This window comes from Leptosomus discolor, chromosome 4 (genome assembly GCF_034619465.1).
Source record: "Leptosomus discolor isolate bLepDis1 chromosome 4, bLepDis1.hap2, whole genome shotgun sequence".
Taxonomy (NCBI): Eukaryota; Metazoa; Chordata; class Aves; order Leptosomiformes; family Leptosomidae; genus Leptosomus; species Leptosomus discolor.
In genome coordinates, this window is record NC_141394.1 from 50,024,944 (window position 1) to 50,085,891 (window position 60,948).

The 60,948-nt window shown below is 39.2% G+C and overlaps 1 protein-coding gene across 1 annotated transcript; it reads left to right on the forward strand.

The window, feature by feature from the left end:
* The first annotated feature begins 24,601 nt into the window (after positions 1-24,601).
* MTMR7 (myotubularin related protein 7) lies at positions 24,602-60,388 on the forward strand. Its single transcript, XM_086463818.1, has 14 exons — positions 24,602-24,658; positions 31,407-31,529; positions 32,580-32,742; positions 36,462-36,619; positions 38,189-38,317; positions 41,664-41,798; positions 46,775-46,907; positions 51,702-51,811; positions 53,747-53,872; positions 54,651-54,700; positions 56,341-56,541; positions 57,459-57,599; positions 59,428-59,554; positions 60,029-60,388. The coding sequence occupies exons 1-14, from the start codon at positions 24,602-24,604 to the stop codon at positions 60,386-60,388; spliced, it is 2,013 nt and encodes a 670-aa protein (XP_086319944.1).
* Positions 60,389-60,948: the final 560 nt, after the last annotated feature.

A 60,948-nucleotide genomic window follows, 5' to 3' on the forward strand; every position in this document is an offset into this window, starting at 1 on the left:
AGGAAAAGAAGAATCTGGCTGCACAACTTGTGAGTACCTGTTAAGCTATCTAGATGATGGACAGAATTCTTAATCCCTTCAATACGGATCAACAAAAAGCATAAAACAGAGAAGAATTTGGCACCCACAAGTGTACTTCTCAAAGGTTTGAAAAAAATCCAAACTTCTACTCCATAATTTACTTTCTCCTGTTAATAGTAATGTATTGGATCATATGCCAAATAGAATCAATTGATGAATTATTAATGCAATGAATTCTGGAAAAATGAGTTTATGACGGAAGTCAGTGTAGATTGTGAGTATTTTATTTTATAACAATGATGGAGCATAGGGTTTATTATGTTTTATGGCTACAGTTATTGCCATATCAAAATCTAACCAAGGTCATTGTTGCAAGGGAGAACCACATGTGATTTAACAATTGGAAAATTACACAAGGTTCTAAATTACACAGACCTTGGATTACTACTCCACTAAATCCACATCACATTTTTATTTAAATAAGCCCTCAAGGGCTTTGTTTGACTGAGTGTTTTTTAACTGTGAAACATACTGTTGCAATATATTTGCCAATATGAAATCTGGAAAGAGATCCAGACAATAGAAATAAAGACTCTGTGTAGTTTCATTTAGGCATCTACTGATCATATCTTCCACTTACCTTTCCTATAAGTTAACAAAACTTATATTTTGATGGATACAATAAAATGGTCACAAAAAACTCACAATGACATATTAACCTTCACAGTAAAAATATACTTGGGTGTTAATAAGTGACAACCTAGTAGAAGCATCATGTCTTCCCAAAAAGTGCATTTCTGCACTGTTTAATCAGCTCAGTTAAGTCTGGGGCAAATCAATGGAGGGCGCCCTTAAATTTACAAAAATGTAACAAATTTTTTACTGTCGTGCAAAAAAAGTTCTGTTCTGAACCTTTGGAATATTTCAAGTTTCACTTCAAATAGAAGTTCAACCCTAGGATATTTGGAGCTTTTTTCTAAAGATATATTTTCTGGAGTTTGTGGACCTTATGAATTCCATGTACCGGGATTATTTCTTATTGTCTCTGTGTTTCTCTCTTCTAGTTCACCTTTCTTTCATACACTTCTGCATTACACTGAGAAGAGAAATGAAAGCCAAACAAACAAAATAACTGTACTTTTCCACAAGTGCAGAATTAAGGATGAAAATTTTAAAAGTCATTGAAATACAAAATAAGTGAGTTAGCTCCTTTGCTTTGGGAAATATATCAATAAAGGGCTAGTGCAACAAAAAGTAGATACCTTGCCAAGCAAACAGAACACCAAAAGCCAAAACATCTAAGAGAGACAAAGTTATCTTCAATGCTTTTATTTTCTTGCATGATTCTGAAAGCACTTGCTCAACTTCCCCACTTGCAAAACACAATAGTAAGATTAAGACTTGAAATAATTCAATTAAATAGAAATATTTTCTAAGGTCATAGAGATTGTTATACAGAAGGTATACACTTGTACACTTGGAGATTTAGAGAAATTGTTCTCTGAAATCTATTTTCCATGTAACAATATGTAATGAACGCTACAGACATTTCTGAAGTTCAACATATGTTAAACAACAAGGCAGGGAATCTCTTCCCTGAACACCAGCCCATGAAAGTACTTCCACCTTGTCAGTCTGGTAATTTGTTCTGCTCTTTCTTCCTCCCTCTTCCCCTTCCCATGAGATGTAGTCAGAGACAGCGGAGGTAGATCCACCTCAGACTTACTGTGGGACTGCTGGGAGGAAATTTCTGTAGTGGAGCACTCCTTGACAGTGGAGAAACATGTATCACCAATTGCTATTGTCTTCCCCTCTGAAACAATCCCAACATTTTCCCAGAGCATTCATTTCTCAGGAAACCCCTGAGATGCCCTCATTCCTCATGAGAACCACCGAACAGTATGCATGCCAGAGAGCAGCCAGTTCAGGATTTGGTCCTTATCTTTACTGTGCTTTTCATTCTCAGCAAGAAAGAAGATGTCTATGGGACACAGAAGAGTGGCCTGGGGACTAGAAAAAAACTCACACAGTTACTCAGTTGCGTTAGGAAAGGACCGAAGGTGATGTTGACAGGAGACAGCCAAATAGCTTTCTACTTTTTGGGTATGTCAGGCTCGCCAAGGGGTTCTGATTCACACTGAAGAAGACAAAGGCAGGCAAGGAACCATAGCAGGTATCCTGACACAGCTTGTCAAACATGTTCACAGCACAAGAAGCTGTGGTACCATATCTGCAATAAGAAAGACACTACATCAGAGGGTTTATCACCTGATCTTTACGTGACGGTCCAGGCTGACAGCTCTGGCCCATCTGGGCTGTCTTCAAGTTTGAGAGATTATCACAGCAGCTGAATCATTAACCTCCTCCTCAACCACCATCCCTGCAACATCAGGAAGGACAGAAAGCAGGAGAGACAGGCACCCTTTGCTAGGCAGAGCAGGAATACCTCAAGCAGCTTCCAGGACTAGCTCTTCTGTATACATCATGTTGACATAGGAGAACAGGAGTCTTTAATGGCAGTATCCAGTAGTTTATCAAGCACTGCAGGCTTGGCTTTATGACAACTATAGATGAAGTTTATAGTCACAATGGTAATTTCCTAATGAACAGTGGTCCACATAGTTATGCGTTTGTCCCTCCCGTCCCAATCATGTGCTTCCCTCTGCCGAAGTGACACTGCACCCTGGGATTATGAAAAACAGCTTTGTATAAATGGAAAAAACCCACACCACTTACAACTGGAAGGAATGCCACGTGTTCTGCTTATGAGTAAAACCACGACAAAGTAGCATTTGCAATACCTCTCCTTTTCAGCTCTGTTTTCACTAACATTTCCTGATCACATGGGGGGCTTAAGTCAGGGAAATCTGCCTGCAGTTCAGTCACACTGGCAAGCTCCTCAATCCAAAGCTGGGTCACTCAAAGATTGTCAGAGTCCTCACAGAATTGACACTTCAGCATAAAAAAAAGGTTAAGCACTTTGTGTAGCTTCTAGTGGCTACATGACTGCTGTTCAGTTGCTGTTTGGCATGGCAAGGATGGCATTGTCCAGACAGCAGCCTGTATAGATTTACAGAAGGAAGGACTGCAAATGAAAGAAGGAGCAGGCCCCATGGAAGCAGACTATCTTGCTTAGGGAAATGGTCCATCTCTACCACTGTGTACATGGATGGGATGAAAATTGAAGTGTCGTGATTCATCATGAGGATTCACAGAGAAGCCAAAGAGAAGGAGACAAGCTAAAACATCAAGGCCATTGTGGAGGAAATACATGCGTTTCATGACCCTGCAGGTTAAGGCACATCAGGTTCAGTTTCCTAGTCTGTTCTTATGTTACCCTTCTTCTTGGGGCAGTTATCAGATCCTTCAGGCCCTTAGGAGTCTAGAGACAGCTTTGCTACAAGTTCCTAAGCCCATATCAGCTGAGGTGAAGGCAATGCCAGAGCGTGCACTCCACAGCCCAAACTGAGTGAAGAACACCTGTTTGGAAGCCACGTAGGATGTAACACTTAGTTAAATCCTTTTGAGAAGAATGTTTCTGTTTTCCTTTTTCTGTTCACTGGACATAGAGGCCTTTGTTTATTTTACTTGGCCAGCTTGGTTCCATCTTTCTTTAATTCTACTGACTATGCTAATATTGAATATGGTACTACATTCCTGACAATGCTTACTGGCCATATTAGCCAAGGTATTGCTATCCAAGTATCAAATGTCGTAAAGTTTTATTTTGTGACTAATTTCTTCAGTACTGTCTCATGCTATGAAGGGTGTAAGGACATTTACTTTGCTTAGGCCTGTTCCTGCCCTAAGATTCAGCTGTGGGCAGCCCCTTGGGAAGGGGTGTCTGTGGCTGATAAGCAGCAATAGATAAAGCATAACAGGCAGGTATTATTTCGCTGGCATTGGACTGCCAGCACCTAGTTTATCCTTCAGAGTCCTCCAGCATAAAGTGCTGGAATAAATGCTCCCTTTTGGCTCTAGAGGAAGTTGGCCATAAGCTTGCAGGCTCTCTGAATACTCCTGCTGTAGCCACACGTAGTGGCTAGCTCATTGGATGCTGATGTACCCCAGAGGGAAGAAGATGCCAGCTTCTTTGTCTCTCAAAAATGAAAATTTCAGAAGACTTGCCAGCACAAGCCTATAAATGCGTCAGTTAGGCAGGGACAACACGGGTGAGAATGTAAATACTGCTGATTTTCCCGCTCTGAATTTTGACGATGACTGAAAGTCACTGTGGTCTTGGGGATGCTGCCAATGCTGACCAAGTGATAGTAGGAGCCGTCCATGATGATCACACCGACAATGACGACACCATTGTGGAAACTAGCTCGCCAGCAACAAGAACGACTGGGCAGTAGTGAAAGTCTACAAACTGATCTTCACCCTCTTTTCCACAAAGATAAATGATGAGAAGGGAGTATATTTGTGCTGAAGGGTAGGCAGTAACTAGAAATAGAGGCTTTCAGATGTGAACCTTCACATCTGCAAGTTCAGCCCTGCTGCCCCAATTAGTCAGCTTGGGCTACAATGATACAGTCCCATTCTTAGCTTTTTAGAGGCAAAATATTTTCTGACTCTGAGGAGATCATCCAGACCAGGACCCATCATTCTGCTCTTTAAGGAGTATTTCCTCAGCAGATTCTTCCAGCTGCACTAGCGGCAGTTTCTGCATGATGATCAAGTCTGGATATGTGTTGGGGTCCCCTTTGGCATGGTCCAACAGCATCAGGCCAGTTGACAGAGACTAGCTTGCAAAACATCAGCAACAAGCAGTAGCATCTCTGAGGCAGAGGGAAGGACCAGAAAGGACGAGACTCTGGAACATTGCTCTTACATAACCATAACGTGCATGAGGCAGATGGATGGCAAGCATAGACACAGAGAGGTCTGCACTGTGTGGGTACTGTGTGGGCATATTGAGCCAGTAGGATGTGAATGGTTCTCTCGAGACTTGTACAGATGTAGATCAGCGTTAGAGATGTAAGCTGGCAAGTAACAACTCACTCAATTCAGTGGTTCATGTGGTGGCACGCAGAAAAATACAGTGTAGACATATTCTTTACGTGTTGACTATAATCATTAAGTTAGTTAATTGTTAACTTCAGAGTGGACAGTTATGTAGAACTATACCTGTAGCTATCTGCAGTTAGTGATACATCTCATCTCACACATATTTTTTTCTAGAGATTGCATCGTTTCCACTCAGATGAGGACCTTATGACCACGGTAATTCATGCACCTTGACTGTGACCAGTGAGCAAAAGTACAACGGAGCCATAGCCTGGACATTCCACTCTGGGAACAGATTACATCAAACATTGTCTTCTCATGCATAACCCATGAAAATAATTGACAGAGATCAAGAACACAAACCTAATACTACACGGGGTGAGGAGAAAAGACATTTCCTGAGCCTTAGATCTTTCAGCCCAGAAATGCCAGAAGCATTTCAAACTTTCTTCAGAACCCACATCAAAATATGATTTTTTCTCTAAACCCCAGAAGCAGTAATGGAACCTGAAAAGTGCTGACCAGGTGAAAGTGAAACAAAGTGAATTCAAGTATAAAACTGAATAAATTTTAGAAAAGCATATGTGAATTCAATTGTAACACTCTTTCAGTCTGAATACTGAGGTTTCTATGACCCTTGCTTAATCAGCTATTTCTCAAAAAATAAATTGCTTGTCAGTAGCTTAAAGATTATCATGTAATCTGAATCTCCTTTTCACAGATGATTAGTAAGCAAGACTTCACTGACAATTTTCACGGTATCAGCTTATCTCCTTAACACTATGGCAGATGAGGGGCTGAGGCAATCGCTTGAAATTCAGAAGGATTTCAAGAGGCACGAGTCGGCCAAAACTGATTCTGGCCACTTACCGTGATGGCTGCTTGTCAGTAAGATAGTAGGAATCACATCAGTTTCGGTTGTTCTGCATAGACATTCAAAGAATTTTCTTTTGCTTTAGCACCTCTTTTTTTTTTTTTTGAAAACAAAGGGCCTAATCTTTCCTTTTAAAGTGCAGAGAGAAAAAAACTATCTCAAAAATATGTTTTCATGTGCTGTGAATTCAGGATATAAAGCAGCATTTCAGTGAAGTTTTTATTATGTATTTTTGGGAAACAAATGCCATTTTTTTGTTTCCCTACGTATAGCATTGGAGCTTCTGTAAAATTTGGAGACTAATCGGAAATAGTTTACTGCCATCACAAACTCATGCATAAATCTCATAACTGAAAAGGCCCCATTTGCTTCACTGAATTACAGTCATCATAGGTCAGTGGGGTGTTTAAACATAAACTAACTCTTCAGTATTTTAAACATATCTTTAGTTAATTCTTATACAAAGACCATGGGATACATTTCCTCTGTTATCCACTTTTTCTTTCTTCTCTGTTCTCTTTTTCCCTAAACCCAAATATACTACATACATTTCTTTTTCTTCATGTTGTGAAAAAGTGCTCTAGGCAGATCATTAATACAGTCCCATAAGTTAAGAAAATTTTCCCCATGAAAATGCTGGAAGTTGCCTTGCTATCATGATTTTACTTTTCATTACTGCTTCAAACTACACATGGTTGTGTTCTGCTTTGAACTTGGTGGTCTTATTTTCTTCTCCCGAGTTGTTGCTGAGCCTGTGGCTGACTGTTTCAACTGAAAGGGTTTGAGAAGATAAAAATGCATTCTTTTTTTTAATTTTTAATTTATTTTTTTTTAATATCAGTTAAGGGAATACTTCCTGCCTAAGATTCTGGATGAGACATTGTAAAGGTAGCCAGAGTATCACAGACGCTACAATTTGGAGAATCCCTACACGACTCTCTAGGAGCTGGGACAGCTTCCTATCACTTCTTCTCAGAGAGAATTCAGTTACTCACTGTCACTCGTGGCTGATACCTGACTCTGTAGTCAAACCACTTGCAAAATATCCAATTCCCATTTTTAAGTGGAAGAAACACATATTTCTGCTAGGTTTTAATGAAAAATAAGTTCTTTAAACATTAATAAATCAGCTTTTCTTTTAAGTTTCTCTACATAGCTGGAGATTTAACTTAGGAGCAGACCTGTTCAGATATATTCAAGCACACTTAATGTATGGGGGAGGTGGGGGCATTTCTTACAGGTTCCCAGCTCCCAGTATAGTCATCCATTACAGCAGTGTCCTGCTGAGAAGCAGTAAAGGGCAAGATGAAGCAATTGCTTTTCACTGAACTATCTAATTGGCAGAGGGTAGGTAGAAATACTTTATTTATGGATTTGCAGAAGGAGATAAAATTCTAAGCAGTATTTACACTACTTCAAGAGTTTATGAGATTTGAATAACCTCGTGGAAGAGTTTGTTTTCCTACAGGCTATATTGAGAAGCATTTCTCTCCATTTTCCCCCTGTGATCCGTGTTGTAATAACTGACCCCTTCCTTTAACTGCTATACTTTCCTTTAACCGCTATATGTTGTGTGACATATACCAGCTCAAGTACATCACAGCTGACTTTCCAACACTGTACTCTTCAGTTGGTTGTTCTAACATATTTTGTAATGAAAAAATGCAGCATTTTCGGAGTAGCTGGATTAACTATTTTAATCTTGTTGAAAGGCCCTCATTTAACAGACAGTTATCACTCTGCCAAAGTCTTACCAGATTCCTCAACTGAGGGAATCCTCATGCGAGTAACTGGCTATATATACCCTGAGTCATTCTAAAATTTTATGTGTTTTATTTCTCTATTATGCATTTCAGGACAGTTATCATATATCTGGCCAGATATCATGTATCATATATCACATATCATATCAGTTTGTCTATCTGCAGAAAAGGATCAAAACCATTCCAACTTCCAGAGGTCTGCTGGTATTCTTTCCTGCACAAACATTGCTTTTGTAACAATGGAACAATGTTTTATAACAAGACAAAATCAAAGACTTCTTTGAGTAATTCGTGAAGGGAATGCTAAAAGGTCAAACCTAGTAACAGTTAGCCGAGTTAGTTAAACAATAAAGTGAAAGCTGCTCCCTGCATCCTTGTCACATGCAGCTCCTGCTAGATTAACTGGGGGAGAAGTTTGTGTGTCCAAGTGCATTTGCTCCAAGAAACTTGCATGTTCCCTGAAAAAGTTCAAAGGTTATGAAACAAATGTAAACACATGCATTGCTTCTGAATCCATGGTACTGATTATACCAGGTGTAAACGCTATCAAGACACCTACAAATTGCACATGCGCATTTTTGCACCTTCACCTTTGTTTGGCTACTCTCAGTAGTGGCAATAGGCAATAGATAACAGGCGAACAGAAGTTTGGATGCTACAGTGCATGAATGTCCGCCACATCTCCTGAGTGAGTGAAATCACCTCACCTCACCAGGCCCCAGCCAACTCTTCTGGGTTTGTTTTCTTGTGTTATTCTTTTCCCCCTTTTACTCTTTAACTCACCTGGTTCACTGTTACCACTCACTTTAGCTAGTCCCCTTGCCTCTGTATCACAGAGGAAGCCAGTCCAGCACACAGAAATTACTGAAAACTGGATAGCCAAAAGAAAGCAAACAGTGCAGCAAGTTCACTTGGCTTACAGACACTAAAGTCAAACACCAGACCAGAGCATAGCCAGAGGGAGCTGCAGGGCTGGAAGAAGGAAAAACAAGCCAGCGCAATGCCTTGCTGCACTGGAAGTAGTTCAGCTCAGCCATACTGGGAGCCTGTTACAGATCCATACAGTAGTGTAGGGCTGGAGCGTCTTTTCTCTGGGCTCTTGGATCCCAAGAAAGCTCAACTTTCGAAGCTGTAGCACTGTGAAGCTACAGTACCTGCTAAGGACATGTGCTCTTAATGTGGTTTTGTGTTGGAAAGAGGATGGCAAAAAATCTTCAAAAGGCCTCATTTCTTCACCAGCACCCATGTACTGTGGGTCATCCTAGGATTCTCATACATTGGGCTGCTAAAGAAGGTGAGAAGGTGGTCTGTATTAGGTCATACAGCTTCTGTAACAGACTTCTGCTAGGACATTCTGCCACTCTCAATGATATTAGTGTCCAAAGTCCGTAAATAAACAAACATGAACTTACGGGGTTTGGGAATTTGTATTTCAAAAAGCTGTGATAGCATCCTCCACTAGCATGTTCCCAAAGAATTAATCTTTATCATTTGACAAGTGGCATGAAAAATCATGATCAAAGGAAATAAGAAATTATAATTTTGTTACCTTATGAAGGGTTTAGAACAATAGAGCAGCACTGTGAAAATGGTGGAAGAAAAAGATTTTCAAACTACAAAGTAGATAATGTGTAAAAATGTATAAATAAAATGTATATTATTATGATGTGCCGATATTGTTAATCCATAATTACCAATTTACAAGTCACATGATTCTTTAGTGTATTACTGGTGTAGATATATTATTTTCAAAAATGTATTAATGTATTGTACTTTATGGAAAAAACCAGTATTGTTTCCCTTTTTTCTAACATAAAAAGTCTATGTTGCCATGGATCTTACAGGGCATTTCCATTAGAAGACAACTGATAAAAAAGCCTGTTGGCTTTGATGTAATCCTGTTTGGTTGATTTGTTGTTTTCAACATGCAATGTACAAAGACCTGTATGCTGAATTGCAGGAGAAAGTGATGTTGCCCACAAACCACTTCTTGCCAGCACTGAGTCCAGAAAGATTTCCTTGAGATGCCAAGCAGGTTTGGTTTTTTTTCCTCCTTTCCTTATCCACAAACCCAGGGCTGCACTCAAACTAGTACTATCTGCCTTTAGCCCACAGTAACACGGGATGACCCCAACCTCCACGTCTTCATCCCACATAATATATCACACTCTTTAGGTGGAGGATTCTGTCACATTGGCTATAGTTGTCCTAGCAACAAAGCTGTTACGCCACCAATTTCAAGTTGATTTCTTCCCTGCATGATAGTACTTAATACATGTCTATAAAGCTGAATGACCATCTGTAGACTGCACTTGAAAATAAGTATTAATAAAAGTACATAAATTTATTCTTTGAATTTGTATTATATTAAAATGCAGCCTACAGGGAACCACCTTTAAACTAGTAAAATATAATTGTAAACCACAAATAAATCTATGAAGCCTTCCAGATCTAACATCCAGGCCGAGTATGTAGTAAGAGATGCAAAATGTCTGAGCATTCCGGCAACGCCACTGATAACAGAAATTTTTACATACTGGAAGTGAAACGTATGCTTTCATGTTTTACTGGACAAGGCTGAAAGCCGACTCTCCTGCTTATGGATATAGAAAAATAGATACACTGGTATCACTCTAGCCCTCAGTGACTGGCTTTCTTTATGTGACATTAATCAAGAACCTCGTTGGCAGTTGCAGCAAATAGGTCATGTAGGCACGGAAATTTAATTTTCCTGCCCCTACATCTTAGTTGAGTCAGAGCAGTAGTCTATGGAGTGTCATTTTTTGTTGTTACCCGCAGAGTACCTCTCTACTGTGGACAGAGGATTTCATTTCCAGGACTGTTAAGACAGCAGTTTCCATGAGCGTGAAATGCAAATGAAAAATGTCAGATAATTTTTAGGAGGTTGTTCTTGCTGCAGCTTTTCATCACAATTGCAGTAGGCATAACTTTTATCTAAACCCAAGTTCTGTTTATAGCTGCACTCACCCATTAATCATTTTACCAGCCCAAGACAGGTCAAAAATTCTGGCAAGATGTTGAGGAACTGATTGCTACATAAACAGTCTCCTCTGAGCAATGTCTTAGTTTTGCAGCTATTGATGAATGTGAAGCAGAGATAAAGTGCATTCCCACTTAAGTCTGAAAGTTTTCTTGACATCAACAGTAGGACTTGAACTTGCTTGTAACAAATCGCAAGATGTACCAGGAAAAGAGTAAATATCTCTGGGGGCTGAAAGGATAAACATGCTTTCTTCCAGCCTTGCTTACTCACTGGTGGTAGCAAATGCCAAAAAATTATAATGTATGCAGTTAAATATATTCCTGCAAAGGAAACATATTTCATGGTTGGTTAATTCTTAATTGATTCTGATAGCTCTGGCCTAAAATAGAGAGCAAAACATGCCACTGAACAAGAGTCTTGTGAAGTCCACACTTCATACAATTCATGCACTTTTATGGATGCTATCCAGTGAATTTTCAGACACAAAATGGTATTTCCAAACCTCATTTCAGATCTGAGTGAACAGAAATGGAGTGATTAAAAACTCCAAGAAGAGAAGAGTTTTCGTGTAGTTGACAGAGTCTCAGACTATGGTCATACCAGCCACTCCTGCTCAATAACAGCAGTTGAACTATGAGGGAAAGGAGCGCAGAAACGAGCCAAACCAGGGGACTACTGGAGAGAGTCCAGCGGAGGGCTACGAAGATGATGAGGGGACTGGAGCATCTCTCCTACAAGGAAAGGATGAGAGACCTGGGGCTCTTCTGGAGAAGAGAAGACTGAGAGCGGATCTTATCAACACTTACAAATACCTAAAGGGTGGGTGTCAAGAGGATGGGGCCAGGCTTTTTTCAGTGGTGCCCAGAGACAGGACAAGGGGTAACGGGCACAAACTGGAGCACAGGAAGTTCCACCTGAACATGAGGAAAAACTTCTTTACATTAAGGGTGACAGAGCACTGGAACAGGCTGCCCAGGGAGGCTGTGGAGTCTCCTTCTCTGGAGATATTCAAAACCCGCCTGGATGCAGTCCTGTGTAAGCTGCTGTAGGCGAACCTGCTTTGGCAGGGAGTTGGACTAGATGATCTCCAGAGGTCACTTCCAACCCCTAAAATTCTGTGCTTCTGTGATTCTGTGAAGGAAGCAGAATGGTCAAATCTGGGGATGACTTTCATTCCACCTATGATAGTACAGCTTCTGTCTCCTGTAACCAGAGTTCGCATAAAAAAACCCTCATGATGCTGAATGATGTAGCCATTCCTTAGCAAGAAAGTGGCAGGACTGGAGAAACATTGGTGGGACTGGAGTCAGTACAGCTATACCCGTTTTTCCCTTTCCCATGGGGAAAAATGCATTCACATTTTTTGGTAACCCTGTGCTATTTTCAGCCCATATTTTATCTTTCACAAAATGAATTAAGCTTGCTCTGTTCTCTGCAGGCAAGAGGAGCATATGTAGGGAGTTTCCAGTGCTCTGGAACAGAACACTCTTGCCATGGCCTTTGTGTGGTTTGATAGGTCTCCACATTTGTTTCTATCCCTCGATGAGGCTAGTCCCTATTTGTGAAGAATTGCTGGGATACATGGATCAATATAGAATACCTGGGCATTTTACAGGCCTCAAAGGCTCTGATTTATCTGAAATAATATATTAGAACCTCTGGTCATTTGCACATTGGCATAAACACTGAAAAGTTTCCCTTTTTGCTCAGGATATGACAGCGATTCAAAGACTGTTAGAGATACCTGATCTTCATCTTTGCGCAGGTAAGCTGGGGAAACCAGCTCTGTGGCATTTCCTTTTGCTCCAAGAGGTAACACACCTCTTGGGCCTGGCAAGGCAAAAGATGGGACAAAGACTTTCAGGCATAAGATTGAAAATTGTGTATTGCCAAAAAAATCTCCCCTTGTGCAAATCTGAGGATGCAGCAAAACCGTGAATTGTAGAAAACCAGACATGCAGAGCTTGAGATAAACACAATTCAGTGCTCCGGTTGCAGTAAGTGCAGCTTTTGTTGAGTTATTGTACATGCCGGGCCGGGGAACGGAAAAAAAAAAAAAAAAACAACCGGGGGAAGGCGATCTCAGACAGAGCTCCCTTTCATCGTTCTGGTCTTATCTTTCCTGAAAGAAAGGACAGAGCGATGTGATTTTAGATAAGACAGCAGAGCGCTGAAGAGCCACCTCCAGGCTGTGTCCCTGGGTGCCTGGGGGACGCCAGCGGCCGCCCAGGACCAGGGTCCCCGCGGGCTGCGGCCGGGGCCGGGGCCGGGGCCAGGGCGGGCAGGCGCGGAGCATCCCCGCCGGCGGGCAGCATGGCAGCTGCCGGGGAGGTGGAGCCAGCCGCTGACCTGCCAGCATCCAAGCACGGGCACGTTCGCTGCTTTGAATAAACCCACCCCTTTTCCTTCCTACCTGCGCCGGAAAACGCCAGGAAAAATAAAATCAAAATATATTATTTAAAAAAAAAATATATATTTTAGAAGCAGGGCTGGCAGGAGGAAAGAGGAGAGAGGTCAGGTGCGTCCGGCTGCCTCCGCCGGCGGCGGGAGGTGCATGAGGAGCCCGGCCGGGCGCCGCCGCCATGGAGCACATCCGGATGCCCAAGGTGGGTCCCGGCGGGCGGGCGGCGGGGCCGGGGCCGGCGGGGAGCGGCCGCCCGGGGCCCCCGGGCGCGGCAGCCCGCCCGGCACCTTCCCCGCCGGCTTTGGCCGCAGCTGAAAGGAGGCTTTAAGGGCAGCCCCGCGGGCGTGGGGCTGCGCGCCGCCGTCCTGTCCGCGCCTTGCGTTCTTTTTTCGTCGGGTTTGCCATGGAATCCGCCCAAATAAGCCGAGAGGGGAACGCGTTGTTTTGCGATGGGGGCTGAGGATTTGTCGGGCATTTTAAGTGCTTTTTATTCAGTCCCTCCTGTTAACGCAAACACTGCCCATCAGTTGTAGGTACCCAAAATGAAAGGTGTGTTCTCTGCTTTCCAGATGCCTTTAGTTTACCGCGGTGTTTCAGAGCTGGTGATGAATTTGTTTAGCGTTTGCATACCGACATTTGGCCAGTGTAACCGTTCTTTTTATATAGCTTTCGAAGCACAAGGCCTGTATTTGTTAACAAAATTGCCATCTTGCTCTAAAAAAAGAAGGTACAGTTCTGACACACAAAAATTTAAGCTAAAAAATAATCATAAAAAAATGAACCAGAGCACTATGTTAATTTGAAGTGGGAGTGGGATATCTTTTCATATTTATTTATTTATTTATTAACCCAAACCCGTGTGATTAAGAATTTATTTGTGCTTGATTTGTACCCATGCGTTTATTATAAATATTTAGTATAGTGACAAGAATTTGAGATAAGGGCCTCTTCTTACTTCATCTGGATTTTTTGGCCTTTAAGTGTTAAGCTGCAAATATATTAAGAAGATAGGCATATGATTCTGTGATTTATAACAACTGCCTTTCTTCTCGTCTCATTTCATGATCTATTATCTGCCTTTGTGGGAAGGAAGAATGTCAGAATAGTACGAATGTATCTTACTACAGGTAGGAAATGATCAGTGAAAGTTGTCTGAACTTTCTGTCTGACCATTAGCTAAAGAATGCTGAAAGCATTAATGATGAAAATAGTGAAAACAAAGTAATAAGGGTAGGGAAAACCCCCTAAAAATAAATGGTTATATTTGCTGTGAATGGAAGGCCCAAGCAAGTCCCTACTGCAGGCAATGGAAGTTTCTCTCTTAGCTTTTCTATAAGCAAGTCCTTAAAATGTTGCTATGCATATGTAAAACCTATTTCCGTACCCGACAGCTGTGAGAAGGCACTGTACTGATGACTCAAAACACCGAGAATCTTACTCAGTGCAAGGTGATTCTGCAGTCTCGGTTCCTGGCATTCCCTTACATTATAGCTATGCTAAAAGTTATGCCTCTAATATAATAAAGCAGTTTAGAAAGCATGATTTAAAGGTACAAGTGATACAAAAATCTTTTAAATTTTTTTACACAAATGTAGAAAATCCAGGACAAGTCAGTTTATTTACAGTTACCTAGCAGAATTGATATCTTTGATTCGTTTGCTCAAAAACCCTCAGCTTAAATTCAGCCACCAGAACAGTGTTGGTTTTTTTGTGGTTTTATTTTTGCTGAATGTGTTTTTGATAATTTGGAATGTAATGTTAAATGATTTCCAAGGCCAGCTATGTAAAAATAAGCAAGGGAAAGCTATGTGAATATAGGGATATTCTGACTGTATCATTTGGTAGTGTCTGGGATCACATTTCCTGACTCCATGCAATTTTATCCTGAGAGAAATCTAACAAGGAACTGCCCTACTCTTTAGAGGTGTTAATCTCAGAATAATGACATCTTCCTTGATTTGCAAACCCAGTCAAATGGAAAACCAAGATAAATCCCATACTTAGAAAATTAATAAACTTAGTAATATCTGAAAACCAAATTCCTGTCCCGAGTAAAAGCTTTTCCTTCAAAAGGCAGTAAAAAAGGTCTATATCACATGATGTCCATTAGGATTTGGCAACTGTTTCTTATTTTAATTGATATATAACTGTAGTGAGTGATGGTTCTCAAATACTAAAGTAAATCTGATATAACATAATTGTCATAAAAAAGCAGAAAGAAATTCCATACCAGTTGGACTGGTCGTTCATTCAGGTCACTGCTCTGTGTCTGTCAGTGGCAGAAGGAGAGCATGTAAACCTGGCCACATTCTGCACCCTGTCAGCGTCCACAGCTGTATTAGGGTCCAACCTTTCCTACTTGAATTATTGTCCATTTATGGAACTCGCTGTGTGAGTTTGCCAAAGCTCATTCTAAACGTGCTAACACCCTCTGCCTCCACAGCCTGCATGGAAGCAAATTCCAGAAGACCATGGCCGTATACAAAAATTACTTTCTTCTGTTAAAAAGTTCTTAGTAGTTTCACTCAACACCCCCTGCTTCTAGGTTCGAGGATCTGGTGAACAACCGTTCCATGTTCACCTTATCCATGCCTTCACTGTAAATCTTGATCACAACCCACAGATTCCGATAATTTCAGAGAAATGTCAACAATGATCCTGAGACATCTTTCCTGCATGTTAATTTTCAGTTCTGAGTCCGTGGTTGTGTAGATATGGGTTAGGTTGTTTTTCCTTACGAATTTCATGAGTTTTGAAACGGTATTCCCTAGACCTTCTGGACCTTCACTGAACAGCCAAGTCCCTAACACATTGTTTTTATGTACTGAAGGCTATTGTTCTATCGTTATACTATTGGTAGAACACAGAGTGCACAAATGATGTGTGCTTATACATACATACCTGTGCAGTAATGATGTTTTCACAAAGTAAATGTCATCCGATGTATGAAGGCTGTAATTTGAGTACATTTAAGAGTTGCTAACAGTCATTCATTGCTAAATAGAACTACATATAACTCGAATAATCTTTTAAAAGTTAAAATTAGTAAAACTACTGTCTGCCATGAGTATGAATTGAACAGCACGATAGTTTAGCATAACTGCCAAAACCCAAAATGTGACAAACTGCTCATAACAGTCATAAAAAATGAATAAGCAATACTTCTTCACAGACTACAAGCACATCTTGTTAACATATATAGAGAGATGTCTGGCCATGGACAGGTTGACAGATAAAGAGCTCTGAAGACACGTTTACTTCATAGGGGGACTTCATGCACTGCTGCTAATCAGTTACTCTATCTACCACCGTTCCGTACCATTTGTCTGTCTGTTGGCAGCAGCCTTCCTGAACGCCCTTCTTGTAATAAAGAATGCATCAGATTTATCCCTGGTGTAACAGCTGTCTTCAGTGGAGTTAGCCCAGAAATTCATTTGGCTCAGTACCTCTTGTTAACACAATACTTGGGATGACTTGTGTTGCTCGAGTACTTTCATATTTATAATGTTATCGTAAGGTATTCCCTTTCAATGATCCCTTTCTCAGGCAGAATTTAAGATATACTGCCGTTTTTCATGATAATGACAAATCTTTCTGCCAGAGGTATTACTTTACAAAACACATTTCCAGCATGTGTAAATGAGTGTTGTTTCCTTTTGTTTTCAGTCTATTTTCCTTTCCATAAGTTCTTCCTTTTCATTCAAAAAGCTTTATGATACAAGTCAATGTCTCCTTCAGGAAACCCATATAATTTCCATCCACTTTGTATATGACACATGTAAATGGCCAAAAATTTGTCCAGGTGCTCATCTAGATCAACAGCAAAATTGAACCTTGCGAGCCTCATCTTTATTCTCCAACTACATCTAGTGGGTTGCTGGATCTCCACTTATTTTTAAGTTACGCAGGCATTTCTACCATTGCTCTCTGTGTGTCTTCTGTTGAGACAGGAGGTAATATTATAGTTAAGTTCTCCATATTCAGACTATTGTTGTTTTTGGAAAGGTTCGATTTCACTTCACTGATGTAGGAAGGTGGCATCAGTCCTGAGGCAATATGAGGAACCAGCAGGGCATGCGGGCTGTTTGTTTCCCCTACAAGCCAGGTAATGAGGTGCCGCAGGCACTTCGCCATAGAGGTCCTAGCTCTTGGCTAAACTTTTATTTAGTTTGCTATTTTGGAAAGGCAGGGGAGGTAAGGTTGGCATGGCCCTTGCCTTTTATTGGTGTTTTGGGTCATCAGCTTATAGTAGACACTTTACTGCAACCTCTTTTGAGTGCCAAGTTGATTTCTGCTTTTCAAGTGTTGTGTAAAGGTGGACAGTATTCACTCTTCTGTTATAAGTATACAGCTTAGAGCAGTGCACCTTACAGCTCAGGTGGTGCTTTCTGATTCCATAACTGTTCTCTAACTTTACATCATAGTCAGGAAATGTTTAACCTTTTCTAGGGCCAAACATGCTTAATGACTTCAAACTTGTCATTCTACTTGACTGCTTATACTCAAAGTGATGCATTAAAACGTGTACACTTATTCTGGACACATTTGACTGATTTTGTGCATTATAGATTTCTTTTTTCTTATTAATAAGTCTTCCCTATTTAGAATGCAGTTTAGTTTCCTTTGGGGTCCATTTATTTCATCTTTGTGCTGTGAAACTTTGAGCACAAATGATAAATTTAATGTAAATGAGCTTTGTAATGTACTAAGCTGAAAAGCGTTCTGTGGTTTGGCATTCAAGACTGGAGGTGGATAAAATTAAAATAGGATTTGCAGAGGAAATCTAGGTGATGTGGGATTGGATTTAAAATCCCAGTTTGGAATTTGCTCCTTAAATATTTGTTTTGAATTAGAGTCATCAAGGGACCTGCTTGTTAGTGTCAGTTTAGATTTAAACAAAATCTTGCAACAGCCATTATTCTCAAAAGATTTAGTCAGAAAATGGTCAAAATGTCATGCAAATCATTGTTTAATTAAATTCCAACTCAAGGGTATTTTTTTTTCCTAACTCACCTTGTAGAATTGTGGTCTTTTAAACTTTAGCTATTTTTGACCAGATGTCAGAACCAGAGCCTGATTACAGTGGGGACCACAAACTTGATGCAAATGATGTGTACAGTTTACCTCACTCATAGATCATGTTTTCATAGCTAACCTGGCTGGCCTACAATCCAGCTGGGGATTGCCCATCTCAGCCTCAGTTTTCTCATCATCTTTACTGTTTAAGCCACTCAATATGTCTTTTTGGAATCGGAGGAGATCCAGAGCTGTCTTTGATTTGGGTGGTTTCAAGATAACTTCATTATCAGTGAAATTAAACTAACTCCTGCTAAAAAGAAATATTGAGGTGTCATTTGAGTCAATCACATACCCAGAACTGCTCTTTGGGTCTTGGATTTCCTCCTCCCCCACGTCCTGGGTTTAGTTTGGCTCATTCCAACTGTGTATATGTGAATACCAGACTTTGTCTTGTTATATTGGAAGATTTTGGCTGCTATTTTATTCCCTGAGCAGTATTTCCTTTTTCTTGTTCACCAGTTTGGATGTTTCTTTCTCCCAGGCTTGTCAGGTTGTAGCATTGCTATTTTCCTTCCTTTGGAGTGTTTCTGTTGGACTCTACCTCATTTCCACTCTTCAGCTCTTATAATTTTATTTTTCCTTACCAGGAACTTTTCAATTAAAGAATTTTAAATTGACATGTTCTTATTTACCAGACCAAAATGAGTCACAGAAGGCTATTGTTGTCACTGAAGTTCTGTGAAAGCGTCAGCAGGGTTCTGATGAAAATTTGCCTGTTTCTCTGGCTGTCAAGCCAGGAGATTACTGGGGATCTGAGCACCATCCTTCCTTCAAGTCAGCAGTGAAACTGGAGACTTTGGGGTTTCTGAGCTCCACAGTCCTAGGTCAGTTCTGCTATCTGGAGACCTAACCATAGCTAGCTTTTGGTCCCTGGGTCCACAGTCAATGTCTTGCAGCTCTCACAGCCCACACTGAGCCACTACATCTCAAAGATCTGGAACACTCATGTTTGGCTGTCGATTCTCTCTTTGGTTCACCCTGTGAAAGCAGGAACTTGGAAACTCAGGTAATTCAGGCATGTGCACTGTTAGGACACTAACTTGCTCTCCATGTGGTAGATCCGAACCGCCCCCCCCCTGCAACTCCCCTTGGAGTTGGAAGTCTCACTTCTGAGCTTCAGGGTGCTCAGGGTTTTCAGGGTGCCAGCTCTCCGTGAGGGCCATCAAAGGGGTGGAAGTCTGTCAAAACAGGGGTGAGCTGACGAAATTTCAAGTTGTGAAATGTGGCATTGAAGTTTTCAAAATGAAGTGTTACTATTCTTAAACAGTCAAAAAATCTTCATCCAAAGTGAAAATCTTTGGAAGGCATAATTTTTCATACTGAAACAGAAGACATTTTCATCGATAGCTACTTTATTTTCCATTAGTTGCACCTGTCTTTTACTTTGCTTGAATTTTAACATGAATAAATAAAATATTTCATTCATTGTGATTGCCCTGGAAATGCCTCCAATATAGATAGATTTTAGATTTAACATACCACATTGAACCTCATCTTGCACCAACAGGGACATTCTGGAGGGGTAAGAAAAAACTAAGCCAGAGTGTTCCAAGGCACTGGTATTTCTATTTGCCGCACAGGCACTAGTTGTACATTGCCTAGGGCAAGGAGCGAAACTAACCTTGCCAGGTTCAGCACAGGAGCACAAAACAGTCATGAAGTCTTCTGTACCATTCTCTTTCCCTAATTTTGTTATCTATGCAAAATTTGTTTGTATTACAGATGTGTTTGGCCCAACAATGTTATTCTGGTGAGGCAGTAGACAAAACCCTACATCCTGTTGCTGGAATTTCAAAATTCTCACACTTTTCTCACTTTTCTTTGAGCTTGGAGTAGGTGGCACAGGTAAAACTTCTGCATGATCCATAAAAATCCTATTTTGTTAAAGTGGGTTCCAATGTTTCTATTGGCAACATAATAAAATAATATGTAAAAGATGGTGTGTCACTGTGGTTTTTCAAGTAACTTGTTTGTTACAGAAGACCAGAACTAAAACTTTGGAGTGTGGTTTTTGCTGAAATGTCACTTTTCTGTTTATTTGGGTGAAGTTTGCATTGTTTATTTCTCCTTTTTGTTTTTTCCTCTTGAGCATCCCTACTTATGGGATGAGATGTTTTACTATTTAGCATTAGGTATATAACTTAAGAACACAGGCTCTGTGGACATAGTCAAACGAATTTCCAGAATCCTGTTAGACTAGATTCACGGTCTCCATTCGCCATTTATTCGTCGTGCCCATAAACTTCTAACTTAGTTACCTAAATAAAGTACTGAAACTTTGATGGCATTAATACCTTTTTCATTTTCTATTATAATAACCAACTTCATCTGTTCACTACTCTTAGATCTGTTTTTTCAATTCTGTAGTGTGAGTCGTATTTCTCACACTGGTATATTAATATGCATTCTCTTGAAAAGACAGAAAATCTCTTTTGGTCCTCTTCATTCATCTCTCTGTTCTTAATCGTTGGTCATCCCATTGGAAGTTTCATGTGAAACAGGTAAAGCTGTTAAAACATGTCATATATTCATCATCTCAAAACTCTGCATCTGTGCAGTAGTAAGATTTTGTAGGACAGCTGGCCATTTAAGTAACAGCTAATTCAGTGTTTACTGGTTATAGCTAATCTACAGTGATTCCAGGAGCATATTGACCTTTGTGAGGTGAATGACTTAGCAAGTGAGCACAGAAGCTGTTTTGCCAGATCAGACTAGTGGTGCTTCTAATTTTGTAACCAAAACATCTGATTCAGAATACTAACTAACAGGTAATGTAAAGAGAAGTAAGGGAAAGCATGATCCATCTGGGAAGATGCTTCCAAATTTATGTCGTGAAACATAAACACTGCTAGAGCCAGTGGTCCTAATCCAAAGGTCATTTAAGGCAATGAAAGATTCCTCTGGTTTGGAAAATACTCAGGATCTAGCATTTTGACTTTTAAGTTTCTGGTTCTATTTTAACTTGGTTTTCTTTATTTTATATTAACCTTAGCATTAGGGCCCTTCTATTCTGAATGGTTTTTCACTTTGAAACTTGATTTTCATGCGTATGCCTGTTCCCAGTATGCACTTTATTTCTATTTCTGTTGTAGTGGATTTTTTTGTTCTTTCTCTAAATACCTTATTTTTCCCACATTGTGTGAGTGGGAAGACGCTTTCTCCCCTGTGGGATTCATATACTGACTCATTGCATTAATTGGAAAGGTAGTTTGTCTTTAGATTTCTAGTTTTGTCTCTATTACTTTTAGATTTATATTGCTCTGTTAAGTCCATAATAATATAACTATTTTCCTAATCCTGGAATTGGCAGACCTTCTTTGGATTTTCTATGCCAGACTTTCATGTTTTCAATAATGTGACCCTCAATAAAGAGGAAGCTGGATAGAGTCATAAAACAAGCTCTAAAAAACATGGAAAACCACATACTTTAATTTGCCGTCTTGGTATCTGTGTCTGGACCAGTAACTCTAAAACTTATTGCACTTAAAAAATGGTACTGGAAATCATTAAGACAGCATGTCTGCAGGGTACTCTTTGATTTCTGTTTATGCATAGTAGGAGGATTTGGGAAGTTTGGCTTTGGAGTTGTCGAGGCTGGAATCTCTAAGCCTGCTGTTAATGGACCCGAGTGGGTGGCAATTGATCTATCAGTGTCTGTAAGCTAAAGGACTGATCTATTTGCAACAGAAAATACACACCGACATTTCCTGGTGTGCAGGTGTACTCTGTTGTGAAAGACAGATCCCTACCCTGAGAAAAGCGAGTCCTACAAGTCCATCTTTAATGAAAATCTTTTGTGGCCTGCACAGCTGAAATGGCCCGGTACTGCTGCTCTAAAATAGACCACTGAACAGGGCATAACTTTGAAAGTGCAACAGAAAAGTCTGTATCAAATGGAGGAATTTACACACATCTTTTCAGTGTGCCTTGGCTGCATGCAGAATCCTTTCTTACTGCTGTGAGCAATACAATAATTTTTCGTATTTTTTTCAGAACTAAATCTAACAATATCGAAAAATATAGTAAGATTTACTGACTTGGGGAAGCACTTTTTTTCCTAAATTAAAGCTGTTAGATATGTTTTTTAATAGAACACACAGAAAAATTAAGAAATTCCTCAGTTACTTTCTTCTCCTTTTCTAGATAAATGAGATCTAATATAGCCTGAAAGAGAAAACATAGTATGGATGAGCTTTGTCTTACGAAGCTGACAACACATTACAGTGCTATAGACACTCATAGCAGGTTACTGTTCGCTGCATCCATTATGCAACTGCTACTCAGCTATATCTGATAATATGGTACTGACCTCCTACATTTTATAGATCTTAGCAGACAATAGGAGTTTTTTAAGCCAAATTGTTAGGTAATTTGTTCACTGTCTTGCTAACATTACGAGTCATTCCTTATAATTTTTTTTGAGCTCTTTTCCAGTATTCCCATTTCGCTTCAGTCCTTTAGTAAATTAGACTTGCTTAGATTTTTCTTTAGTATTTTCGCCCATCCTGTCAGGTTTGCCCTGAGGAAACTTTTTACAACACAGAGCTTAAGGCGTCTTTACTTAAATTTAATGATGTTGGTATTTTTGGCTTTGGTTGATTCTTTTGACGTATGCAACCATCCAACTCTGTGTTACAGATTGATTGTGCATTATTTTACTGCACTTGGAAAATTTTTCCAGATATAGAAATATAAAAAAGTTACATGGATCAACTACAGTTTTCATGATTCTTATGAAATAGAATAGAAACCACAGTAAATGGCAGCATCAATTGGCAATTCAGTTTTCCTTTATTCTTGTTCCAAGATTATGCAAAAAGATCACTTACTGTATATTTTGTTTAATGAGTACAACACTATACTATCTTTGTGTGAAAAAGATTGTAATATCATTTGGTCTTTTGCATGTTGTATTTTTTCACCCTCAGGAATTATGTTAAACACATGCATAGCTGGGGTCAACCAGGGTGAAGAAAGCTCAAACATTCCACTTGGCCTCAAACCATACCAGCTGTGGTACTTTTTTCTCATTAGGCTCAGGCTTCTGGCTTGCACAAGCTCTTCCCTTAGCTTTTGTGCATCTGCAGTGCAGAAGCCAGTCAGAATCGTGTCACTAATTCCCAGGATTCTCTTTCTTCTTGCTTTCCATCACATGTGTATCATCACAAGGTGAATAGGGAAGGTAGCTGAAATCCCCAGGCGGTCTAGGAAACAAAGGGAAGATGAAGTCCTGGATGGACAAGAAGAAGCCTTTCTGGGGCCAAGTCCGTACCACTAAGCTAACCTGGGCCCAGACCCGTTCCTTGGCTTTGGGTCAAGCTTTTCAGCAAGATAGAACATTGTGAAAGTGGTCTTTCTTCACCCTTGAAGAATCACTGAAACACCTTTGTACAGTCAAATGTCAAGGTACTTGATCAGCTTTTATCTGGAACTTGCTTCAACAGGCTTCTGTTGTAGAGCAGTGAATTTTAACTGACTGAACTCCGGAGAAGCTCCTGAGGATGTGGCCTGAGCTAGGACATTCCCTGCTTAGTTTTAATTAGCAGCTTTCTCCTGGCTAGGAGGGGTTTCTGGCCTTTCTCTCTTTTTCATGATAAGGAATTATAAGAGGAATTAGCAATGGTTCCTCCTAAAGGAGTGGGGAGTGCTTGGTGGTACAGGGGAGCAGAGCTATTTTGTTCTTTGCTGCCAGATAGGTTTTTCTGCTTGTGTTCTCCTTCCAGATGCACAGTGATAATTGTAGTGGGCAGCTCAGTGATTACTATGGCAGAACTGGCAGTTCAAGTGTCTTCTGCTTCAGGTTAGCTAGTACATGGGAAGCAAACACACAGACCAAAAACCTATGTAGTGAGAATAAAACTCTTTGGGATGTTTTTTCCTAATTCAAAATTTCATTTTATTTGAAAATCCTACAGTAGACCCCATTTTGTGTCAGACAGTCTCTTCCTGCTGTACACAAGTATTGAGTCAGGAAGCAAAGAGACATGGGAGGCATGGGACTGAGGTTTTGCTCCAAGGCATGGTTTTTTCCTGTCTGACCATTCTGCTGTACAGCTTTGCTTCTCTCTCCTTTCCCTACTTGAGTCTGACTCCACAGTCAGAACTGATCCTGAAAGAGCTCTCATGTGAGGAGTTACAAACAGCATGAAAAAGTACCAGTAACTTCTGCATTTTTTAATGATGCTGCCATGTGCTTGGAGATACTGAAACATCTTAAAGTGAGAATGAAGGTAGCATATTCAAGAAGCATTTAAAAATAGACCATGCAGTCAGAGCTTATTCAGGAAGTAATCTATACTAAAAATGAAAGTAAATTAGGGTACATGGATATTTTTAGGAATAACATCTTGGCATGACAACTTTTCTGAACCCTTTAGGGGTCATATGTTTGTCATTATTCCTCAGGTAGGAGTCCCATTGAAATTGGGGAGAGTTGTTCCCGACCCATGCTTTTCCCTGATATGACATTTTTTTTCTTGAATGACCTCCTTGCAACCTTGTTCATAAGTCATTTGTCATGTTTATTCTCTGAGTAAAAAGTGCCTTCCATCTGTTCTTAATCTGCATTCCCTTTAACTTCTATTTTTGCCTTCTTTTTTCTGTCATCTGCGTTGCATTGAAAATAGAGTTTCTGGCCAGCTTTATTTATCCCCATGTAAGGGGTTGTAATCATTGAAATAAATCCCTTGCCAGTCTTTTCTTTAAGCCTAGAAAACCAGAGTCATCAGGCAAAAAAAAAATGATGGGGGCAACAGCTTCAAATAAATTATTGAAGTTTTCACTTACATGCCACTCTCCAGACTGGCTTTTTCTTTTTTGTTCCTTGAGCTCTTCCAGCTCTCAGCTTTACAGGCTTTTTGCTCTTTTTTATTCTTCACCTGGTATTTTCTGATCTGATCTCTCCCCCAAGCTGTTCATTCTTGGCAAAGCATGTGTATGTGGTGTGTATGCTTTTTCCTGACATGTGTCAGTACATACATGATTTCTTAGGTTCTCCGATAAAGTCTAGAGTAGTTTTGGTGAAAAAATAGTGAAAAAATACTTTTTGGAGAAAAAGTAAGAGGCAAATTGCTACAGTGTCTCTTTATGATATTTTTTTTTTTTTTCCCTATTAATGCTGATTTCTCAGCATGCTGCTACTTTTTAGAGAGAAAACTCAGCTTCTTCCAAAGCACTGTTGCAACATGTGTTCCTGTCTTGTGGAAGTGAACATATTCCCATTCCCTCTAGGCCATTTAAAGACACTGTTTGACTTGGCCTTCTTTTCCTGATTGGAAGAGTGGAGAAGAAGAAAGTAGGCTCCTTCTCTGAATCTTTTGATCAGCAGAATGAAATCTAAGATAGGGGCTAGCTCTATTCTACACACACAGACCCACACACCCCGTCCCCATCCATGCGTGAAATGTACTGTTTTTTTTCAGAAAGTTTGAGTAACTGGAAACCAGGCAGAAGAAACACAGATGGAGCTCAGATGAAAAACATGTAAATCCATGCAGGAGGTTATGCTGAGAGTTTTTAGAACAAGCTCTTGAGAGCTTAGAGACCCTTACTGCTCCTGACGGCACTTCATGACACTTAATCACTATAAATCAGAACTGTGGATTTGAATCCAGGTAGAGTTTAGACTTAAGCAGTTCCCTTTCCATTTAGAAATTATGTTAGATATGATAAGGTAGTTCAAGAGGCAAGTTATTAGTAAACCTGCTTTATGTTTCCCATACTACAATCACAGATTGCCATATATCACATGAGAACTAGACAAGGTTAATCAGAGTTGTGCTAATTTTTATTGAGTCAAATTTTGAGGTTCTCACTAATATTAACTGACTTTTACTGTACTTTTTGAGGTCAGCAGAAATAATGGCTAGCTAAAAATTCAGCTAAAGCTCCTGTGCATAATCTCATGAACAGTATTTTTTCCTTGTTGAGCCTGGTAGGAGAGCTCATTCTGAGTTGTACTTATCCACGCTGAAGTACTGAAAAACTGAGAAGCTCTTGTTAGAATGCAGAAAATGTGGTATTTTGGATGCTGTTCTGTGCCACAAAAAATTGTAAGTATAACAAATTCTATATTCTCAAATAAATAGAAATTGCTTAGAGTTCCACTTAACCAGAGCAAAGAAACAGACAATTGGACCAAATACGTGTGTTTCACTACAAACATTAAAAGTCTGGAAAAAAAATGTTGAAACTAAAGTTACTGGTTATAAACAAGAATGTTGATTGGCATTGTAATAAGCATGTTGGAAACTTAGTGGAAGAAAAACAATTAATGTGACAGGCACATGGATGACAAATTACGTGGGAAAGACAGGTGAAGTCACGCCTGTCAAAGAAAAGATTTTTTTGTCTTGAAGTAAAGAGTCAAGTCTCATAGATTAACTATCACAAAAGCGAAGACTCCCTACAGATTGAAATTAAAGGATTAAACAGGAAAAGTAGAACCGTAGCACCACAGTATTGCAGTACAGGTCTGTAGTACCAACTATCCTACCTAAGTAGTGGCATTGCCTGTAGCAACCTAAACAAGATCAAACGGGGCATGAAGACAAGAAATGCAATAACAGTGGGAGACACAATTTGTGAAACTGAGATTGGGTAAATGGACTGGCTGGGGGGGGATATGATTCTCAGTAAAATTTTAGGGTTTTTACATGGTTGCTTATACGGAGGCTATTTGCTTACCCTGAAAAAAAAAAGTAATTCTAAATAATTTTAAGAGCTGGTTTTATTGACAGAAAGACCTGGTTCAAAATACATCTAGAACCCCTGTGTGACAGCAACTAACAGATGCAGTATTCCTGAAATAGCAAAAAAAGGGGAAAAAGATCTCCCATGGCAATGTTTAAGTTCAAAGAGGAAACTACATAAAAAAGTGAAAACTGTTTAGAAAGAAAGAGAGCCAAAATTTAACATGTTTATAGGAGTCACGAAGATTGTTTAAATATGGGAGCTCACTGCAAGCCAACTTCCAGAAACAGGCTTTAAAAGAGCAAAAAAAGGTTGGCATAACTAAACAGCAGGGTGAAGGAGGAAGACAATGTCTCTTATTAAAAGGACAACTTTTATTAGAAGTAAAAGGGCTTTCTTCAAGTTGAAGTTGTTTCTAAATGAGGAAAATCAAGCATAAACAATTTTAACATATAAACAAAAAAGGCAAGCCAAAAGAAATTTTGAAGAACAATTTGGCAAAAACTATTAGTAAAGCCATTTTCAAGCTGTCTTTAAGTAGGGAAAATCATGACAGAAAATCAACTAGTAAATGATCAAAGTAGGGAAGGTATTTAGGGACATGCCATTTTCGGCATATTCTTCTGTCAAGAACATATCATAAGATTGTTACCAATAAAAGTGTTATAAGAGATTTCAGAAGAAACTGGCAACAATGAACAGTAGAAAATTACCAGGACCGGATGGTATCCACACAAATTAAAAGAACTAAAGTACAGAACTCTCAAGCCAGTAATGATGGTGTAATGCCTAAAAGTCGAGGTGATAAATATGATACGTCATCTGAGAAATTGGTAGGAGCTGCAATGCTCCTTAGGACCTCTTCTAAATCATTTGATTTATGGATAAGTATGATAAAAAGGGGAAGAATCAGCATAGCGTTCATAGAGGAACTCAGAATCTCTAAAATTTCTTTGAAAAAGTAACTGAACATATGGACAAGGATGACCCATTTGATAGAAGCTAGTTAGTCTCATTTGAGCATGTCCTTCATCAAAGGCTCTTGAAGAAACTTAAGTATTATAGGATAAGATATGCAGGCTTCTCAGTAACAATTAATTAGAAAATAAGAAACAAATAGTAGGAATACATTGTCCATTTTTGCAATGGAGGGAACACATTACTGGAGATCCAATAAATCTGTAAGAGCCTGTGATGTTCAACTTACAAATGTTTTGAAAATACAGGGAGGGGAGGAGATTCCAGAGGTGGCAAAGTTTTTTGATAGTACTGGCATTATTCAGGGTAGGAGAAATGAAAGATCGCTGTAGGGGGTTGTAGCAATGTCTGACGACACTGATGGACAAAATTAATCATTAATAAATATAATACACATAGCATGTAAGTCTTAACTTATATATGCAGACTTGACTTGAAGTTACAACTGCTAGTTCTAAAAAAAAAAAAAAAAACCAAAAATCCAAACCCCACTTTGTTCAGCAGAGGACGAGAAAGCAAGCAGTGTGTGAAAGTTTTAAAAAACTGAATAGAGAACAAAACATCACCATTTGCTACACAAAGCTATTGCACACCCAAGTCTTGAATTCTCTTTGCAATTTTAGCCTCTTCTCAAGAAACAGACCTCTTGCAAGATAATGAGAAGTGTGGAAGAGCTTGTCTAGAATAGTTTCCATAAAGGTCACAACTACATAAAGTTGGGCTATTCAGTCTGGGAACGTGAGGATGGAGGGAAGGATCTGTAACAGCATGTGTGGCACAGAGAAAGTAAATAAGGAACGATATTCCCTGTTTACCAAATTGTTCACAAAATGCACAGTGCATCTGCTGGTGGTGGCAAGTTCAAAACAAGAAAGAGGAAAGGATTTTTTTTGTGCAATGCATAGCTGAAATATGAAGTTCACTCTCACAGGAATGTTGTGGGTGCCAATAGGTTACAGGGATTCAAAATGTTATTTGACAGTATTCATGGAATTCAGATGCAGTTAGGCCTATTAAAAACCATGACCTCAGCTTAGGAAGCCCTCGGAGCTGTTGCTTTTTAGGAGATGGGATGATATGCTGAGGGACCATTAGTACACACTTTGCCTCATACTCTTACCTCAGCAACTGCAATTGTCTGCTCTGAGATAAACTGCTGGGCTAGGTGTATCTCTGATCTCACCCGGTGCAGCCATTGGATTTCCTTTAAGGAAATATGACTTGCCACACAGTTCTTATTGTGACTGTTCCTATTTATTCAGATCCAACCTTTATTTTGTTTGTTGCTCTGTATTAAAACAAACAAACAAACAACCCAAACAAGAGCTTGTTTTGTTAGTATTATTCAGTCACGGGGCTCTGACTGATGAGTGGGGAGAGGATGTGACTAGAAGGCCTGGAAATTCATCCCTCAGCCCCTGCCCTGCTGCATGGATGTCTGCTTTGCTTGTGCTTCATGGCCTAAACGACCTCAGTTTGTAGGGTGGAGGTGATGCCTGCCTTGTGCAAGATCAGTGCCTGTACAGTGGAGTCCACGTTGGCTGGCCTGCCAACACTTTTTTTGTCCAGAGAAACCTCATTTTTATTGTTGTTATCTGTTAGCTCCTTTTAGAGGGGCACTGCCTACATCTTTCTTTTGTATCATCCCTGGTCTTCTATATCTCCTCTTTTGCTTACGACTGAATGCTTACTGGGTTAACGCAGTGTTTCTTCCATCCCTCCTCACCCCAATACGTGACCTCTGAAGTAGATAGTCCTGGGAAAAGACTTTATCCATGCTTTCTAGCTGTTTTATTTTTGTTTAAAACAGAGTATAACTGGCCTTGAGGGACAAGTCTTGGTTTTACTAATTGTTTGATTTTAAGCAGTTTGCTACCAAACTGGTTTATTTTGGTTTTAAGGATTTCTTTATTCCTATTTTTAAAACAGTGCAATGCCTTTGGAATACACACTGTAAACACGTAATTCTTATGTGCTGGCATCATTCTGTTTCTGGTGTGATTTCAGTGGAATTATTTCTGCAAAATTTTGAGAATACATGGCTACATCCCATCTTTGAGAGTATTTTAGGAAGTTTCTGTCAATCTAATCTGGAATCTCTGGATTATTAAAAATCAAATTGATTTTACTGATCCTCTTGTTCCTTTTTCTTTTCCTATTTTCCTATTTGTTGCACCCAAATCTGATTTTCAGGAAATTGGTGCAAAATAACATTTATTTCAATGCAAAAGTGATAAGTTCTCCCCCCCCGCCCCCTTCCATTTTCTCAGAACATTTAAGTCAACTTCTGTACTTCGATCACAAGACCAGTCCCTTTTGATTTCAGTGGAGGTGTATCTCTTCAACAGTTACCAGCCCCAAGTCCTGAAAATAGCTGAGTGTATAAAAGAAATTGTAAGTCTTGAATGAAGAGTTGAAGAAAGGATGTGGAGAAGATTAGCCAGTGTGTTGAAGATCTTTTGCAGCAGTGGGCAGGCTGCATAGATCTGTGCTGCTGCTTGCATGAAAAGCATGTGATCTCATACTATTCCAACATTATAAAACCAGAAGAGACCATTTTGGTAATTTACTACAAGTTATATGATATTGACCATCAGCTTTCCTTGGTTTCACTTGTTTGAGCTAGGTATGCTTTTTAGGAAAAATGACTAATCTTAGTTTTAAAATTATTGTAGTAGGAAACCCATCAAACCTATGGTAGCAAATTGCTAAATGTTTTAGACAGGTTTTATCCTATCTAATATCCACCTTGTTGATACTTTTATTGTTCTAGTTTCTCTGTCAGAAATGCCATATAACATTAGATAAATGCCTATGACACATGCCATACACAAAATATTAATGGTGTATAAGCCACAAGCTGGTGATCTGAGAGTTAATAATGTGTTATGGACTCGCCTGTTGTCAGGAGTGCAGCAAAGAGAGAAGACCCATTTTCTGTCCAGTGAGGCAGAGAAATGCGTGTGAAGTCTTTGGTTCCTGCTGAAAAGTGACTGAAGGCAAAAATTTCTGATGGGACCACTGCTGTCAGCCCTAGTAGGAGCGTAGGGACAAACACTGAAATGTGTTTTTGAACTATCAACAAAGACTTGCCTGGGAGCCTGAGTGAGGCCTGATGAAGAAAGACGCTATCACCTCCTGCTTATTAATATCATTTTTAAATTTAACTTCCTATGTATCACTGATAATTATGGAATGGCTTGAATGGACAACACAGAGCTAGAGTTTAGCTGAAGGCCAGGCCCTGCCTTGCTATCACAGGGTTTTGGTAAGGTGAGATAACAGGAAAGAGCTCAAGTGAGAAACAGTCTTTGGAAGTCTTTACTAACAGATTTTTGGAAACAGAGGTACCACAAGAGGGGGAAAAATGAAAATTAAGATAGATCTGGAAATAGATCATATAATACAATCTTATTTTCTCATAAAGTTATAATCTTCTGATAGTCATTTCTTATGGTACTGAAAAGAACAAACTTTGTAATGGAAAAAATGTGGATGTTGAGATCTCACTTTGGCAGGCTATGTCATAGCCTAATTATTTCTTTTTTTTTTTTTTTCCCCTCTCTTCATTTCTTTGTATAGGTGGAAAATGTTCGGTTACTTGATCGTTTATCTTCAAGAAAAGCTGCACTGGGAACCTTGTATTTAACAGCTACCCATGTCATATTTGTGGAGAATGGTTCTGAAACTCGTAAAGAAACCTGGGTATGAATTTTTGGTTTTTTCAGTTAGCTATAAGGGCATGGCACTTTATTGATGGCAATCTGAAAATAACGGGCAAAATAGTTTGAACATAGTGAATTAGTTCATATGGATGCTTTTATAACTTCAGAGTGTGTGAAATTCCAGCCTGGTAATTTTTGAAAATTTTCAATGGATTCTGGATATTGCAACACAGTAAGAGGAGTAAAAGGACCTTCACTGGATGAATACCAGATGTGACTGACCAAGGAACAGCTGCTGTGAACTACAGCATTGCTCCTACCATTCAGGAAGAACTGAGGAGAAATGCTTTGAATGTGAATTACTAGCTTGGCTCAGTCAACTCTTGCCTCCCTCCCTGACTGCTTGTGCTGGATTTGTTGTTTTAATTCTTTTTTTTTTTTTTTTGCATAATGTAGTATTTTGGTATCTGTTTTGATGGATTGATGACATGTGTTGCATGTATGTATATATAGGTACAGATGTAGCTCTGGTGTCTTACCTTTTGAGAGTCTTTTATGTAGCTTAGTTATGAATCCTTTGCCCATTTTTGTACTAATTATTCACTTTGTCCTCTTTTGACCCTGCTATTCCCCTCCTGATGTTTATAGTAATGTTTCATCTCATCTGATGCAGTGTTTAAAATTATAGCAGGACTCCAATGAGTTCTGCCAATGAGGAGGCTCAACACCTTAGCCTTATCTAACTGATGCTGGTTCATCTTTTCACTATGCAGACAGATGAAGAGAGCTCTTTTTCTGACAACCGCTAGCTTACACTAAAGCAAACAAACAAAAAGCTTTGGATAGCATGACCAGGCTAATGTTTGAGCAGCTGAAACACTCCAGAAGCACTTCTTTGTCTGTAGGTGATGTATCAGGTGCTGCTTGAGCCTGAAGCTGGAGATAAGAACAAAACTACAAGAGGAGTGTGGGGATTTTCTGAAAGAGTAGTGTAAGCTACTGTGTCTGCCCTGACACATCATTATAAATAATTATTTTTCTTCCTAAAGATTTTAATCACTTGGCATAATTGTTTTCCATTCCTTCACAGGTTCTTCACAGCCAAATTTCCTCTATTGAGAAGCAGGCCACCACTGCCACTGGTTGCCCATTGCTGATCCGCTGCAAGAACTTCCAGGTCATCCAGCTGGTCATCCCTCAGGAACGAGACTGCCACGACATTTACATATCTCTGATACGTCTGGCACGACCAGGTACGGGAAGGAAACTGGCAGAAAAGTCAATTCTCATCCTGAACAGGGAGAGTATAATGGAAGAAATGTAGCTGTGCATCTTTGTCCTTTACAAGTTAAGAAAAAAGGCCTCATTAGAGATGCATTATGAGAGAAAAGGTCTCTGAGCAGACAAGCATATTAAAATAATCACTTATGGAGCAATGAAGAAAGCACGTTATAACAAGTAGTTCATTCAATAAAGTATGACATGAAATTTTGTTTAAAATAATACTCTAGGGTATAACAGGTCATGAAATATATTATAATGCTATTTTATGTGTAACTGTTGTTTACTGGATGCCTTGTGTAAGTGTGAATTTAGGAAAATACTGACAAGTCTCTAAATCCAGGGAACTTTCACTTTCCTGCTGTGACAAAAAATGTACAATATATCCAGTGGTCATCTAAATCTTCCCTTTCTGTGTTGTGCATAAATTTCTCAAAATCAGTGAAAGGTTTTGCAGCAAGTAGTTGATTTATCACACTGGACTGCTGTGTTTTGTCCTATTATTATCTACAGTTTGAATGTGGCCTTTTTGAATTTCTGAATTCAGATCAAGATCCTTTTGAAACCTTTCTTCTTTTTAATGAAAATCCAAATGTTACATCATAGTCCAACATCTGATCCTCTGCATTGTAGCTGCTGTCCTAAGAACCAACTGACAAGGCTTCTGGATTGTTTGTTTTAAATTACAATTGTAGAAATGCAACACCAAACTCTGTCCTTTACCATTATTTTACCAGTACACAAAGAAAATGTCTACCACAGTCTGTACGAAGTTGACAACATTAGCTTTCATTTTTATTGTGCTAGGAGAACACCAATTTTATCTACTATGTGTGTCTGGGAAATCATGCAGTCAGCCAGCACAGCTACTGAACTTTACAAAGTACCTTCTATAATTAGGACTGTAGTAGTAGCAATACGCAACTGCAGCAGATGTAACTTCATATGCTAGGTGATGCAAGATGAAAGTAATCAGAGAAATTTAAAAACAGTGAGACAAATTCAGTCCGTGGTTTTGCTGATGTAAATCTGGATTAATTCCATGGACCTCAGCTGCAAGTATGTGTTCGTGCATGTCGGAAGGAAAGTGATTCTGTACTGGTCCTTCGCTGGAGCCAGGAGGAGGTGTGCATACTGCTATGCACCAGAACAGGACACTTCGATACAGGCATACAGAATGACGAAGGGAAAAATAGCCGTGGACCCTGAATACAAGTTCAATGGCAGACTGCAATGGACAAGAAAGTTTGAATGAAGAAGATGCAATAAGAGCACTGTAGAATCAGCTCTTTGTATAGATCAGCTGCACAGCAGTTCTCCTTCTCCAGCAAACTACACGATCTTCATGTGAGACAGGATAAAATATTGCTTACTTAAAATTAGAAGGTTCCAATTGCAAGTTGAGACAGATGTACCCCAACAGTGTTCTGCTGTGTCATTTTGTCTGGGCGCGAAGCTATACTTTTCTTTAGGTAATGGAGTTACTCAGCATTACAAGGTATGCATTACTGCATGAGGAGAAAATTGGACTCATTCAGGCTCTGGTTTTGATTCTGTCTGTTCTTATCATTCATTTCACCATAGGGGAACATGAGTGAAGCCCATGTTGCGTACTGGCTTAATATATTCTGTGCTATCTGATATCCTAGTTATACTAAAGAAGCAAATGTGTTTGAGTTTGTTCTTGCTAGTTGTTAATAGCATTCTAGTAAGGTCAAGCTGTCAGCCGAATTTGGCTGTTTTGCTTAATTAAGCCATTTTGCGAAACAAACTGGCCATAAGAGTTATTACAGGTGTAATAGCAGGATTGCAGATGCCTATGGCAAAATAACTGTGAAAAATGAGAGAAGGTCTTATAAGTACTGGCAAAGAGGTCATAACTGAGCTTTAAGGCACTGACTATTAATTCTTGAACATTTTTTTATCACCTACAGGTACCATCATGTAATAACACTTGTAATGTTAAGGCAGACTTCAGTCATAAATAACCTGGATATATTTTAATAGGTGGATTTTTAAAGACTTCTCATGTGCCTGTGAACAGCAGGTCCAGTTGGAAAGAAAATCCATGTGCTTCTGACAACCAAGCAGTGAAAACAAGAGCTCAGATTGCTACCAAAAGCACCTGATTAAAAAGAGCTCAGATTGGATTTATGGATTATGCTAAAACTTTGTTAGCAGATGAGAAATAAACCAGCTTGTCTTCCTAATCTGTGCCATGACAGATGTTTGAAATCAGAGAATATAGAAAGTTTAAACTATCAGGCAGTGTGCAAATCATTCTTTTCTTTCTCCTTACTCATGACTTTGTTGACTTTCAGTACTTTCCTGACAGAGTTAATATGAAGTTTTCTTTCTTTATGTTCATAATTTTGTATGTGTGTTTACAATCAATTGAAAGAAATCTTAAAAAGCAAAATATAACTTAAATTAAAACTTTAGAATACATAATCAAAATAAAAGTAAAGATTTTCTACAGAAAAACTTGGAAGTCTTATTATTAGTAGTATCGTAGTTGTTTTGTGGTTATTATTTTTATAGCTATAAGTTCCTTACTGGAGTATTCTAAGGCTCTGCTTATTTGGTATATATTATTAGAAAAGAAAGGATAGCATTTAAATTTACTGATCTTGTTAAAATTATATTGTGGAGCAAGTGTATCAGTGGAGAACTATGAAATCAGAGAGGACTCAGCTTGTGTTTTACCTTACTTCAGTTCTGAAGTTAAAGTTAAAAACCTGTCGGTCAGAAAGTTTTAAGGAACTTAGAGCAACAGGACGAAACATACCCTCATGACATAACAATATCTTAAGTATGAATGAGAATGTTAATTTCAAGCTATATGCTGAATAGTTACTCATGTCAGTGACACTTGGCATTTAATGGTGATTTTGCCTCTCTGCCAGTGGTCGCCAGGATTAAGACACTCATTAGCATAAATACAGCTATACTCCTAAAAAAAGTTAAAAACTCCAGCACCAGCGAAGTTTCTTATATGGTCCCTGCCCAAGAGTGACAGGTGGCATAGCTACTTAAATGATTTCATGGTCATGATAAAACAATTGATGTAACATATGCTATTTTTATGCTATTACAACATCTGTATCTCAAATGCCTCTGCTAATAATTCAAGGACAGCATTTTGCAGTGCACAAAACTAAGATTTCATTGAATCTATTAGAAACGTCCCTATTTAGGGACAAAGACTTCTGAGTTAGTTCATTTTTGGAAGTTTGTGCTACATGGTACATTGTTCAGATCTTTTGTCTTTGCCACAGGACAGATGTTAATAAAGGGACTCCTAAGCTACTTCTGGCCAGCAAATTCTTTTGAAGAACAAGTGCTTATTCTGGCACTGACTGCAGTTTTCTTTGGATGAAAACATATTATCACTGACATCTTGTCTTTGTGCTGGGGAAGGCTTTTACAATTCAGTAGAGAAGAGGTCTAGCAGAACAGTATATTTTAAGTAGCACTACTACTAGGGCACATATATTGCCACATATACAAACAAAAAAAACCCACAGTACTTTCACAGTGTACTTGAAAATAGTTATAAACCTGGTTATGTGCTTTTGTATAGCAAAGCATACTATTTTAAAAGAAACTACATAAAGGACAATACCAAGGTTTTGAAGCATGATTTCAGGATGAGAAATCTGAAGTGATTTGTTTGCTTATTTTTTTTCAGTGAAATACGAAGAGCTGTATTGTTTCTCATTCAATCCAAAATTAGATAAAGAAGAACGAGAACAAGGCTGGAAGCTTGTGGACCTTAATGAAGAATATAATCGGATGGGTATTCCAAACAACTATTGGCAGATTAGTGATGTAAACAGAGACTACGGAGTAAGTTGTGTTTTTTTGTTACAGAGGCTGTCTGTAAAGTAAATCAGCAGTCTGACTGTGGACTACTGTAGTGCTTAGATGCAGGATCCCTTTGCGCTCAGTGCTGTACACACATGTAGTATGGTGCAGTTCTTCCAATCTTTCACATAAAAATGCACATGGAAAGTGACAGAGAAGATGTCTTTTAATTTAACACTTGTGGAAATGAAACACAGAAGACACGTCCACAGTGTTTTAAACTTTAGTGCTTGGCTGTCTGGGGAGAAGTTTAAATCATATCTGATATTGTGTCTGAATGAGTGTTTTCCTGACATGTAGCGTCATATAAAACTACTACACAGTCATTTTAAGAAAAAAATTACTTGAAATAGTGAATTTGGCAAGATTTTTTCCTCACTGGCTATCCTCACAATCCTTTTGAAGCCTGTGATTGACTGTTAGTGTTTTGCACAGTCATCTGACAGGTCATGTATCTTCCTAGCTGCCTGCTGTCCTGTCTAGCTCAGTCTTGTACGGTTGAAGTCCCTATGCCGTTAATTATTCATGAGAAGTAGCCACCAAAGCATTCTTGAAGGAAGTTTGTCCATGCAGTCCGTTGGCTCTGTTGCTGGAGCGTATCCACGTTAAGGAAGCCCTGGGAGGTTCTCAGAGAAGATTGAATGTGCTGTCAGGGCTTGTTTTCTTTTTGTTAACACAAGAGGAAAAAATGTTTGACCTCTTTTACGATAAAATGTAGGAAAAATGGAATCATGAGTAAAACACAGTTCACCACAGCAGCGTCTGTAACCACAAGCCCTTCCTTTTCTTTCTGCTTCGTTACATATTTCTGACTCTTTCAGAACCTAATATCTTTCTGGGCATCCTAATTTCTTTAGTCATCTCAGAAAGTGTCAGGGAGATACTGGGTATGCTTTTGACCTCAGCCAGAATTCCACAGGCAGTATCAGGAATAGGAAGTTAGACCAGGACCCCATTTGTGGTTCCCTTTGTCTCCAGAGGAACCTCTGGGCTTTTTTGCAGGCTCATTCAGTTCCTTTCAGCAGTGGTAGGTATTGTCAGGGGTGCTTGCCTTTCATTATCCTCATTTCATATGGATTAATTTATTTTCTCCAAGTCCTTACTTTTGTCATTTTTATTATTATCTGATTTGCTGGAAAATTTGGCTCTATAGTCCCCTCCCATTATAACAGAGGAGATGTTTGAGACCTTCACCTGCTCTCATCCTTACTTCCAAATTCTGCTACAGATGAAACTGCAGTTGTAAATACAACCTTGCTGTACATGATGATGAATCGTTCCTGGTACGAATGTATGTTATACCTGTCTGTTCCCAACAAGGCACGAATTAACATTTTGAAATAAAGCCCTTCAACCCTTCTGCTTCAGTTTTGCCACCTGTAAGTTAAAATTAATACTTTCCAGCTTCAAAAGACTGTTTTGAGGAATGCCAGTGATTTGTATACAATGATGATGGAATATTCCGAGTTCCCTGGAATTTTGTTTTTGCTGTGGAGATCACTAATGTTGCTTGTATTATGTAGATCAAATAAGCAGAGTTTCCTTTCACAGGTCTGTGACTCCTATCCTACAGAAGTGTATGTACCAAAGTCTGCAACTGCACACATCATAGTGGGGAGCTCTAAATTTCGGAGCCGACGGCGTTTCCCAGCTCTTTCCTACTACTGCAAGAATAACAACGTAAGTGTGAAATTGTAGAATTTAAGGTTTTGCTTATTTTGGCCTTGCTTTCATAATTCTTCTAGTAAGCTTTCACAAGAAGAAGTCAGTTTATTAAAAAATTAAAAGATGGTTAGTGTAATCTGGTTAGTGTGGTTTGTGCATAAAACCCCCACTTCATCATCCAGCTAACACAAAGAAATGTGATGCCTGTATCGCAAGGAAGTGGAGTAGTACAAGAGGTCTGAAATATGGTTGGCAGAAGAGTGAAGGCCGTTAGCAAGCATCTTAGCAGGTGATTGGGAGGAGAATAGAGCAATTTAGGATCTAGTAGCCACAGCCCGAGAGCAAGTTGAGGAGGAGAAAACCTATACTTGTAGCAATTAGAGAATCAGGAGTAGCCTTTCAAGAAAAGATGTGTGAACAGACCCAAAAAGGATGGATGAAAGAGCTACTATTTTGGCTGAGCAGTGTGCCATGACTTTGTTGAAGAGACTCTCCTTGTCTGTAAGAGCAAGGAGTGCCACCTTCTCCTCTCCATGACAGGTATTCTCAGGACTGAGTGAGAACTGCCTCAGTTGTCTATAACCATTTTGGAAAAACCCCGTACCTAGACTATTTGCATTTCTGTTTCTGGCAGCTGAGGTGAAGAAGACCCTTGGACTGAAGGATCCCATGGACTGGGTGTTTTTACATTTATGCCCCAGCCCCCTAAAGACTGGCTTAGCTCATCTGTCATTGCCCATTAGGAGAATGGTGTCCCCTTTGTACTTACAAAGGATCTGTGTGTCTAATATCTCCTTCTGTTTCAGTCCCAGATGGGCAACTGCATCAAGAGGTCTTCCCTAGTGCTGGGTGATGGCCAGGATTTCCCAAGAGACAGAGCTGGTTAGTGTGGGATTACAGTGCACCTGTAGCATTTGCCACGCAGGGTGGGAGATATTTCCGTAGGATGTCACAAGCAGGAATCATAAGCTACAGTCCCCATGGAAGAGAGATAGGGGTCACTTATCTTCACAGTGACCCCTATCGTAGGTTTAAGCTTCAGAAGGAAGGAATGAGACATTATTTTGACTCCTTCTTTACCCCTTATTTCATCAGAATTCTGCTTGCATAAAGATCTAAGAATTTGACAACAAAACAGGAGGATAGGAAGATTTAAATAGTAAATAAAGTCTCTGCATAAATTGCATATTATCTTTAATATTTCATTAGGGACAAATTTTTCAAAGTTAATCACTTTGCATAATCAACTAAGTCCAAATATAGAGATCTGGGATTCAAAACCCTTGGACATTTCCAAATCTCAGTGAAAGAAAAGGTCTCAGGGATCAGCTAGATTCCACTATATAGTCATCCAGTTCGATGAGTTTCATGGTTTCAGCCTGAATGTTTTTCCTGTTGTGACTGGAGTTCAGGTTAAGGTTCAGACCACCAGGATCCGAAGTACTGCATTTGCTTCTGGATTCTTCATGGTTCGAAGGGCTAAAAAAAGGGTTGGGTATGTTGGAGGAAATACCTCCTTGTGAGTTTGGAGGTTAGCAGGAGTTGACAGCTAATAGAGTACTGGGCAGGAGTGGGGTAATATTCGTGATGGTAGACATCGAACAGCTATGGTAACAGCAGGTTGGGAAGAGGTCTGCTGCATGCAGGGGAGACAGGTGCCCCTCATTCAGTCTTTCAGATCCAGAGCTTTCCCATAGCTCTTTGGTGCTGACAAATTCAATGATAATGTGACACCTTACTCTGGCTCTTACAGGATCTGTGTTCATGTGATAAGATCCGACTCTGGAACCATCTGTTCAGCCTGTACAATAGAAAAACATGACCTCATCTCTTGCCCTACTCTTAAACGTAGCCCAAGAATTGTTATGGACATATGTGCTCATCCTAAGCAATTGGCCTGGGTCAGTAGGAGGTGATCTCTTCATGGATATCGTGGGTAATGATACCCACTTCTGATATTAAGTGGTCACTATGTCAGTTTATCTTCCTAGTTTTGCAGTACCAGCAGTGCAGCTGTTTCTTAAGCTGGGGCTAAACATTATCTTAACCCCAAGCCTAACTTGACAGACAAGCCATTCTCTCATACTGGTGCCATCACATACCTTAGCCCTTTGGGCCCCCAGGATGACATAATGTAATGGGCTCCAGCCCATACTTCCCTAAATCCCAGCCTTCATCCACAACCCTAACTTCAACCTTAACCTTGAATTCTCTATCTGCCTTGTGCATGGTACACTGTGGATGAGAAAGAAATGTCTTCTCTCTATTAAAATGGCAGGTTGTGGACACATGAGTATGTACCTTTTACTTCATGCAAAGGAGGCATAATCATATATTAAATCACTGGAATGTGCACTGACCAGCAGGCAAGACTCTAGATAACTAATAATGTTTGCAAAAAACTATTAATAAAGTATGAATAGGCTCATACACAAGTCAAGGTTTCTATATTAAAGATCCATGTTTTACTGACTACTGATACTTCAAAGACTTGGCTGAAAATGAGCATGTCCTTTTTCACACTAATAAATAATTGCAGGGCAGTCTGCATGGGTCACGGCCTTCAGCGGGCATATTCTCTCCATGCTTAAGTTCAGTTCTTAGAAAGTGCATGCTTTAGTCCCTTGCCTTCTACAAATCTAGGTGCACTCTGTCTAGCAGAAATAAAAACCTCCCTGCCCACCCATTTCACATTCTGTTCCGTCTTTCCCAGTTTCATGTGGCAGTCTGATCCTGGTGGGTCTGTGAAGAAAATTTCTTGCCTTCTTCAATAGCATTGATTAATAAATGTACTCCAGGAGTCAGGCTGCCTGACCCATTTCCCATGCAGTAAGGTCTTTCTCCAGGAGCAGTGCTAAAAATACACCACCATCAGTGATCTAGCTGCATGTTACATATTTTTGTTTCCTGGACTCATGGTGTGAGACTGTTTAGTAAAGCATGCATTGGCATAAGCTGGGTGTAATCAGTATCATAACTGGTAAGTGTAAGTGACAGTGCAAAAAGACTCGCTCTTTATGTTGTATCAGTGTTCTTGTGATTGCAGTGTTGTACTCATCATCCTCTAGAGACCACCTTTCAGGACTTATTTCACATTAGGCAAATACTGTATTTAAAATAGTTGTAGAACTTGGATTCAAGACTAGACTTAGGCTGATGGGGTTATATTGTTTTAATATTTCTCTGCCTTTTTAAAAACCAGGTATTTACTAACTTGTAATTCATTTTACCATTCTGCTTTTCCCACATAACTTACACCTATATGAACATCTAACGAGCTGCTTTGATAAATGCTTCTGCATGCTAAATAATTTCTGCTTAATAACTATGTTGATTTTTTTGTTTGTCTGTTTTTCTGCAGGCCTCCATATGTAGAAGCAGCCAGCCTTTATCCGGCTTTAGCGCTCGATGCCTTGAGGATGAACAGATGCTCCAGGCCATTAGAAAAGCAAATCCAGGAAGTGATTTCATATATGTTGTTGACACTCGGCCCAAAGTAAGTACATTAAATTTCTTGCACATAGCAAGACTGAATCTGGGCTATATCCATTAAGAAAGATGCACAGCCTAAGTGACTGATCATACTTCTGATCTTAGTTGCACCTGTGTAACTCCACAGTAAATCAGGATTTATCAGGGGAATATTAACTGTGAACCTTGCCCACATTTTTATTTCAGATAATTTTTTTCTTTACACTGAGCTTTTCTTATTTTTCTTAATTTGCTTATTTTTGTTCTTAACAAAATGTTAAGACATAGAAAAATTAATAACTTGTAATAGTACCTGTTTCCACACACAGATCATCTATCAGTAACTATATCGCCGATGAGACTAGCAAAAAATAATTCCCATTATAAAACTGTATTTACAGTTGTTTGTAATGTTGCAAACCTCTACCTGCTTATACTAAAATTTTCCATGCAAGATTTTTCCTGCAAGTGGGAAAACTTCAACAACCTACACATAAGGCTAAAGAAAGACCACTTACTGAGGTTACAAGAATTGAGGAGACCTTCTTTGAATATCTCCAGCACTTTTGGGCTTTTAAGAGAGAATCTGAAATATGGTAAATCGTGATCTCAGAAAAAATAATGCTGTGCAGAAACACAGAAACTCAGTAATGATCTAGAAGAGGTTGGAAGCTAAAAAAAACTGTGTCCGAACTGGCATGCTAACAAATAGCTCAAGGAGATGAGGACTAGATAGGCTTCAGTGTCCGGAGCTGGGAGCAGGGATATGTTCTTTCTTACACTACCAGTAGCTTCCCTGTCAAAGTTAACAAAGCACTGGAAGCAAAGAAACCAAAGGGGCAAATCTCCACAAAGTCTCTAGTAGACATAGGACGAGCTATAGCACAGGAAAGGAAAAACAAGAGCAAAGGCTTGAGGAAAAGAAACAAGGAGAGATCAGGAGATAGAGCCTGAAAGGGGAAGGTGGGTAAAGCTGAGAAACATGAGGAATGGAGTGAGGAGGGGCAAACCTGGCAGAGCTGGAGCAGAAATGAGAACCGTGTCTGGCTGGTGATTCACTGAAGACCTAGGGGCTGGTGGCAAAGTGCTAAGCGCTCACAGCTGTAATGAGAGGCAGTAGCCAGAAAAGCAGAGCTTGGCATGCCTCATTGCACTTTGTAATTTGGTAATGACTTTGACTTTGTTTCCTCTTTTTTATTGGGAAAACAAGGATGGTACTGCCTTACTTGTGGTCCTGAAGCAAGTGAATCACAATGAGCACTAGGAAAGGACAGGTACCACTGTTTTTAGATGGGAAGTACAGACCTAGCTGCCTAAATAATGCTTGTTTAACAGTTTTCTATATGTAATAATAGCTACAGCATAATGTATCCTGGCTGATGATATTGGCACTCTTCCCTAAGGAAGGAGGTTGCTCACTGATGGGATTTATTACTAATGGCTTACTGACTTGGCTATTAATAATGTTTTACAAGGTATTAACAGGAAGGTCCCATCCTGTAAACTTTTCTGGTAAATGACTTCGGTGAGACACCTCCTGTGTGCAGTGAAAAAAGCCTGTACTTTAAGTGGAGAGTGTGAAATTGGCTTGCCCGGCCATGAATGATGGCATATTTCCAGCAACACTGCCTTCTTCAGGAGACAGTCAGGAGATGAAGACTGTTTGTTTTCATTTAACTTCTCAGGAAAGAAAGGTTTTGATGTAAAGAAATTTGTGTACACAGATTCCTGCTTCTCTCTGCCCTGCAAGAATGGACTTATTTAATGAAGCTCCTGTGAACCCAGGTGCCAAATACAGCCTTGTTACAGTTTTGCACCTCTTAATGCACATATAAATCTAGAGCATGTAGGAAGTAACAGGTATCACTGAAAGCTGTTCCTGGCATTCCGCAGGGAACCTTTAACAAATGTAAAGGTAAGATACTGAGTCTAGTGCAAGGTTTCCCATTGCTCTAGGAAGCTAAAAAGCTACCTGCCTCTTCTCATCAGAACTGGTTCCTTGCAAAGATTATGAATATTGATGGACCCTTCAGTTCAGCATTCCCAACTGCTCTTCATATGCTGTTCCTCGTTGCACTTGGTAATCTTCAAGACAAAAGATTTGGCTGGGGAAGAAACCTTTGTTTCCACTTCATTTAAGTATACCAGGATGACCATATGCAGAACTTTACTTAGGCTACTGTCTTTCTTCATTTTCTCCTTCCTCTATGTGTTTACAGAAGCTATCATAAACTTACTGTTTATGAGTAAAACAAATTAGTTCTATAACTCTTTATAACAAGACAGGACTCGATTATCCTCTACATTAAAGAAGATGCCAGGAAATCTGGCAAGTGAGGTCTATTCCCTTTAGAGGTTGTATCCTCATGTTCACTGAGATTAAGTGAGGACAGGCACAATTTAGAGAGCTTTACAACAACTACTTTAAGAGCAACAGATGGAATTTTGGTAGGTGATGTGGAAAACTTGTTAGTAAATATTGTGGCAGCTGCAAAGTTTGGCAACTGACAATATTTAAAATAAATGAGTGTCAGAAAGCTTTGCAAATTTAACCTTACATTTATTTACTTTTAAAGAGGGCTATTTTAGATTGTCTTTTAAGAAAAGATTTCTGGGATAAAATCGCTCGGCTGTAGAGACAGTTAATAGCATTTATTGTACTGAGGATTAGGTCAGTTAGGGGCTAGATGTTTTTCATTTAGGGTTTCAGGGGTTTGTGGTGGCTTAAACTCACATGTATAGATCTTTCTTCCCAAAGCTATATGCTATTGCAGAGAGAAACTGCTTCATTTTGTTTATACTAGAACACTGATGTCTACTTCAAAAGAGAAAGATTAGGATTCAGCAGATAATTTGTATCTTTCTAGCAAGTCACACTGAGGACTCTGTCCTTAAATGACATGCTGTTCACAGGCTGTATCTTTTTTTTTATTGTTCATTGATAGTCAAAACATCAGCAGACTGCTGGTTGATAGATAAGATTAATCTTTTTTGCCTGTGCTTTTTCCTGAATTGCATAATACAAGTTGAAAGAAGTTTTACACAAGACTTGAGTAAATGAAAAATGCTTCTTTTCTGCTTAGGTTCCTATCTTAGAGTATGGTTCCTTCTGTTGTATCATGAAATTCATTCAATATTTCAGTTCCTAATGGTGGTCCACAAATGTAACTATGTATTCCTATTGCCAAGTTCTGCTCATGGGAATGGATGCGCTAGAAAGCGTGAAGACGAGAAAAAAACCCTATCTCTACGTACTAAACTGGGCAGCACCAAAGATTTGAAAAGTGGTCTCATCTGTTTTCTTATGCATCTAAAATGAAATTACAGTGGCATAAAAAGCTTTTAGTCTTTAGCTGTTCCCTTTGAAAGTTAAGAGGTCAAATTTGGTCCATGGAAAACTATTTTGACATATGACGTAAAAAAGCTAGACCTGTTCATCTTAGCTGGAGGTAAGTTGCCAGCAAAAAATCAATCCTACTCAATTGCATGCATTAAGCTCCAAAATAAAACTGAATATTGGGAGTATGTGTGTTTGGGGTGGAAGAGATCAGGAAGCAACACCTCCTTGTGTATCCCATGATACCATTAGCTGAGTACTGAAGTATATTATTGTGAGTTTCAGAAGCGACCATAGAAACAGCAAATCAATAGTACTGCCTGCAATACCGGGAAATAAAGTGGAAATGGAGTTAGCTGTATAGCCTCTTGTCCCCTAGGCAATGTCTAAGAGATACTTTGTTTTGATTTTTTATGAGCATTGACTCTCACTGCGATGATGATGATGAGTCACTTTTTGTCCAATTGATGCCCCATAAGGTCTCTCCAAAAGCTCTGTTAGTGCCCTCCAGTCTGGATATGCAATATCCATTGTTATTTAATTCTTAAACCTCTCCCAAGCAGAAGCTGTTAGTTGTGCTTGGAGGCATGGAGGTTCTGCCATGTGGGCTGCTTTGTTGCTCCTGGGGCCTTCATATTTCTTGGGAAGTTCAAAGGCTCCCCAGCCTTAACAGCGTGCGTTTCACAGGAGAGCCGGGACTTTATGCAAAAAGATGATTCTTTCTATTGGACAGTGAAATTTTGCTATAGGAAGTGCAAAAAGATAGATAGGGCAGTAAAGTAAAAGTACTTAATTTCTATCAGCTCTAGTTTTTAGCCAGAGAGCAAAATTTGGCATAAGGGGTTTGGCAGATATTTTTCTTTTCCCCCAAGAATCTCAAGGCAGGGGGGAAATAAGCATTAAAAAAACCCTTAATTTGACGCTTGGGAAAACTGACCTAAATAAGTATTTAGTGACTTTCCCATGCCAGGAAGCAAGTAACAGATTGAAAGACAAAACTTCAGCTTCCAGTTGAATGTATTTTTGCTGAAGCACAGCAAAATATTTGATAGCGCTGCATTGTAGATGAAAATATTTGTGGTAATTTTGTAAATTCAAATCTTTTGTGGTCTTACACAACTAAAGCCAAGATACTATAAACTTAGGAAAAACTACTCCAACTCTCTCTTCATTATTCTAAGCTTCAAAGAAGGCAGCTGTATCAGCTTTTGGATGATTTGAGCAGTAAAACACAGTAACTTGGGCAACAGTACAGTGTACATATGCTGTGAAACAGCGGCATGGCAGATAAGACACTGCCACCTCCTGGGTATGTTCTGCTAGCAAACACAACGCTGATCAAAAATAAAATCAGAATCGACTTAAAACCAAATTGAAACCTTTACGCTCTTGCAGAGGAGCCCTACGTAAGCTGTGGGAGTTTGCGTCTAACCTCACTAATGAAGCTTCACTTGAAGTGCATGACAAAGAGGTCAGAGCCTCAGCAGCCCAGTGCCCTGCAATAGGCTGTAACCAGATCCCTGATTCCTAACCTGTCATGTTGACACTGTGATATTTATCCCTGACTTAAATCACTCTGATTTATTGCAGTAGACAAAAAAGCTTTGTTTTGAAAAGAATCTGCTTGCTACTGGTTTTCATCCAGTATTCCCTACTTTTTTCAGCTCAATGCAATGGCAAACAGAGCAGCAGGGAAGGGATACGAAAATGAAGACAACTACTCCAATATCAAGTTTCAATTCATAGGCATTGAGAATATCCATGTCATGAGAAATAGTCTGCAGAAAATGCTTGAAGGTAATACTCTTCTTTATTGAATACTAGAGGAAAGATTTGATCCTTCCGTCACACAAATCCGGGTAACTGCTCTGAAATCAGCAGCAGTGAAAATGGGTATGGATAGAGCTCTTTGCCTGTTGCAGCTGCATGCAGCTGCCTGCTGGCTAATGGGGCTGGTGCAATGGAGCATTGTTGCAACTAGTGGTGATTTCCAAATTGCGCAAATGCCTTGCTTCATGGGTGAAATCTAGATACCATTTATTTTAATGACAAAATTCCTGTGACTTCAATACACCTCACTTCCGTGTCTTCTTTTGTGGTTTACACTTTGATGGTACAAAGAAAAAAAATCACTTATTGCAGACTGATGCTAGTGGAAAATATAGGATTTTTTTTTAAGCTCATAAAATCTCTGGTTTGATTTTTGTATGTGGCCAATAAAGTAGTTACGCATTTTAGACTGTGAATTATAATAGAAACTTTCTCATGCCCTGTATAGCATGTCACATCAGGTTTATCTATGAAACTCAGAGTCAATGGTTATAACCATTCAGCACCTTCATAATCCCATGGAAATTAATAATAATTGCTTTATAAATACCTATCAGTGTATAAATGAGCACATCTGTACCACCTTTTAATATTTTGAGTACACTACTGTTTAGAGACCTACAGGGAAAAGGGTAAGAATAAATAAGCTGTCCTTAACCCTCAATGTCTTGTTGATTTTCAACAAGCAAATAGTAAAGAGTGCTCATGCCACTCCACAGAGTCTCAGTATTCACTCCATGTATATCATCAACACCTTCTGTCATCTCCTGTATCAGCTCGGTTTAGGTATTCTTGACTTGATGCTCTGCTCCTGCTCTTCTATTCTTCATCTGTCTCACATCATCTGTATGCAAATGTGAATTTTATGTCTAAGAAGGGCTTACATTTTCCATGACAGGAGAGCTGTACCCTGTTTTCAAATAACAGCAGTTTATGGAAACCAGCAGCGAAGTGTGATGCAGGTAAAACAGGCACTCTCTTCATGACTTATTTTCACTTAATTCCCTGGTCTAAGGGTCTCAGGAAGGCAAATAGAAGGATTTTTAGTTCACTACAAAGTCTTGTTTGGCTAGGGGAGAGGCCGGGTGAATAAACCTGTCCCTTTATTTGTTCAGCTTAAGACCATCAGCATTAAAATAGTAAACAACCAGCCTGGCTGCATGGGACAGTGCTGTGTATTATTTTTGAGCCAAAAGTTTGAGACAGGTCCATGGCCCAAACTGACATGTAACAAGGTGATTTCTAATGCATTTAACCCTTCAGCCTTCTTGGGGGGGCATAACTTCTTAGCATCTATTTTTAAATGAGCCATACACTCAAACCACCTGCTTTTTTCATAGGTTTTATATTTGCTATGTTGCAATCTCATATTTAGCGACCTGGCTCATAAGATCAGAAATTAGAGAAGTGATGTCCATGATTTTAAGTACTTGAGGCTTTTGAATATGGTTTTTTTTTTTTCTAATCTTCTGACTTTCAGTGCACAAGCAGGGCTTTTCTCACATAAGGGGCTGTATAGTTTTTATCTTTTTCCATTTGTACTAGTGTCGCTTCATATGCTTCCCTTGTGGCCTTTAACAGGGTACTTATTACCCGACTTGCGCATACAAAGGGAACCAGAATCAAAAAAGGCTGCCAAGGACGATGATAATGTACATTTAATATGGCTTTAAAATTTTCAAGGAGTACTTAAACATACCTAGGTGAATCTCCACGGTAAAACATCACATTACACTAGAAGCATTATAAAATATGTCTGCTGCTTGTGATCTGTTGTAAGTTGTTATGGGGCACATACAAATCTTTGAAGAGATATCTGAGGCTGATTTTAGTTTAATGTGTGCTGTATTGTTGCTTGGGAGTGTACAGTATGGAAACGGGGGCATCAAGACATAATAGGTCTGATGTGTTGCAGGAGTGCAGCAAGGGTAATTTTATTTGACTCACTGGAATTAAGTAGAGGTGAAGGTTGGAGGATTTTTTTCACATGAGAGACTCCATATTATTTTCAATATACAATTTTAAATAACTTCTGATGCTGAGGAAACAAGAATTGATTACTCAGTTTTCCTTTGAAAATGCACTTATATTAGGACTGTGTTCATTTCAATGATGTTTCTTTAGGAAAAAGCTGAAGAAATTAATTTATACTTACAAAAATGTCAATAATATATTTGAATAGGTAAAAAAAAATTGGTTTCAGCTTTGTGAATTTACTGACTTTAATTCTAGCAATTTTATTTATCTTAAGTTTAACATGTCTTTATTCTTGTATAATGTTAATTTTTGGCAAAATATATCGGCATTATAAAATTATTAAATTTGTAGGATAATGACAATTTTTTTGCGCATATGCAAAAAATGATGAGATTTGACTGTACTCTGGAAGTAAAATGCATTTCAACATGCTGGACTTTCAGAAAAAAAATCCTGGTTTACTTTCGTCTCTGCTGCCTCATATTGTTTTAGTATAGTATTGATTTTTTTTTCATTTAAAGAGAGGTGTATGTGAAGATCCTTACGACAATTTTGATCCTGCGCACAACTTCTTTGAAATAATTATTAATATTAGAAGGAAATGTTGCACAAGGACTTTTCTCAGTGAAGATTCAAGGGCTGACTGAGGCTGCCGTTTGGCATTTGTGATGGGCTGAGCTTGGCCGTACACCCAGGGGCTTGGCAAGCCGTACAACCAAGACTTGACCCCCGTTGTGCATTGAGATGATGACCCCACATGCTCCCTGTCTGTATTTAACAGCAAATATGAGCTTCTCCTCCCCTCATAACAGGAGCAGTAGTAGCTGATGTAAAAGCAGCCCTCTGATCCTTGGACTTCACTGACAGGACAGCCAGAAAGAGAGGCTCAGGGTTTGGCCCACAGCACTTACTCCTTCCTCTACGTAGGGCCATCCTGCCAGGAATGGGGCAACTGGTTCAGCATCCCCCTCTGGTGCTTTTGCTGGTGGGAGAGGCAGTTTTCATCACGTGTCCTGTTTCTTTCTCCCCTCCTGGGGAAGGGAGCACCACTGGATTGCTATGAGTTCTGCCAGGGGGCTCTTCAATTTCCTGTGCCCAGACAGTGGGTGCAGCACATCTTATTTCTCCAAGATTTCGGTACCATTTCTGGTGAGATGGAAATGTCTTTTCCTGTTAGGATATGCCTCATAATTGAATTCATAATTGAACTCAGTATTAAGGTCCAGATCGATAGCCAAAATCATGTGAAATATACAGTGTACGCCTTTAGTACAGTCTGAACTTTGCTCAGTGAAGTGGTCAGTAAATATTGACTGTAATTTGGTAGTGGGAATGAGCAAAGCTCTATTTCAGCCTTACCTCGGGCTTTTGTAAACAGAGACAGCAGCTTCAGCCAGAATTCAGCTACTAATTGGTCATGCTTCCATCTGCACAGGAGCATTAATCATGTGAAAAGCTATTTGCTTTCAGTGCTGCTATCTATGCATTTTTATAAATATCCTCCAAAAATTACTTTTAAAACAACCATCTGGAAGAGGCCCTATATACAAAGATTGCAAGACTTTGTATGGACACATTAGGCTATTTTCCCTCTGAATTAAATGGAATTAATACAGTCAGATATGTTTAGCCGTGGTATAAACTCTGACTTCGGCTTTCAAAACTAAATTCCAATTACATTGAAGGAAACTAAAGTTTTGCCACAAATAACGGCTACAATTAACAGTCTTTTAGAAGTTTTCCAGAGCACGAGACCTACTAAGACATCATTAGTTCACAGGTCATACATTAACTCAGTAAAAACCATGACCTTTTTTGCTGTATTCCTTAAATGAGTTTTGCTAGTTAATAACTTTTTCCTGAAAAGATAGTATAATTCTATATGGATCGAAACAAATACGTAGTCTATTTATGGGGTGAATTTAGTATCTTGCTGTTGAAAATAGATTGCTCAAATATTCTTGAGTATTTGTTTGCTGCTGGATTGAGGTATCTGAATTAGATTGATTGCCCTTTTTTTTTCTTCTGATGTCATAAATTCTGTAATATTAAAAATTAGACACTTGGATATAGCAGGATAGAAACTTAATGTTGCAAAAACAGGGAGACTTTTTTTTTTTGTTGTTTAAATATGGTATAGAGCTTAGAAAGCTTTCAGGAAAATATTTTCCTTGATGAGTTATGGCTTTTCCCTACCATCAGAATACTTTCTGACTACAGGTGAATTTTTAATAAGGTATCATTCAGGGATGGAGAACTGTTGAGTGATTCACTTTAACTCAAACACCATCACCTGTGGTGATGCTGAAGGCTGGGCTTGGTGGGCATGCTCCTACAGAGCTTCATCAGCAAATGTGGCTGGGAAGAGAAGGCTGTGGCACCATTCAAGGGGCTGTCTCACAGCAGTGAATCATATGCTTTCTGTTTCCAGGCCCTCATTATTAAATCCACAGTTCGCTCTCAGGGGTTTGAAAACTTCACTCCCAACACAATTTTGGAAAATCTGCGTTGCACAGAAAGATGTATTTGGTAAATTGTTTGCAACAGGCTTTGTAACAGCTCCTCTCTTTAACATAATCAACATACTGGGTGAAATTTGGTCCAGCTCCTACTCTTAAATATGTGCTTTTTTCAATGGTAAAGTTGGACTGTGTAGTAGTCATTCTTTTCAAAAGATGCGTTTTACAGAAGGGATATCTGAAGAGATAACTCTTAGGTTGAACAGTCAGTAAAAGCTTAAGGGACTATAATTACTGTACATTTAAGATGTAGTTTATTTTGCAGTTTGTGAGCTGAAATCGCCTTCAATGAGTGACTTTCTGTGGGGCCTAGAAAACTCTGGCTGGCTGAAGCATATCAAAGCCATTATGGATGCTGGCATTTTCATTGCAAAGGTAAAGTGTGTAAAATGAGCACAAAACTTGGACTAACCAGATACAAAGTGAGGACTAAATTCTCTGCTTGTGGATAACTTCTGTTACCTTCAGTGATGTTGTATCTGAAAAAGCAGTGATGATGTTATCTTAGGTGCTGCTGTGTGGACACTTTGCTAATATGGTACAAAAAGTTTGTGTTCTTTTCATTAAGAATTCAAATGTACTAAAGCTTCTACTAGCCTCTATCTTGTTACACCAGGTATTTGAATGTCCTTACTTGACTCACCAGCAGTGACTGTCACTCTTTCTTTCCCTATTTCCTCTGCCTCCTCCACTGGTTTCTGGACATTTTCTTTGTTGAAGGTTTCTGTTCTAGGACTACTTCTTTGCATGGTAGTTCTAATATAGGAATATTAGCTACTCTGAGTTATCACCTCTGCGTTATTTAGCAATCAACTAAACTGTTTAGCAAACTCCTAAACCAACTCCTGTGTATTACCATGGCCAAACTCTCTAGCAGCTTCTACTCTTACATACTTGAGAACTGTTTCAGAAAATAGTTGTTGGTTTTGATAAGAAATTATTTCTCCTAATCCCACCCAAAGTAATGCAGATATTTGTCATCTACCAACAGTAGTTTTAATTTTATTATCCTCTTCCTTGTGCTCTGCTTTTTACTGTTTCAATTCTTACTTTTGAGATTACTATCACAATTTCTTATAGGCCATTTTATTCATATGACCTGCTACAGATGACTGTATGGATAAAACCTCACGTTTCCCTCCTCAGTAACTGCTTGTTTCTCTTGCTTCTTCCTGCTCAGCAGAGAACTGTAGTTTCTTACCTGAACGGCAGCTGCAGGATAAATGCACATGTTATTACTTCTCCCAGACCTATTAGCTTTCACCAGCTTATAGAAATCAGGTCATTTACATTAGCTCTTGCCAACTTTTCCCCAGTGGCTTGTCTTAAAATTTATCCTTTGTCCGTATGCTTGCTAGCCTTAGACATGCATTTTGACCCATTCTCATTTGTACAGTGCCCAGTTCTCAGTTGTTGGTCTCCTGCCCACAGGGATTCTATTTTGGTAGAATTTACTTGTCTCTTGAGATAAACATAGCTAATTTATTATTATTCCTTGTTCCCTATTAAGACCAAACTTAACTTAAATGTTTGTTTTTCTAAGCAGTATCTTTCCTAACCGATTTTATTTCTCTGTTTTCTAAATGTAGTTCTCTTTAGAAAAGACAAAGGTCAAAACCCTTAGAATTTAAAAAAAATCCCTCCAGTTCCAAAAATAATGCAACACTAAGCTTCAGAGAACTTAGTATGATCTCTTCTTTATGTGTTATGTATAAAATGGAATCCTCTCTCGCCAGTTATTTACATTAAAGATACTGATACAATCTTGCTTATTAGATATGGAAGTTTACCACTACCACAGGCTTCCCCACAAACCTTTAGCAGTATGTCATCAGTGTGCAGTGCAGTGTGCTGTAATAATATCCATGCTAGCACTGGTATCAGAAGCAGACATTGCCATTAATGACATTACCATCAAGATGAGAAGTTAACGGCCATATTGCAAGTATGGCTGTTCTCTCGCTGTTACGTGAGTCAGAGCATTAACTACATCTCAATGTGCTTTAGGTAGTCGTCCGCTCTGACAGATTGATGGTTTTTAACTGAAATGGATCCCACGTTGTCTTGTAGTGGAGCATAAACAGGTGACACTGCATCCACCACATTGCATGGGATGGGATGAGATTAAAACTTCTCAAATGAGAGGAATAGCACTCAACATAATTCAAGAACTCTGTGGCAGAATAAAAAATGAACAAGTTTTTCCAGTCCCCAAATGAATACTCTCCCTACTACGCTGTCCCACTGTTCCTCTCTTACCACTGCCTTTCTCCCTGCTTGTGAAATTTCTGACTTTTTCTGTATCCTTAGGCTGTGGCTGAGGAAGGTGTGAGTGTGCTTGTTCACTGCTCTGATGGCTGGGATAGGACAGCCCAGGTTTGCTCTGTAGCAAGCCTTCTATTGGATCCATATTACAGAACTATGAAGGGATTCATGGTAAGCAGGTTCTTTTCACAGAGTAAATAAAGTATTATGGCATCATTTAAGATTAGTCCTTTTGTTTTAACAGAAAATAAACTTTCTTTAAATATCTTTTTCTTTTATTTTTTTTTTTTTTAAGGAGGAAGGAAGGTTTTTATTTGTCCAAGTTACAGTCTCCCAGTTTCTGTCTGAAATGTTATCAAAGGTGGAGATCAGTTGGGCACCCATTATTTTTTTTTCCTAACCTTGTCCAAGAAACTTTCTCACAGCCCAAGGAGCTGCAAGTGCAAGCAATAATTTGTATTCATTTTCAGGGGTCAGTGAAGTTTTGAGTGCCAGAAGCATGCGCTCCCTAGAGATTAGATTGCAATGTTTTTTCTGTTGGAAAACCTTTGCCAAGCAGATCAGCACTGGTAAAGCATCTAGGAATGCTTCTCAAGTTACTGGTCACAAGTTAAAAAGATGTTTGAGACATTTTTAGGTTCTATTTTATAAAATGATGAATCAAATTAATTGAAGTTGTGCCAAAATACCAGCATTCTATCTCCATCCACGAAGAGCACTGCTTTCCCTTGAGCTGGCAGCAGTGCTCAGCAGTCATTATTTTTCTGCTTAGTCTAAAAATTATCTGGGATTCTAACACCACTTGCTTACGTCATATTTGCTTGTCACTTTTCTGCTTATTCTAAGAAATAACTGGGATTCCAATACTGCTTGTTTACACCACTCTTCTGCCTGCTTTAACATATGTCAGCTCTGCTCCACAAGACTGAATGCAATATTCTCATTTTAGGTGTTAATTGAAAAAGACTGGGTTTCCTTTGGTCACAAATTTAACCACAGGTAAGGTGGTGCTAAAGTTTTTCTACATATATTTGCATGTAGTCAGCATCTGCTGCCATTCCAATTTTACTTCCTTGTTGCCTTACAAAACGAATCAACAGAATGCCCTCAGGAAACTGCTGCACCACTTTCTCCTACTATATAATTTAGCTGCCTGGAAAAACCAAAGTGAAATATTTTCATATCAGTCTTGTCTTATATATGCACTTCAGGGCTGCTATTGGGAATCCTGAGTGCTGGTCTCACAGTTGCTACAAGCATTGAGAGATCCATGTGAGAGAAAAGCAGTATGTATGGGGCTTGCAAAATCCCTTTGGGCTCCAGCAGGTCTTCCAGTAGTGCCAGGACTCCCTCTGTTCAGCAAAGCCCACATCTTCCAGGACAGTACTTAATCTTAGGCATGTCTGCAAGTTATCTATTCCATAAAGTATACTCCTCCTGTAACAGTCTGTTCTACCAAAAACTGTAGGATTTGTTCAGAAGTGTCAACTAAAGTGAAGTGGAAAGTCACCTATTTGGACAAGTTATTTTGGACATCCATTATGTAAATGCTACAGTGTAAGGAAAATGTTTGAAGACTTTATATATTTAAACATGTTTTCTTTCTTTCTTGTATTTCCTTTTAGTTTCTGTAAAAATAAAAAATGCAATTTTTATATTGGACTTTAATTACATTATAGTGCCTGATTTGAATATAAATTTGTTCTAGTTTCAAAAAACACAGTAAAGCTTTCAGGAAATCAGTGCAGCTCCATAACACCTGTGAAATTCCAGTAGGAATTACTACATTTAATATGATGCTGTTAGATGTCCATTTTTATTAGTGGCAAAAGATAATATGAAATGTAATCACCACTGATAGCTTTGGTTTGCAGTACAATGGTGCTATATTTTCTTTGATCCATAATAATACAATTAGAAGTTTCAATTTTAGATGTTTATGGAATTCCACTCTATTGGCATATATATATACACACTCGACAAGAAGAATAATTGGCTGAAAATGCTTCTTCCTATTAAGTAGCCTTATAAAATATTTTTTACTTCTAAGTATTTTATATTTTCAGGCTCCTTTTTTTTCATTGCAAGTGGTTCCAATACATTTTTATAGACACCAAGTTTGATGTTCACATGACAGTTACATGAGCATGTAAACATTTCCCACTTTCTAAATATTTCACCAAGAGAGGGCAGCTTTAAACTGTTTTCTGCCAAGGTTATTCTGCTCCTCTTCTGCTCAGTTCTCTGTTTTGGGGAATGGTCTGCCATTAAGTGACTGTCTAAGATACATTTTTGTCATTAAGTCATTGCAGTCATTCTTATGATGACATATGTTACTGTGGTATAACTTTATATTAATAGTATTAAAACATGGCTATGCAGCAGCCAGCTCTTAGTAGCCGTAAGGCAACAAGACACCTGTGAAAGTTTTTTTTGTTTGTATTTGATAAATTCTGCCCTCATTCTACCCTGTGAATCTTGCATCATTTTTGTAAGTAAAAAAATATACTAGTAGTTGAGAAGTGAATGCCTATGATGTAACTTGCACACTAAAAGCAAGTGGTTTGTTTTCATTAGTGTTAACTCAGTTTTCATAGAGGATTTCAGGTTATAATTGAACATATCTTGTCTTGTTTCAGGTATGGCAATTTAGATGGAGATCCGAAGGAGATATCCCCTGTTATTGACCAGTTCATCGAGTGTGTTTGGCAATTAATGGAACAGTTTCCTTGTGCCTTTGAATTCAATGAGAGATTCCTCATCCACATACAGCATCATATCTATTCTTGCCAGTTTGGGAATTTCCTGTGTAACAGCCAGAAAGAGAGACGAGAACTGAAGTATGAAAGTCTTTTCTTTAGTGGCATATTTACGTGTGGGGTCTGTGGCTGGTGGTGGATTGAAGAGTCAGACATTTGCCAGTCTACACATAGGTCCTTTCATAAGGCATGGGGTGCAGTGTAGATTTCTTGGCTGTCATCTTCTGGCAACATAGATTAATACCAAAAAAAGTTGATCCTCTGCAATGTGGCTCTGCTGGGAGTGTAATCCACGGTGTGCGTGACAGGGATTAGTGAAAACTGACAAGAGCATTAGCCCTTCAGCCGCGTGGCCCTACCTTTATTGCAGCATTAACAACACACAAGGCAAGCCGTCACTGGAGCTCTAATACAAGATGATATTCACTCTAGTTAAGTTCTCAGTTTAAGAGTCACTGCTCTTCTGTTTTAAGCTGTCTTTGGCTCTCATGTCAGGACACTTTAGTCTTAATCTCTCGGCCACTTTCTTACAAAGAGCCTTTTTGTCTGGTAGCCCTCCCTAGGACTGAGCCAGCAAATTATCCTTCTGCTGTCTGGCCCCAAAGCAATTATGAATTAATCTACCCGCTCTCAGGCCCAAACAGAGACAATAATACCATTCCTGGCAGTGCTTTTACATCTGGGGATCCCTTTGGTGTAGAGACTGGTCTGAAAGCTAAGTTTATGGAAGCGATCCTCTCCATCTCACAAAGGAACCCATCTCTCCACCTTCTCTCTCCAGCTGCTCTGGCTTTATGGGAAACGGATTTGGTTTTGCCTTTAGTGACCAACAAAGGAATATTAGTCTGTTTTTCTGTATTTATAACTTAAGTCTAGTTCTGTTAAGGAAGTATAAAGCTGATTGTAACTGAGTACTACAGAGCACTAGAATGTTGCATCTAAGCTTTAGCTATACCTGAAGTTGAGTAGAGACTTTAATTTTTTTTTTTTTTTTCCAGAATCCAAGAACGAACGTACTCATTGTGGGCTCACTTGTGGAAAAATCGTGCCGATTACCTGAACCCTTTGTACAGATCAGACCATAGTCAAACCCAAGGGACCCTGCACCCACAGATGGCTCCATGCAACTTCTTGTACAAGTGGGTAGATCACTTGCTACGGAGAATTGTAGGATGTGCCTTTGTTTTTAAGTATTTCTCGTTCCATAAGGCAGCTTATAGAGTAAATTCAGTCTCAGATGCAATGTGTTCATTTCTTGTGTGCTCAGTCAGCCAACACCTCTGCACCATTCCCCAAAGGAGTATTAGTCTGAAAAGAAGCTTAAGATTAAAGCTATATTGATAGTTGTGTGTCCTAATTTCATGGTTACTCACTTCTTCCACTGAGAAATGTCTCTTTCAGTACATTCTTGTCTGTGGTTTCTAAATTTAAAGTTGCTTCACCTGCTTTTCCTGATGCTTGTTTGGGTCAATTGGTGTCAAAACCAAAAAGGGACATTTCAAGAAATCATATGGCTTCATTGCTAAAACAAGTGTTTAGTAAAAAAAAAAAAGCAGTCTTTCCCCATGTTGTTATACCTTGAAGTATACACAGTAAGTTTTACTTGATGTTTAAGTTTTTTTCAAAATGTAACACACTCTTAATTTCAGAAATGTTACTATTGACATTCTGGCTTGTGTAATTAATTGTGCCATTAATCTTAACAAACTTAAGGGGAACTTGAATAGAAATTCATGAAAACTGTGTTTGAAGTAAAGCTGATCAGTTTGTTTTCCCATTGCAAGTAAAAGCAACTGTTAAAAAGCCAACAAATATCCTAAATGACAGAAATTGAATTCTTTCACATCTACTATTCCAGGTCACATCCACTTTAAAACATTTTAAAAATAGTCATTAATAGTATTCTTTAGGATAGCGGGATTTATAAAAGAATTACTGATACTGCAGATCCTCCATTGGATGAGTAATCCTGTTGATTTTAATGGAATTACTTGGGTGCGTAAAGATTTCCAAGCATGAGCTATCAGATGATAAACTTGAGGGGGAACGTGACTTAAATAGTATGCTACTGGGGTAGGAATAATAAACCACCAAGGGGCAAGCACACGCTCTGAAAATAACTGTTGTCTACTTGGCTGGACAGCCGCAGCTGAGGGCAGGACTCTTGGTTACTTAACCTGTCTGGTGAACTAGTTATACACTCAGAGTCTGGCTGCGGCCATGTATTGCCAGGAAGACAGAAGACAGGAGGATTGCTAGAGTGAGTACGGACTTACAGTTCGAGACCTTTCCTCCTGAAAATGAAAAATCAACTCAGCTGTTTAACTAAAGGTTTGTCAAATAATTCCACAGGACAGGAAGAGAACTTGCCAACATACGAGCTTCTTGCAATTTCCATAGGGCGGTTTAAAATCTCAGTTCAAATTTTAAGAGATCAGGGTGCCATACTTTTTACCCCTGATTTTTAACTCTTCTTCACAGGGCAAAAAAGCCTGTTAACTAGCTGCACCTCACACCCCCGCCCTAGACAAAAACAAGCATACAGCATTTCAAAGCTGACTTCATGGGAAGTTGAGAACTAGCGTTACGAAAAACTGTCCTTAACCTTGCCTGCTCTAAAGCCCAGAGTGCAAACAAGGAAAAAAATACAGCAAAAGTTTACGTTTAGTGAGCCACCCTCAGCCGTGTGATCTAAGTCAAAGGTACATTCACCTTTCTTTCTGTTGTGCAGCAGAACAAGGTTCAAGTTGTGTATGTCCACAGAACTGTATCTTCAGGACAGAGCCAATGCAAATGAACCATAAATATTACCAAATATTCAGTGAACTTATGTGTATGCACTCTAATGATGAATAATCCACGGACGGATCATTTAGGACATGTGTCTGAAAAAAAAAAGTGTGTACTTAAGTGTCCTGAGGCCACCTCACCAAATGAGAAAATTGCTGACCTTCCCATCAATTCCAGGTTCTGGAGCGGTATGTACAACCGCTTTGAAAAGGGGCTGCATCCTCGACAGTCAGTTACTGATTATCTGATGGCAGTGAAGGAAGAAACTCAGCAGCTGGAAGAAGAGCTGGAGGTCTTAGGAGAGGTAATAAATGCTTGAGCTCAATGCCCCAGACTTAACTGATGGCAAATGAAACCCAACTCCATACGCTGCGGAGTCCTCTACATGCTACATCCTCTTCTGGCATGAGGATGTTCGGCTGCCATCTTTGTTCTCACATAAATTACTATGAATGTTTTGCATTTAAGACACAACAGTGGACTTTTTTTCTTTAGGGATAAAATTTCACCTGTGTTGATGCACAAATACTACTCCTGAAAGAAATTTTATATCATTCTGCAACTCAGGAGCATATAATTCAGCACTGGTTTGTGATAAATTGTGCACTTCTCATACTCCATAAATGCAAACAGGCAGTTTTAAAGGGTGTCATTTGGGTTGGGCTCTGAGCCTAGTTTCTTTACATTTTTTTTTTTTTTTTATAAAAGGCAAAGACACCCAAGAGGATTATTGGCCCTAAATGCCTCCATGTAATACATACCGTTTCCTTTATTTCAGAGATTGGCAAATCTTCAGAAATCACAACTGAATGACAATAAAATCAAGAGTAAGCCACAAGACCGAAGCAAACAGTTAGGGCTTTCTCCTTCCAACAACAGCTTAGCTAACACTCCCCAGGAGTACAGCAATGATCTGAAATCATTCCCATCCCGGAGCCCTTCCCAAGGGGATGAAGAAGATTCAGCCCTGATTTTGACACAGGACAACCTGAAAAGCTCTGATCCTGACCTCTCGGCTAACAGTGATCAGGAGTCTGGTGTAGAGGACTTAAGCTGTAGGTCCCCAAGTGGGGGTGGCTGCTTGCCTAGTGAAGACAGTGGCAAGGATTCAGATGAGGCTGTATTTATGGCAGTCTGAAATACCTTCACAAAAGCAAGCATCCAGGTGAAGTTGAGCCTTTCACAGTCTGGAATGACATCTTTTCATCAGGTGAAGAATGGGAGTGGTCTGTGGCCTAAAGAAATAATCCAAAGAAAGGGAACTGTGCAATTGTGTAAGTAAAGATCTAAGCAGAACAAGACATTATTAGTTTTAAGACATAACGCTAAAGAAAGGTAGTATCTGCTATTCTATTTAGTTAAGCCAATGTGATATTTGTTTTAACTCTATCAATGCTGTACATAATTATTCCTTACTTTGTACATTTCCATAATTACTTATTGTACAAAATAATAGTTCTTCTCCAAAGACGTGAAATTCTGAAGTACTCTCTAGGGACAAGGCTGAAGATTCATTAGTGCTAGCCTTACTGGTGAATCAGTCAAAACTTATTTTTGTAGAGCTCTTTTGCCTTCAGACTTATTGTGTATATTCTTCACTTTTTTTTTTTCATGGGAGGTGTTAAATTCTGAATTCCAACCATTATTTAGCATATTCTCCTACTAGAATCCTTTACAGTTAAGTAAAACTAATAAATG

Bases quoted from the DNA above. Each gene is read 5' to 3' on its own strand.
- MTMR7 (XM_086463818.1), top strand. From the start codon at position 24,602: ATGCTTTTCCCTGATATGACATTTTTTTTCTTGAATGACCTCCTTGCA. The intron at 24,659-31,406 runs ATAAGTCATTTG...TTCTTTGTATAG, and splicing joins ACCTCCTTGCAACCTTGTTC to GTGGAAAATGTTCGGTTACT. The intron at 36,620-38,188 runs GTAAGTTGTGTT...TTCCTTTCACAG, and splicing joins ATGTAAACAGAGACTACGGA to GTCTGTGACTCCTATCCTAC.